General features: G+C 42.7%; 2 protein-coding genes and 1 non-coding gene across 3 annotated transcripts; 2 read left to right on the top strand and 1 right to left on the bottom strand.

Annotated features, from left to right (window-relative positions):
* Nucleotides 1-34,579: 34,579 nt before the first annotated feature.
* LOC104882440 (putative disease resistance RPP13-like protein 1) lies at nt 34,580-35,485 on the top strand. The gene has a single exon (XM_010665653.1). The coding sequence runs from the start codon at nt 34,580-34,582 to the stop codon at nt 35,483-35,485; it is 906 nt and encodes a 301-aa protein (XP_010663955.1).
* Nucleotides 35,486-39,534: 4,049 nt separating this feature from the next.
* Nucleotides 39,535-39,608, bottom strand: TRNAE-CUC (transfer RNA glutamic acid (anticodon CUC)). The gene has a single exon. It is a non-coding gene; the product is annotated as a tRNA-Glu (tRNA).
* Nucleotides 39,609-48,884: 9,276 nt separating this feature from the next.
* Nucleotides 48,885-49,689, top strand: LOC104882439 (uncharacterized). The gene is made up of 2 exons (XM_010665652.1): nt 48,885-49,236; nt 49,604-49,689. Exons 1-2 carry the CDS (start codon nt 48,885-48,887, stop codon nt 49,687-49,689), a joined length of 438 nt encoding a protein of 145 aa, XP_010663954.1.
* The last annotated feature ends 22,400 nt before the right edge of the window (nt 49,690-72,089 follow it).

The following is a 72,089-nucleotide window of genomic DNA, read 5'->3' as shown; positions in this document are numbered from 1 at the left end:
AAATAATAAAATGGAGATTTTTAGTTGTGTGGGGTCCATTTAAGGTGGATGAAGTGCCCTAAATGTAAATCCCGAGGTCGAGGAGGCGAAACATCAAAGTGGTAGTGGGTGAATTTGAAATTAGGGTAATTTCAAAATGGATTTCAAATTCATAAGTTGGATTTCAAATTCACAAGTTGAATTTCGAAACAATCCTTCAACTTTGCACAATTGTCTTCAAGTGGTCATAACTTCTTCATTTTAACTCCGATTTACACATCATTTAAAGTGTTAGACTCCTAACTTCCTGAGTTTTGAAACAACATATAGTATGTCTATAATGGACTCCTAAAAGTGCTCCAACTTTGTCCTCAAAATCAAAGTATATGTTGCCACTAGATTTTGAGTTCTAAATTTCTATGTAGTTAAATCTTGGTTCATGTCTCATTTTCCATGTTTTATTGCCTTCTTTCTTACTCCATAATGATCATTTCTTATCTTCCAAACTCATGATATCCTCGTCTTGCCTTTCCTCATGGTCCATGATTCTTGACTCGCTTGTTTCTTCATTTAACCATTTCTTGATATTTCAAAATGTAAAGTAATTCAACTTGCGTCATTTTCTTTCCTTGAACCTAAGATAAATCTCCAAAATACAAGTTAAACTCATGGCTAGGGCCTTAGCATCAATTTAGGTTCAGTTGGGTGATTTGAGTGTCCTTTGGTGCACAAATTATATTAAATATGTGTCATTAGAGCATATATTTTGGCTCCAATCATTAGCTAAACTGAACAAAGAAGAAGAAGAGAAGATGTTGCAGATGAATATAATGAGAGAGTAAGTGACAGTGCATTTGGTAAATGTAAATGAAGGATGGATAGGTGGTGATGTAAGGAATATTGAAGAGTAGGACATGTGGTATTATGCTAATAATTTGCCTTATCGTTAGTTATATCTATCATTCACCTCTTTAATATTTTTATTATTATTTATTGTTGTCCCATCATATGATAAGAAATGAATGATAATTTGGTAAATATTTGAAAAACAAGGATAAAAATCAATCATAACAAAAATGTTTCCCAACTTTTATTACATAGTATATATAAAGGAGAACGAGATAGAGAGGAATCCATGTAAAGTCACATGGTGGAGACCGGAGGAAGTCTTCTTGAAATAATAAGCTACAAAGTGATAACATTATTTCTATTAAATTTAATTTAGGTGTGATCCAAAATGAACAAGCTAGTGACCCATGTCTTTATTGTGGGCATGTTCCAATTTATATGATATGTTATTAATAGCAATGGTCCATTACTGTTGAATAATCCATTGTTCATAATTTTTTATTAACAATGGAAGAAAATTATTGTTAGACTTTTAACGGTACATCTTTTGCCAACTATCATATATTTGATATACCTATTGCTAAAAACATATTCAGAAATGATATATTATTTGGAAAAAATCAAATTTCTTACTGTCATTTGTTAGGCCTACTTTCAGTCATGATTGTAGGGACCCCTCCCCCTGATGACATGTGGCGCGCCTCACTGTTCGGAGCAACTCCATCCAGACTCCCCAAAGATGGACATGTGGCGCGCTCCCCTATCCGGACTCCCTCAGGGAGAAGCACGCGGCACTCGCGAACATCATATCCGGACAATAGCATATCCTATCCGGATATGTTGTCCGGATCGTTGACTAAAGTAAGCAAGTCTTACTACGTCATTCCGACAACCTGCCACAGCCCACGTTTCGCCACCTGCAGGGCGAAAGGACAGGAATGATGGCAAGTCACCTCCCACGATCTCTGACAGCCGCATCGCCTCCCACGATCTCTGACAGCCGCCCGTAGGGTGATGATGGCCCTGCCACCACCTAGAGGCATCATGACGAGCCAAAAAGTCTCCCTACCATTAAAGAGGGAGGCAAAGCTCCTGACACTATATATAAGTACATTCACACAAGGAGAAAGGTACTTGCTATACCTAGTAAAAGGCCAACTGCTTAATCTCTCTAACCATGGCTGACAAAACCATCGGAGGGTGTGTCCGGACACCCTGTCCGGACACCTTTTGCAGGGACGACTGAACCAGAACTCTATCTTGGTTGAAAGCGTGCATCCATTTGGCAGCTACGTGGATCATCGGGACATAAGGCCTCAACATTGGCGCCGTTTGTGGGAACTCGCTGATTCAGTCGTCGGCAAAGATGTCCACACCTTCCAGAAGCCACTCGTTTGGTAGGGGAGAGGAAGATAATTCTGAATGGCGCCGAGCCATCGAAAGAAGACAGTTGGCAAGCGAGCGACAACTGCAAGCTCTCTTCCAGGAGACAGTAAGATTAAGAGAAGAAAATGCTATGTTGCACATACAGGCTTCATTGACGGGGCCTCCACGTCATTAGCATTCAAGAGGCCAGGTAGCAAACTCAAGGCCTGACCTAGAGTCAATATACCCTGGGGCAGCAGGAGCAATCCCTGAAACATGCAACGTTAGGCCACATGAGCCACACACGCCCATGCATCGAGCTCCCCATGAGGAAAGCTCAGACTCTACTCATCTTTCAGTAAAAAGACAACGCGACAAAAAACCTCAGTTGTCTGACTCAATGCGCATGAGACTAGGCCCACAAGAGCTTGGGAGGCCAAGGCCGCCAGTAGCCACAACCTGGGGAGCGCACCTTGACCCTATGGTCACCCCTATGGTGCAGAATGTTCAATCGCACCTGGCGGTATGAAAAGTTAGGAGAAACCTCCCAAACGAGCCACCCATTGGCTCTATCAGCAAAAGGCTGGACGACATGCTCTCCACGCCTTTCTGCTCTCATATTATTCATTACGAGCCCCCAAGGGGATTCCTCGTGCCTAAATTCTCCACGTACGATGGGTCCAACGACCCCTTCGATCATATCATGCATTATAGACAACTCATGACTCTCGATATAGGAAATGACGCGTTACTGTGCAAAGTATTCCCCGCCAGCCTACAAGGGCAGGCCCTCTCATGGTTTCGCCGCCTACCTCCCAATTCTGTGGATAATTTCAGGGACCTGTCAAAAGCCTTCGTGGGACAATACTTATGCTCCGCTCGGCATAAGCAGAACATCAGCACTCTGCAAAACATAAAAATGCAGGATAACGAGTCCTTAAGGGAGTTCGTGAAGCGGTTTGGTCAGGCCGTACTACAGGTAGAGGCATACAACATGGACGTTGTCCTGCAGATCTTCAAGCAAAGCATCTATCCAGGCACCCCATTTTTCGAATCACTCGCTAAAAAGCCTCTTACAACGATGGACGACTTGTTCCGGAGTGCGAGCAAATACTCGATGCTCAAAGATGACGTGCGAGCAGCCACCCAGCAAATCTTGGTTGCCGGACAGGCATCTAGAAGTGGTGCGGAAAGAAGTGCCAAACTTCCGGACCGGTCAAGGCCGTTCGATCGAAGGCAGGAAGGGTCAAGTCACCCAGAAATGCCGTCCCTCACACCCCTTTCCATATCCTATGAGAAGCTTCTCTCTATGATCCAAGACATGTTCGACTTTAGGTGGCCTAGACCCCTCGGAACGGACCCATCCAAAAAGGATCATAGTAAAAAAAGTGCCTACCATAAGGAGCATGGTCACACAACGGAGGCGTGCAAGTGCCTTCGTTATTTGGTCGAAAGGCTCATAAAGGCGGGACATTTAAAGCAATACCTCCACTCAGATGCCAAAGGTAGAGATGCTTCCCAAAATCACAACTCTGGAACCCCTAGGGCTCCAACCGTCCCCAAAGCCATTATAAACTATATTAACGGAGGCCTATTCGACGAGGAGTATGACTCCAAACGAAAGAGACAAAGGTTGTTGCGGGTAGCATCGGTGTGTGAGCATGTCAACTCCATCCTGCCTGGGATAGCTGGGGGAGGGGGGACCTTGCCCCATAGATGAAATAATCATTTTTCCACCAGTAGACCCCACACGGATATTGTAGCCACACCGCGACGCCCTCATCCTGTCCCTAGAGATAAGAGACTTCGACGTGAGACGCATCCTAGTTGACCCGGGCAGCTTGGCCGATCTTGTACAAGCATCGGTCATTAGCCACATGGGACGCAATCTCGCAGGCCTCGAAAACCCTGGGCGAATCTTGTCCGGATTCAACGGGGCATCAACTACTTCTTTGGGAGATATTGTACTGCCAATCCAAGCTGGCCCAGTCACTCTCAACATACAATTTTCAGTGGTACAAGGTTTATCACCCTTCGATGTCATCTTGGGGCGCACATGGCTACACTACATGAAAGCCATCCCCTCTACGTATCATCAAATGGTAAGCTTCCTTACCAAAGATGGGCAAATCGACCTATACGGCAGCCAGTTAGCCGCTCGCCAATGCTACCAGATAGCACGAGAGGTAGGAACTAGTCAGGAGGATAAACCCCTCCTTGAGTCCACCCACGCGCTGGACCAATAGCAATTACTGAGTCCGACGGACAAAGATCCCTTGACAGCGGATCCCCTGCGGACAATCCAAATTTCGGAGGAAGATACTCACCTTACATATATCAGTTCCCTCTTGACACTTGAAGAGACCCGGAACATCCAAGATGCCCTCCGACAAAGCCATGACGTTTTCGCATGGGCGCATTCTGATATGAAGGGAATTCACCCCTCCATCATCTCTCATAAGCTTAACGTCTTGCCAACAGCAAGGCTCGTCCGGCAGAGGATTAGACGTTTTTACTCGGACAGGCAAAAGATCATTCGGGATGAGATTGACAAGTTGCTGGAAGACGGATTCATCAGAGAAGTGGAGTACCCGGACTGGTTGGCAAATGTAGTGGTGGTACCCAAAAAGGAAGGCAAATGGCGGGTGTGCGTCGATTACACCAACCTCAATAATGCATGCCCAAAAGACAGTTTCCCTTTGCCACGGATAGATCAAATTGTGGATTCCACTGCTGGGCAAGGGATGCTCTCCTTTTTGGATGCCTTCTTCGGATACCACCAAATCCCCATGTCCCCGACTGACGAAGAAAAAACAGCCTTCATAACGCCACACGGTCTTTATTGTTACAAAGTCATGCTATTCGGACTCAAAAATGCTGGCGCCACTTATCAGAGACTGATGACGAAGATCTTCAAACCTCTGGTCGGCCGCATAGTAGAGGTATATATTGACGATATCGTGGTTAAAAGCAAAACCCGAGAGGAACATGTCCTCCACTTGCAAAAAGTCTTCCACCTCTTAAGGAAGTATGACATGAAGTTGAATCCTTCTAAATGCGCCTTTGGCGTAAGTGCTGGCAAATTCCTGGTATTTATGGTCAGCCAAAGGAGGATAGAGGTTAGCCCGGATCAAGTAAAGGCAGTCATGGAAACACCACCCCCCAAGAGCAAAAATGAATTACAGCGCCTCACAGGTAAGCTCGTCGCGCTGGGACGCTTTATAGCCCGCTTCACGGATCAACTACGACCCTTCTTCTTGGCAATATGAAAAGCTGGAGCGAGAGGATGGACAGACAGCTGTCAGAGCACTTTTGAAAAAAATTAAACATTGCCTCATGCAACCGCTCATCCTGAGCAGCCCCCTCCCTGAAGAAAAATTATATATGTATCTAGCTGTATCGGAGTGGGCAATTAGCGTTGTTCTATTCTGTTGCCCCTCGTCCAAGGAGCAGAAACCTATTTACTACGTCAGCAGAGCATTGGCGGACGTAGAAACTAGGTATTCAAAGATGGAGCTAACGGCCTTGGCTCTTCGAAGTGCCGCCCAGAAGCTCCGCCCTTACTTCCAAGCCCACTCGGTGGTCGTGCTAACTGACCGACCTTTTCGCAACATCCTGCACAAACCGGACTTAACCGGAAGAATGCTTCAATGGGCCATAGAGTTGAGCGAATATGGAATCGAGTTCCAACCCAGGTTCTCCATGAAAGGCCAAGTGATGGTTGACTTCGTGTTAGAATACTCCCGAAGGCCTATCCAGCGCAAGGAACCAAGCGAAAAAGAGTGGTGGACTTTGTGGGTTGATGGAGCCTCCCAGTCATCAGGATCCAGAGTAGGGCTCCTGCTGCAATCCTCAACAGGAGAACATCTGGAGCAAGCCATCCGACTAGGGTTCCCCACCTCTAACAATGAAGCGGAGTATTAGGCCATCCTATCCGGATTGGACCTCGCCCTGGCTCTATCCGTCTCCAGGCTCCGAGTCTATAGTGATTCCCAACTTGTGGTAAGGCACGTCCAGAAGGAATACGAAGCTAAGGATGCACGCATGACACGTTATCTGACTAAAGTGAGGGACACCTTGCAACAGTTCACCGAATGGATTATCGAAAAAATTAAACGAACTGAAAATGGACGTGCTGACGCCCTGGCGGGCATAGCTACCTCCCTCCCCATCAAAGAAGCCATATTATTGCCTATACATGTGCAAACCAACCCTTCCGTCGCGGAAACCTCCACTTGCAATACCATTGAGGCAAGCCAAGCAGATGGCCAAGAGTGGATGGAAGACATTATAAAGTACCTCCGGACAGGCACTCTGCCCGAAGAGCCCAAGCAGGCACACAAGATCTGGGCGCAAGCTGCCCGTTTCACCCTGATCGGGGAGCACTTGTACAAACGGTCCTTTACAGGTCCCTATCTCAGATGCCTAAGCCACTCAGAGGATTGCACGAGGGGGTATGTGGAAACCATTTTGGAGGACGATCTCTGGCGCACAGGGCCCATTCGCAAGGATATTATTGGCCCATGATGAAAAAGGATGCGATAGCCTATGTCAAAAAATGTGACAAGTGTCAAAGGCATGCTCCCATACCACATGTGCCGTCGGAGACATTGAAACCAATTTCAGGCCCCTGGCCCTTCGGGCAGTGGGGCATGGACATAGTAGGACCCTACTAACCGCAGCCGCCCAGAAGAAATTCTTGCTCGTCGCCACGGATTACTTCAGCAAATGGGTGGAAGCTGAAGCATACGCTAGCATCAATGACAAAGATGTCACCAAGTTCATATGGAAGAACATCATCTACCGCTTTGGAATTCCCAAAACCATTATAGCCGACAACGGTCCATAGTTTGATAGCATCGCTTTTCGGAATTTTTGTTCAGAACTAAACATCCGGAATTCATACTCCACGCCGCGTTATCCTCAAAGCAATGGGCAAGTAGAGGCCACAAATAAGACCCTAATAACTGCCCTAAAAAAGCGGCTCGAGCAAGCCAAAGGAAAGTGGGTGGAGTTACCCGGCGTCCTGTGGGCTTATCAAACCACACCCAGACGTCCGACAGGAGACACTCCCTTTGCCCTCACATACGGTATGGACGCAGTCATTCCTACTGAAATAGGGCTACCTACTATCCGGACCGAGGCAGAAGGCAGGATGATGCAAATACGGAGTTAGGAAGAAACTTGGACTGGGCAGACGAAGTAAGAGAGACCACATCCATCCGGATGACAGACTATCAACAAAGGGCAACCGCTCACTACAATCGCAAGGCAAGGCCCAGGAGCTTCAAAAATGGAACGCTGGTTCTTAGAAAGGTTTTCGAAAACACTGCTGAGACAGGAGCAGGAAATTTTCAAGCCAATTGGGAAGGCCCCTATATAGTGTCCAAGACAAGTGAAAGTGGAGCCTATCATCTACAAAAGCTAGACGGAACCCCATTGCTCCGACCATGGAATGTATCCAATCTAAAGCAATATTACCAATGAAAGAAAGATACAAGTACAATGTGAATGAGTATGTTTTATTAATACTTGTGAAATTGTATTAAAAAAGGTTCTCCGGACTACTAATATAGGGAGAAGTAGCAGTAAAAATTACAAAAAGAAAAGCTCTCATTGGGAAGGCTTGCGGCGCAGCTTTTCCTCCTCACCCGGGGGAATCGAAGGGACGTCCCGTTTGATACCTTGCTTCTTCATGCAGCAACGGTAGCCGAAGAAGTACATCTCGTCTACCTGCTTATGGTAATCCACCTCGAGTTTCTCCATTTGCTCGGCAAACTCAGCCTCCAACTCTTCTTTTTGCGCTGATAAACCCAACTGCAAGTCCTCTCTCTGTTTTTTCTCAATGGACACCTCTATCCGAATTTGTCTCACTTCCCCCTTCAGCTGGGCCGTCTCGTCCTCCGCCTCATGTAGGCGGGCTCTACAGCTTCCTCCCGACTCTTTGCCTCTGCTAGTTCTATCCGGAGAGCCTCGTTGTCATACTAGGACCTCTTCAAGGCTTCAGCACTCTCTTCAAAGGCTCTCCGGGCAACAGATAAACTGGCTTCGACCTACTCCAATCTCGAGCGCAATTCCTCTTCACCGCTCTTGCTATGGGAGACGAAGGCCCTCATGCGATCGGAAATCCGCAACAGGTCTGAAAAAAGATCGTGTTGTTGAACCATGCCATGAATACCGCTCACCAACTGCAGAAGAACCCACAACAGTAAGTTCAATTATCAGTCATGTGAAAAACACACCAGTATGGCAAGAAAAATCAAGAGGAGTAAGCTATACCATTTCCGTCGCCTCAAACATTTTCGCTGAAGGCAGAACATCATCTGAGTCGGGTGGAATCCATTTCAACATCTCTTCCAACTCCGCAAAGCTGAAAGAGCTAGCGGAGGTGCAAGCCGCATCATCAACGAGACTCCCCCCTGATGAGGCGTTATGGGGGGACTCCTCCCCTGGATTCGGGCCCCCATCATTCATGGCCGACTGGATCTCTTCAGACGAACCCTTATCCGGGACCAGCACCGGATCGATTGGGTTATCTTCTGCCATCTCCGTCTCACCCCCCTTCGGATGATTCTCCTAGGAGGATGAACAGTTGACTTCGATGGTTTCCAGAAGATGATCTTGAAGCCGCCCGCTGATGCCAGACTTTAAATCATGGGCCGGACGAGACCTCCTCTTAGCTGGCCCCTTCACTGGTACAAAAGCAAGGGAGCTTGACTCATAAGGGGGCAAACCCTGCTTTTCAGCCCCCGTTTTTTCCCTTGGAGGCGCCATAGGGGGCAACGTTTCAGCACAAGAGGCCCCGGCTACATCCGCGTCCGGAGGAGAAGAGCCGGGCTGACACACTGAGGTTGCTTCCTCAGCTAGAAGAGCCATCCGTACAGCTGCTGGTATTGATGGCCCCGATCCGTTTAGACCCGCGAGACATCCGGAGCCGCTTGAAACAGAAGACAAGCCGGAGGGAGTTGGAGATCGTATTATTATTCCCTTTATGGGAGCTGGAGATATTATTTCTATTCCCTTGGTGGGAACTGGAGATTTTATTACTACCCCCTTTGTGGGAGTTGGAGGTTTTATTGTTTTTCCCTTTGAGGAAACCTTCTTCTTCTTTCCCATTGGGGCGCCGGTAGGAGGAGAGGGTGCGGAGCGTTTATCACCAGGGGCTTTCCGCAAAGTCCTCTCTTGCCTTCTTTCCTCCTGTTCGTTGAGGAGTGCTTTGCATGCTCGGGTGTCTGCCTTTCGCACCGCCGTGTAGAATGAGAGATCTTTGATAACGAAATGCTCCCCGACCACCACATTTTTGGGCAGCCGCCTCGGGATTATGTTGAGTATGTATGGCTGGGGCTCTTGGATAACCAAGCGGAGATTCTGCTTGGAGAGAAGCGTTTCACAGCTCCTCTCGCCCGTAGCAATCTCAAATAGCCTGTTCAATCGGTCGAACGAAGTTTTTTCCACAAACTCTACCAACTTTCCCCTTCTATCCTTGCCTGCACCCAAGAGAACAAAGCATGTCAGCCACCTAATAATGCTGACCTAACTCGCAACCACGGGAGGATAGGGAGCAACTTATTCATACCTGGGGCCTTCAATGACTGATTGGGAGCAAATTGCCTGTCCGGATGCACCGTCAAACCCGCCCATACGCCCTTGACCAGCACGTGCCCTCTGGCAGCCTCCTTGGTCGAGTCAGGAAGGCTGGTCACCAACTGAAGGGATGGAAGGCAGGCGACAAAGCTGAAGATATCATTCTTCCTCTTCTTAATGGAGTAGATAAAAAGAACCTCCAGTAGTGAAAGGCCTAGGTTGAACAGCATGCTCAGAATGCTGTACCCCATCAGCACCCGGACCATGTTGGGATGGATGTAAGCCGGGGGGATCCGAGTGACGTGGAGAAATTCTTTAAACAACGATGGGAGGGGGAACCGGAGCCCAGCATTGAATTGCTCCTTAGTAAAGTAGATAGCGTTGTCCGCAGATTTCTCTGTTGACATGGCCTCTCCATCCACAAGGTGAACAGACAAGCCATTCGGGATGCAGAAGCGTTCGCAGAACTCCCTTACGTTCAGCTTGTCCACAGATTTTTCCGCATGGACCTTTCCGGACACATCTTTGCCGCTCTGCCCGGCCGCACTAGACGAAGCAGCATCCTTGTTCGTAGACATTTTTGAGAGCGGGGTTGAAACGGAACCTGCATGGAAGAATGTCAACAGTAAAAAACAAAGACCTGGCCCCACAACCTTAACGGAAAAAACGCCCAGAAAACCTAAACATCACCAGCATCCCTATCCCAACTATTGGCTTTACCACAAAGAAGAATCGGTAGCCCACAAAAGGCGCAGGGGGGCAATAAAAACCCTAACTCACCCAAAACACGATCAAAACCCCCCGAAAAAGCCCTAGAAACCAATACCGACTCCGAGTCGCAAGTAGCTTACCCAACAAGCCAGAAATAACCACAAAGCAAACACAATGAGGAGAAGGCGGGAATAGAGAACGTACCGAGCGAAAAATGGGAAAATGGAGATGAAGTCCGCAATGCAGTCACCGTCACGGCACGGGTATTATTAGCAGAAAAACCCTAGAACCTTACTCGCAGACGAAGATACGCAGAAGGCCGAAGAGAAAGCACTACCGGCAGAAAATGCAGAAGAAAAAATGCAAAAGTGAAGGACTTGGTCTGCTATTTAAAACGAGAGACAGCCCCTCGGTATTCTAACCGCTCAGTCGCGCCATTATTGAAAAGACACGCTGCCTGGGAAAACCCAGAGACGACGGCTCATCATAAATGCTCTTGTTTCTCTTCGCCTCCGCACACCACGTGGCTCAATGAGCTCAAAAATTAACCTCAATTTCAAAAATAATCATTTTTAACCCGCCCATTCTACCTGGGAAAAATCGGCAAGTTAAAAAGGGGGCATTGTAGGGACCCCTCCCCCTGATGACACGTGGTGTGCCTCGCTGTCTGGAGCAACTCCATTCGGACTTCCTAAAGATGGACACGTGGCGCGCTCTCCTATCTGGACTCCCTCAAGAAGAAGCATGTGGCACTCGCGAACATCATATCCGGACGATAGCATATCCTACCCGGATATGTTGTCTAGATCGTTGACTAAAGTAAGCAAGTCTTACTACGTCATTCCGACAGCCTACCATAGCCCACGTTCCGCCACCTGCAGGGCAAAAGGACAGGAATGATGGCAAGTCACCTCCCACGATCTCTGACAGCCGCGTCGCCTCCCACGATCTCTGACAGCCGTGTCGCCTTCCACGATCTCTGACAGCCGCCCATAGGGTGATGATGGCCCTGCCACCACCTAGAGGCATCATGACGAGCCAAAAAGTCTCCCTACCATTAAAGAGGGAGGCAAAGCTCCTGACACTATATATAAGTATCTTCACACAAGGAGGAAGGTAAGCTTGCTATACCTAGTAAAAGGCCAACTGCTTAATCTCTCTAACCATGGCTAACAAAACCATCAGAGGGTGTGTCCGGACACCCTGTCCGAACACCTTTTGCAGGGATGACTGAACCAGAACTCTATCTTGGTTGAAAGCATGCGTCCATTTGGCAGCTACGTGGATCATCGGGACGCAAGGCCTCAACAATGATGGTGAAGCTATAGTTTTGCGCTTTGTTTGGGGTTCTACCCTCTTCTATGCCAAATAAATACATAAATAAATAATTTGACTTATGTTTCTAACCTAGATTACTTGTGTATGCGAATAGTTAGGTGCTTTGAAGGTTACATGTGAAAACCACTTGCCACTTGGCTAGGTGTTTGATGTTTCCCACCTAACCATTGGGGGGATTTTTTTAACTTCTATAGCAACTTAAAAAAAAAAATCTTAAAAAATTGTAGTTGTAAATATATTGAAAAATTTATAGCACTTTATGTCTTTTCAAAATACACTTTTTATAATTTCATATCAATGATATATATTATAAAAAAGTGAATTTAAACTAAAATGTCTATTAAAAAGATACTTTCCATAATTCTAAAAAATTGAATTTATATTAAAAAGTCTCTTCAAAAAAATATTTTTTCACAATTTTTTTTTATCAATCAAACACATTACAAAATTGAATTTTTATTAAAAGTATCTCTTAAAGAAATACCTTCCAAAATTCTACAAAATTGAATTTATATTAAAGGCATCTTTGAAAGATACCTTCCACAATTTTTATATCTATCACACAATAAAAAAAAATGAATATATACTAAAGGTGTCTCTTGAATCTACGACACTTTTGTAAAAAAAAAAACCCTGACCATTTATACATTCATCTTGAAAACTAATCAATAAGGTCATTTTTGTTCCTTAATCCCTTCACCCTTAGGTTTTCTTTTATGCATATTATTGATGAAATGAAATAGATAGCTTATTTTATAGGATGAAGAGAGGATTAGTTTCCTCATAAAAATAGAAGTGCGCTTTACATCAAAGTATTTTTAATTTAGAAAACTAACTTCTCAAAAATTGATTAATAGGATTTTTAGCTTTATTATTTATTTAACCATAATATTTAATTTAATATTTAAATAAATATTACATAATAATAAACACATGGACCACATAAAATTCATATGTATATATATATATATATATATATATATATATATATATATATATATATAAAACTAGTTTTTTGAAGAAAAAAAAAAAGTACCTTTAAATTAGTGATATTGGTGTATAAAAGAAAATTAAATTATTGATTAAAAGAATCTGTGCATTAACAAATGACTTTGAAATTAAATAATATTAATATGGATCATTTTAATATTTGCCGGGTAAATTTATTATATTTAATATATTTAATATATTATCCATATAGTCCGAATTTACTTAAAGCTACGCATTTTTTTAATTATATTTTTATTTTTTAAAAATCTTTTAATATAATAATTTTTAGAAATGCGTATAATTTTGTTTACCATTTTATATTTTGCTTCAAAAGAAAAAAAAAAGAATGGCTTGTTAAAAAGATTATTAATAAAATAACATAAGCATGAATGAAAAAAAAAAGGGGGAGGGAAAAAGAGAGGCAAAAGGATAATTAGATCGGGTAGAATTGAGAAAGATGCTACATGCATTTTAATGTCAATATCATACATAATTATACGTAGGAGTTTGGCTTAAAAATTAATATAATTGTTTGATGTTGTTTTTGAGAAGTAATTTTTAAAAGGAGAGTTATGAATTTAATAATGTTTAAAAACAGTATTAACAATGATTAATTTTAAATTATTATTATTTATTTTTAACAAAATAAATTAATTATATTTTTATAAGATGTTAATATCTATTTTTTTATAATATTTATTAAAAATATAATTTATGATTTTATTATAATATTACTATTTATATTTTGTTAAAAACTATTTATTTTTTAATTCTTTTATAATTATAAAATTTATTTTTATCTTTATTAATACTTGAAATTAAATTCATTTTATATTATATAAATTCAAATTATAATTTTTTAATAAAATCAAAATAAAAAATTATTTTCAAAATCAATTTATTAAAAAAAAAAGTTTTTGATTTTTTAATTTTTAAAAATAACTTTGCACCTTCCATTTTTGTATCACTTTTAAGTTATGTATACATGGGAAAGGAGGAGAAAAGGAATGGGATAATCATTCCTGGTTCCTATTCCCACTCACATAACATGGCCTTTTAAGTTGCTGAAGCTTTCACGAGACACTAACAGCTTTTCTGTTTCGCTTATGCATGCCTTCCGCCTTCCATCCCTCCCCCTCTCTCTCTCTCTGTATCTCTTCCATCTCCTGAAATCAAGAATGGAAGCTGTCGAGGGTGTTGCTCTTTATTCTTCCTCTGGGGTGTTGTTTGGCATGTGGACCTCCTCTGATGTGGACAAGTTAGCACGCCAACATCATTTCCAAACTGAGTTTGAGAAACTGAGGAAGTTGCAAGTGCGCATTGTTGGAGTGCTGAATGACGCCGAAAAGAATCAGGTGTCAAAACCGTCAGTCAAAACCTGGCTAGATAACAAGAATAAAGAGATTGGCTTCAAATTGGATACTTTTCTCATTAACAGAATGTAGTATATATATACACATGTTTGATCTAATCTTCTCCTAAATTATAGCTACAGAATCAGAAATATAAGGCTAATTATGCTCCTATACAATCAGCTAATTATGTCAAGATAATCATACAATAACTAACATATAATTTCTGTTGGTACCCCGTGTCTTTGATGATCCACGTAGGTGCCCGATGGGTGGATGCGTGATTTCAACTCATAAAGGTTCTTGATTCAGTCGTTGTACCTACAAAAGACGTCCGGACAGGGTGTCCGGACGCACCCTCTGATGGTTTTGTTAGCCATAGTTAGAGAGGGAGATATAGATCAGTTGGCCTTTTACTAGGTATCGGTCATTACCTTCCTCTTCGTGTGAAGGTATATATATAGTGCCAGGGACACTGTTCCTCTCATTAATGGTGAGGAGATATTTTATGTTGTTATGATGACATGAGGTGGCAGCATGGTTATCGCCACCCTACGGGCGGCTGTCAGAAACCATGGTAGGTGATGCTGCTGTCAAAGATCGTGGGAAGTGATCACGTCGAATGGCCATGGGAAGTGACTTGTTGTCACCTCAACCCGTCCTTTCACTCTGCAGGTGATGGGACGTGGGCCATGGCTGGTTGTCGTGATAGCGTGTAAGACTTGCTATACTTTAGTCAACGATCCGGACAATCTTATCCGGATAGCCCGTGTTGGTTATCCGGATGTATTGTGGAGCGGATGCATTTATGGAATCCGTCCGGATGCCTGTGCTTTGTAAACGTCGTTTGATCTTCCTTGACGCAGTCCGGATAAGAGAAGCTGAAACGCCGCTTGTACTTTCTTGAGGCAGTCCGGATAGGAGAAGCGCATCATGCGTATCCTAAGGGGAATCCGGATGATGCTGGTCCGGATGATAACACGTGCCACGTGTCACTGTGAGCTGCGTGCCACGTGTTTCCCAGAGGGAGGGGTCCCTACATTGCCCCCCTTTTTAACTTGCCTATTTTGCCCAAAAAATGGGCGGGTTAAAAAATAACTGGCCTTTTTGAAAACTGAAGAGGTCACTTCGTCTGAGTGGGCCACGTGGCGAGTGGGGGTGCGGAAGCCAAAAAGGGCCTTTATGACGAGCCGCCGACCCTGTGTATCCCCAGGCAATATGTCGTTTCAATGATGGCTTTTGTTTGGACGTTTGGCTTTCCGAGGGTCTGTCCCCCTATAAACAGCGCACTGTACCTTCTTTTTGCATTTTTTTCTACTGCATTCTCCTGAGAGGCTTTCTTCTTCTTGCTTTTGTTGCGTCCTTTGCTTTTTCTGAGTAAAGAAACTCGAAAACACTTTTGTACCGGTGATTTTGTGTCGCGACACTCGTTTGCTGCTGGCGTTCTTGTATCGAAACAGCGATCTTTTTTCTTCAGAGCTTCATTTGGTACGTGTACTTTTGCTATTGCTGTTCCTTTTGTTGGGTTTTGTTGGTTCTTTGGTTTTGGTTTCTGATTTGTTTGGGTTAGGGTTTGTGTATTTTCTGGGTTGCTTGTGTTTTACCCATTGCGCTTCTTGTGTGTAGGTTTGGGTTTGTGTTTGTGGTAAGAAATGGCTGAAAAAAAGACTGTTTCATCTTCCCGGGCTAGCGAAGTTCGTGGAAAGGCGATAGATAAGCTGGATGCGAAGGAATTCCGGGAACGGTTCTGTATCCCGAACAACGTGGCTATCGAACTGCTGAATGGGAGGGTGCTTGTGCCTTCTGAGAAAGCAGAAGAAAAAACCATCATCTTCTCGAAGGAACAATTCAACGCGGGGCTCCGGTTCCCTCTGCCGGCGTTGTTCAAGGAGTTCCTCCATTTCACCCAGATTCCACCCGTCTTCATTCATCCCAACATCGTCCGGGTGCTGATGGGATGCAGCATCATAAACATGCTGTACAACCTCGACCTCACGCTGTTGGAGGTGTTTTTTGTGTATTCTTTGAAGAAGGTAAAAAATGACATCTTCAGCATGTCCGCACACCTGCCCTCCCTCCAACTGGTGACGGAACTGCCAGATTCGACAAAGGGAGGGGCGACGGGACACGTGGTGGTCCGGGGTGCATGGGCGGGGCTTTTGGAGCATCCGGCGAGGCCTTTCTCTCCAAACTACTCCTTGGTGGTTCCGGGTAGGTTTGCTTTGTGACTATTGTCCGGCTTTTACTTTGTTGATTTTTTGTTGACTCTTCCGGATGGTATTCTCATCTTTTGTTGCTGTTAATGTAGATCCGAAATTGAGGGGCCACCTTGTGGACTGGGTGGAAAAGGCGTCTTTTGACCGTCTCAGCAAGCTTTTTGAGATAGACGCCAAGGAGAGGCGGTGTAAGACGCTGCTAACTGCGCGGAACCTAACGGCGGTCGTCCGGGAGCCCCAAGAGTACGTCACCAATATTCTCCCCAGGAAGATGCCAAAGGAGGTAGTGCCTGGGGAGCATTATATTGTGAAGGACCTCCCGATTTACGAGGCGTCAAAAGAGGCTGATGCTAAAAAACGCCGACTTCTCCTGGAGGATCGGGAGAAGAAGAAGAACGAAGGGACCCTTCGGAAGGCTCCCGGACAGAAACGTGACGCAGATTCTCCTCCAAAGAAAACTCCAGCGAAAAGGAGGAAGCTGGTGAAGAAGCATGGGAAGGATGTGAAGGAGCCCACTCCTCCCAGGGAATTTGCTCCTCCACCCATTATTCACGAGGCGGAGGTAATGATAGAGGAGCCAGTGAACCCTGCCCCTCATTCCATCTCCAGCGGATCCGGACACCTTGCGGGGCTGAACCACTCAAGCACCTCCTTGGCAGCGGTTGCGCATCTAGCGAATTTGGCTGAGGAAGCTGCGTCTGTTAACCATCCGGATTCCCATAATCCGGATGTCAATGCAGTCGAAGCCACCTGCGCGGCCCCGATGGAGGAAGCAGGGGCAGAAAGCCAGAGTCAGCCCTCTGACGATCCGGACCGCCTGGCTCTTGTTCTGGTGAAGGGGCCACCTTCAAAGAGGCCTCGCTCGGTGCGCAATCTGAGGTCCGGACTCGATGGGCGGCTTCAAGAGCGGCAGCAAGAGATTGAAGTTAGTTGCTTATCTGCCCACGACGCTCGTCCGGAGGGTGGCGAAGTGGAGATGGTAACTGAGACTCCAGCCGTCCCGTTGGTGGTTCCGGCTGAGGTTGCGCCCGTGGAGGTCCATCCGGCCGTAAATGTTGAAGCCCCTTATCCGGAACGAAAGTCACCTTCTGCTGCTTCATCCGGGGGGGAAGCTGTTAATGACGCATCTTGCTCCTCCGCTTGCTCTTTTAGCTACGCGGAGTTGGAAGATAAGCTGAAACAAATTCCACCCGGCTCGCCTGACATTATGCCCTCAGCCAAAATGTTCGAGATGGTGGAAACGGTAAACTTATGCTTTTTGACTCTTTTGCCATTTTGATGTGTTGTTGTGGTATGATTTATAACTTTTCATTGCTTATTTTCGTGTCAGCTGGTGAGTGGTCTCCGCGGCATGGCACAACAACACGACCTCTTTGCTGACCTGCTGCGGACCACTTATTATATGAAGATCTTCGCCTCTAAGCATAAAGAAAGTGAAAACCAGCTGCACCTGCAACTGGAAGAGGCTAAAGCTAGTTTGTCCACCATTCGAAAGGAAAATGAAGCCCTCCGGGTGGATTTGGCTGAGGCAAAGGGCCGGGAGGAATCAACGGCCGACCGCCTGCATGAGGCAGCAGATGAGTTGGCCCAGCTGAGGGGGGAGGTGAGGCAACTCCGGACAGAAGTTTCTATCGAAAAGAAACAAAGGGAAGATTTGCAGCTGCGCTTGGTTGCACAAAAAGAGGAGCTCGAACGGGAGTTTGCTGCAGAGAGGGAGGAACTTGAAGGAGAATATCAAAAACAAGTAGATGATACGTTCATTTTTGGGTATCGATGCTGCATGAAAAAGAACGGTATCAAGCGGGATGTGCCTTCAATTCCTCCGGGTGAAGAAAAGAAACTTCATGACAAGCCTGCTCCCTGATAGCTTCTCTTTTTGCAATTTCTTCTGTAATCTTCCTTTTGTATTTTTGTGGTCCGGAGACCTCCTTGTACATACTTTTAGCTATATCAATAAAAATACTTCTTTTCTCATTTGAACTTGTCTTTGCTTTTTTATTGATAATACTGCTTTAAATTAGACACATTCCATGGTCTAAGTAATGGAGTTCCGTCTAGCTTTTGTAAATGATAGGCTCCATTGTTACTTGCCTTAGACACTATATAAGGTCCTTCCCAGTTGGCTTGGAATTTCCCTGCACCCACTTCGGTAGTATTTTCAAAAACTTTTCTAAGGACTAGCGTACCATTTTTGAAGGCTCTTGGCCTCACTTTGCGATTGTAGTGTGCTGATGCCCTTTGTTGATAATCTGCCATCCGGATGGCCGCACTTTCCCTCACTTCATCCGTCCAATCCAAATTTCTTCCTAATTCCATGTTTGCATCACTTTGCTTTGCTGCGTCAGTCCGGATAGTAGGGAGACCTATTTCGGTAGGAATGATTGCATCCATTCCATATGCGAGAGCGAAGGGAGTATTTCCTGTTGGCCGTCCGGGTGTAGTTCGGTAGGCCCATAGGGCGCCGGGCAGCTCCTCGACCCATTTTCCTTTGGCTTGCTCAAGCCTTTTCTTTAAGGCAGTGATTAGGGTCTTGTTTGTGGCTTCTGCTTGCCCATTGCTTTGAAGATATCGTGGTGTGGAGTATGAGTTCCGGATGTTTAGCTCCGAACAAAAATTCCTGAATGCAATGCTATCAAATTGTGGACCATTGTCGGCTATGATGGTTTGGGGAATTCCAAAACGGCAGATAATATTTTTCCATACGAACTTGGTGACATCCTTGTCTTTGATGCTAGCATATGCTTCAGCTTCCACCCACTTACTGAAATAATCTGTAGCAACAAGCAAAAATTTCTTTTGGGCAGGCGCAGCTGGGAGAGGTCCCACTATGTCCATGCCCCATTGTGCGAAGGGCCATGGTCCTGAGATTGATTTTAACGTTGTTGATGGCATATGTGTAGTGGGAGCATACCTTTGACATTTATCACATTTTTTGACATATGCTGCCGCATCTTTCTTCATTGTTGGCCAATAGTATCCTTGCGAATGAGCCCTATGTGCCAGAGATCGTCCTCCCGAATGATTTCCGCATATTCCCTCATGTAACTCAGCCAACACATATTGGGCCTCTGAGTGTCCTAGGCACCGAAGGTATGGTCCTGTGAAGGATCGTTTGTACAAGTGCCCCCCAATTAAGGTAAAACGGGCAGCTTGCACCCGGACTTTGTGTGCCTGTTTGAAATCTCCGGGTAGAGTTCCTGCCCGGATATATTCTGTGATGTCATACATCCATTCTCGGCCGTCCGCTTGGGGTTCCTTAATGGTATTGCAGGTTGAGATTTCTGGGATAGAGGGATTGGGTTGCACATGTATGGGCAATAGAATGGCTTCTTTGATAGGGAGGGAGGCAGCTATGCCGGCCATGGCGTCAGCGCGCCTATTGTCAGTTCGCTTAATTTTTTCGATTGCCCATTCGGTGAATTGCTGCAAGGTGTCTCTTACTTTAGCTAAGTATCGCGCCATGCGTGCGTCTTTAGCCTCATATTCCTCCTGGACATGCTTTACCACGAGTTGTGAGTCACTATAGATCCGGAGTTTGGAGACGGATAAAGCAAGGGCAAGGTCCAATCCGGACAGGATAGCCTCATATTCTACTTCATTGTTAGAGGCAGAGAATCCCAGCCGGATGGCTTGCTCCAAATGTTCCCCAGTTGGGGACTGTAGTAAGAGCCCAACTCCAGAGCCTGATGAGCGTGAGGCTCCGTCAACTCGCAGAGTCCACCATTCTTTTTTACTTGATTCGTCATGCTGGCTGGGCCTTCTGGAATATTCTAGCACGAAGTCAGCCATTACTTGGCCTTTCATGGCCAATCTGGGTTGGAATTCGATTCCAAATTCGCTTAGTTCAATGGCCCATTGCAGCATTCTCCCGGTTAAATCTGGCTTGTGCAGAATGTTGCGAAGGGGTTGATCGGTTAACACGATCACGGGGTGGGCTTGAAAATAGGGCTGGAGCTTTTGGGCAGCGCTGCGAAGGGCTAAGGCTGTTAGCTCCATTTTTGAATATTTGGTTTCTACGTCTGCCAATGCCCTGCTGACATAGTAGATAGGTTTCTGCTCCTTGGGTGAGGGGCAGCGGAATAGAACGGCGCTGATTGCCCATTCTGATACCGCCAGATACATGTATAATTTCTCCTTTGGGATGGGGCTACTCAAGATGGGTGGTTGCATGAGACAATGCTTAATTCTTTCCAAAGCGTTTTGGCAACTGTCCGTCCATCCGTGCGCTCCAGCTTTTCGTATTGCCAAGAAGAAGGGTCGCAACTCATCAGTGAAGCGGGCTATGAATCGTCCTAACGCAACGAGCTTGCCTGTGAGGCGTTGTAACTCTTTCTTGTTCCTAGGAGGAGGTGTTTCCATGACTGCCTTGACTTGATCCGGGCTGACTTCTATGCCCCTTTGACTGACCATAAACCCTAGAAATTTGCCGACACTTACGCCAAAGGCGCATTTAGAAGGATTTAGCTTCATGCCATACTTTCGTAAGAGGTGAAAAACTTCTTGCAAATGAAGGATATGTTGCTCTCGAGTTTTGCTTTTAACCACGATATCGTCAATATATACCTTTACCGAGTGGCCTATCAGAGGTTTGAAGATTTTAGTCATCAATCGTTGGTAAGTGGCGCCAGCATTTTTGAGTCCGAATGGCATGACTTTATAGCAATAGAGGCCGTGTGGCGTTATGAATGCTGTTTTTTCTTCATCATCCGGGGACATGGGGATTTGATGATATCCGGAGAAGGCATCCAAGAAAGAGAGCATCCCTTGCCCGGAAGTGGAGTCCACAATCTGATCTATTCGTGGCAAGGGAAAACTGTCTTTTGGACAGGCATTGTTGAGGTTGGTGTAATCTATACAAACTCACCATTTTCCTTCTTTTTTTGGCACCACTACTACGTTTGCCAACCAATCTGGATAAGAAACTTCTTTGATGAATCCGGCTTCGAGCAATTTGTCAATCTCATTCCGGATGACTCTTTGTCTCTCCGGGTGAAAGCGCCTAATTCTCTGTCGGACGGGTTTGGCAGTTGAAAAGACGTTAAGCCTATGAGATGCAATGGAGGGATGAATTCCCTTCATGTCAGAATGTGCCCATGCGAAGATGTCATGGTTCTGTCTGAGAATACTTTGCATGCCCTGAGTTTCTTCTTGTGTCATGAGGGAACTGACGTTCGTGAGGTGAGTGATTTCCTCCGAAATTTGGATTGTTTGTAAGGGATCTGCCGCCGGGGGATCTTTGTCTGCCGGACCCAATAATTGCTATTGGTCATGTGCAATGCTGGGTTCAGGGGGAGATGCATCCTCCTGGTTGGCCCTTGCCTCTCGTGCTATTTGATAGCATTGGCGAGTGGCTAATTGGCTGCCATATAGGTCGATTTGGCCATCGTTGGTGAGAAAACTCACCATTTGATGATATGTAGAGGGGATAGCTTTCATGTAGTGGAGCCATGTACGCCCCAAAATGACATTGAAGGGTGATAACTCCTGTACTACCGAAAACTGTACGTTGAGAGTGACTGGGCCAGCTTGGACCGGCAGTATGATATCTCCTAAGGATGTGGTTGATGATCCGTTGAATCCGGATAAGATTCGTCCGGGGTTTTCAAGGCCCGCGAGACTATGTCCCATGCGGCCAACGACTGATGCCTGCACCAGGTCGGCCAAGTAATGGCTGACTTCGTGCTAGAATATTCCAGAAGGCCCAGCCAGCATGACGAATCAAGTAAAAAAGAATGGTGGACTCTACGAGTTGACGGAGCCTCACGCTCATCAGGCTCTGGAGTTGGGCTCTTACTACAGTCCCCAACTGGGGAACATTTGGAGCAAGCCATCCGGCTGGGATTCTCTGCCTCTAACAATGAAGTAGAATATGAGGCTATCCTGTCCGGATTGGACCTCGCCCTTGCTTTATCCGTCTCCAAACTCCGGATCTATAGTGACTCACAACTCGTGGTAAAGCATGTCCAGGAGGAATATGAGGCTAAAGACGCACGCATGGCGCGATACTTAGCTAAAGTAAGAGACACCTTGCAGCAATTCACCGAATGGGCAATCGAAAAAATTAAGCGAACTGACAATAGGCGCGCTGACGCCATGGCCGGCATAGCTGCCTCCCTCCCTATCAAAGAAGCCATTCTATTGCCCATACATGTGCAACCCAATCCCTCTATCCCAGAAATCTCAACCTGCAATACCATTAAGGAACCCCAAGCGGACGGCCGAGAATGGATGTATGACATCACAGAATATATCCGGGCAGGAACTCTACCCGGAGATTTCAAACAGGCACACAAAGTCCGGGTGCAAGCTGCCCGTTTTACCTTAATTGGGGGGCACTTGTACAAACGATCCTTCACAGGACCATACCTTCGGTGCCTAGGACACTCAGAGGCCCAATATGTGTTGGCTGAGTTACATGAGGGAATATGCGGAAATCATTCGGGAGGACGATCTCTGGCACATAGGGCTCATTCGCAAGGATACTATTGGCCAACAATGAAGAAAGATGCGGCAGCATATGTCAAAAAATGTGATAAATGTCAAAGGTATGCTCCCACTACACATATGCCATCAACAACGTTAAAATCAATCTCAGGACCATGGCCCTTCGCACAATGGGGCATGGACATAGTGGGACCTCTCCCAGCTGCGCCTGCCCAAAAGAAATTTTTGCTTGTTGCTACAGATTATTTCAGTAAGTGGGTGGAAGCTGAAGCATATGCTAGCATCAAAGACAAGGATGTCACCAAGTTCGTATGGAAAAATATTATCTGCCGTTTTGGAATTCCCCAAACCATCATAGCCGACAATGGTCCACAATTTGATAGCATTGCATTCAGGAATTTTTGTTCGGAGCTAAACATCCGGAACTCATACTCCACACCACGATATCTTCAAAGCAATGGGCAAGCAGAAGCCACAAACAAGACCCTAATCACTGCCTTAAAGAAAAGGCTTGAGCAAGCCAAAGGAAAATGGGTCGAGGAGCTGCCCGGCGCCCTATGGGCCTACCGAACTACACCCGGACGGCCAACAGGAAATACTCCCTTCGCTCTCGCATATGGAATGGATGCAATCATTCCTACCGAAATAGGTCTCCCTACTATCCGGACTGACGCAGCAAAGCAAAGTGATGCAAACATGGAATTAGGAAGAAATTTGGATTGGACGGATGAAGTGAGGGAAAGTGCGGCCATCCGGATGGCAGATTATCAACAAAGGGCATCAGCACACTACAATCGCAAAGTGAGGCCAAGAGCCTTCAAAAATGGTACGCTAGTCCTTAGAAAAGTTTTTGAAAATACTACCGAAGTGGGTGCAGGGAAATTCCAAGCCAACTGGGAAGGACCTTATATAGTGTCTAAGGCAAGTAACAATGGAGCCTATCATTTACAAAAGCTAGACGGAACTCCATTACTTAGACCATGGAATGTGTCTAATTTAAAGCAGTATTATCAATAAAAAAGCAAAGACAAGTTCAAATGAGAAAAGAAGTATTTTTATTGATATAGCTAAAAGTATGTACAAGGAGGTCTCCGGACCACAAAAATACAAAAGGAAGATTACAGAAGAAATTGCAAAAAGAGAAGCTATCAGGGAGCAGGCTTGTCATGAAGTTTCTTTTCTTCACCCGGAGGAATTGAAGGCACATCCCGCTTGATACCGTTCTTTTTCATGCAGCATCGATACCCAAAAATGAACGTATCATCTACTTGTTTTTGATATTCTCCTTCAAGTTCCTCCCTCTCTGCAGCAAACTCCCGTTCGAGCTCCTCTTTTTGTGCAACCAAGCGCAGCTGCAAATCTTCTCTTTGTTTCTTTTCGATAGAAACTTCTGTCCGGAGTTGCCTCACCTCCCCCCTCAGCTGGGCCAACTCATCTGCTGCCTCATGCAGGCGGTCGGCCGTTGATTCCTCCCGGCCCTTTGCCTCAGCCAAATCCACCCGGAGGACTTCATTTTCCTTTCGAATGGTGGACAAACTAGCTTTAGCCTCTTCCAGTTGCAGGTGCAGCTGGTTTTCACTTTCTTTATGCTTAGAGGCGAAGATCTTCATATAATAAGTGGTCCGCAGCAGGTCAGCAAAGAGGTCGTGTTGTTGTGCCATGCCGCGGAGACCACTCACCAGCTGACACGAAAATAAGCAATGAAAAGTTATAAATCATACCACAACAACACATCAAAATGGCAAAAGAGTCAAAAAGCATAAGTTTACCGTTTCCACCATCTCGAACATTTTGGCTGAGGGCATAATGTCAGGCGAGCCGGGTGGAATTTGTTTCAGCTTATCTTCCAACTCCGCGTAGCTAAAAGAGCAAGCGGAGGAGCAAGATGCGTCATTAACAGCTTCCCCCCCGGATGAAGCAGCAGAAGGTGACTTTCGTTCCGGATAAGGGGCTTCAACATTTACGGCCGGATGGACCTCCACGGGCGCAACCTCAGCCGGAACCACCAACGGGACGGCTGGAGTCTCAGTTACCATCTCCACTTCGCCACCCTCCGGACGAGCGTCGTGGGCAGATAAGCAACTAACTTCAATCTCTTGCTGCCGCTCTTGAAGCCGCCCATCGAGTCCGGACCTCAGATTGCGCACCGAGCGAGGCCTCTTTGAAGGTGGCCCCTTCACCAGAACAAGAGCCAGGCGGTCCGGATCGTCAGAGGGCTGACTCTGGCTTTCTGCCCCTGCTTCCTCCATCGGGGCCGCGCAGGTGGCTTCGACTGCATTGACATCCGGATTATGGGAATCCGGATGGTTAACAGACGCAGCTTCCTCAGCCAAATTCGCTAGATGCGCAACCGCTGCCAAGGAGGTGCTTGAGTGGTTCAGCCCCGCAAGGTGTCCGGATCCGCTGGAGATGGAATGAGGGGCAGGGTTCACTGGCTCCTCTATCATTACCTCCGCCTCGTGAATAATGGGTGGAGGAGCAAATTCCCTGGGAGGAGTGGGCTCCTTCACATCCTTCCCATGCTTCTTCACCAGCTTCCTCCTTTTCGCTGGAGTTTTCTTTGGAGGAGAATCTGCGTCACGTTTCTGTCCGGGAGCCTTCCGAAGGGTCCCTTCGTTCTTCTTCTTCTCCCGATCCTCCAGGAGAAGTCGGCGTTTTTTAGCATCAGCCTCTTTTGACGCCTCGTAAATCGGGAGGTCCTTCACAATATAATGCTCCCCAGGCACTACCTCCTTTGGCATCTTCCTGGGGAGAATATTGGTGACGTACTCTTGGGGCTCCCGGACGACCGCCGTTAGGTTCCGCGCAGTTAGCAGCGTCTTACACCGCCTCTCCTTGGCGTCTATCTCAAAAAGCTTGCTGAGACGGTCAAAAGACGCCTTTTCCACCCAGTCCACAAGGTGGCCCCTCAATTTCGGATCTACATTAACAGCAACAAAAGATGAGAATACCATCCGGAAGAGTCAACAAAAAATCAACAAAGTAAAAGCCGGACAATAGTCACAAAGCAAACCTACCCGGAACCACCAAGGAGTAGTTTGGAGAGAAAGGCCTCGCCGGATGCTCCAAAAGCCCCGCCCATGCACCCCGGACCACCACGTGTCCCGTCGCCCCTCCCTTTGTCGAATCTGGCAGTTCCGTCACCAGTTGGAGGGAGGGCAGGTGTGCGGACATGCTGAAGATGTCATTTTTTACCTTCTTCAAAGAATACACAAAAAACACCTCCAACAGCGTGAGGTCGAGGTTGTACAGCATGTTTATGATGCTGCATCCCATCAGCACCCGGACGATGTTGGGATGAATGAAGACGGGTGGAATCTGGGTGAAATGGAGGAACTCCTTGAACAACGCCGGCAGAGGGAACCGGAGCCCCGCGTTGAATTGTTCCTTCGAGAAGATGATGGTTTTTTCTTCTGCTTTCTCAGAAGGCACAAGCACCCTCCCATTCAGCAGTTCGATAGCCACGTTGTTCGGGATACAGAACCGTTCCCGGAATTCCTTCGCATCCAGCTTATCTATCGCCTTTCCACGAACTTCGCTAGCCCGGGAAGATGAAACAGTCTTTTTTTCAGCCATTTCTTACCACAAACACAAACCCAAACCTACACACAAGAAGCGCAATGGGTAAAACACAAGCAACCCAGAAAATACATAAACCCTAACCCAAACAAATCAGAAACCAAAACCAAAGAACCAACAAAACCCAACAAAAGGAACAGCAATAGCAAAAGTACACGTACCAAATGAAGCTCTGAAGAAAAAAGATCGCTGTTTCGATACAAGAACGCCAGCAGCAAACGAGTGTCGCGACACAAAATCACCGGTACAAAAGTGTTTTCGAGTTTCTTTACTCAGAAAAAGCAAAGGACGCAACAAAAGCAAGAAGAAGAAAGGCTCTCAGGAGAATGCAGTAGAAAAAAATGCAAAAAGAAGGTACAGTGCTCTGTTTATAGGGGGACAGACCCTCGGAAAGCCAAACGTCCAAACAAAAGCCATCATTGAAACGACATATTGCCTGGGGATACACAGGGTCGGCGGCTCGTCATAAAGGCCCTTTTTGGCTTCCGCACCCCCACTCGCCACGTGGCCCACTCAGACGAAGTGACCTCTTCAGTTTTCAAAAAGGCCAGTTATTTTTTAACCCGCCCATTTTTTGGGCAAAATAGGCAAGTTAAAAAGGGGGGCAATGTAGGGACCCCTCCCTCTGGGAAACACGTGGCACGCAGCTCACAGTGACACGTGGCACGTGTTATCATCCGGACCAGCATCATCCGGATTCCCCTTAGGATACGCATGATGCGCTTCTCCTATCCGGACTGCCTCAAGAAAGTACAAGCGGCGTTTCAGCTTCTCTTATCCGGACCGCGTCAAGGAAGATCAAACGACGTTTACAAAGCACAGGCATCCGGACGGATTCCATAAATGCATCCGCTCCACAATACATCCGGATAGCCCGTGCATAAATGCATCCGCTCCACAATACATCCGGATAACCAACACGGGCTATCCGGATAAGATTGTCCGGATCGTTGACTAAAGTATAGCAAGTCTTACACGCTATCACAACAACCAGCCATGGCCCACGTCCCATCACCTGCAGAGTGAAAGGACGGGTTGAGGTGACAACAAGTCACTTCCCATGGCCATTCGACATGATCACTTCCCACGATCTTTGACAGCAGCATCACCTACCATGGTTTCTGACAGCCGCCCGTAGGGTGGCGATAACCATGCTGCCACCTCATGTCATCATAACAACATAAAATATCTCCTCACCATTAATGAGAGGAACAGTGTCCCTGGCACTATATATATACCTTCACACGAAGAGGAAGGTAATGACCGATACCTAGTAAAAGGCCAACTGATCTATATCTCCCTCTCTAACTATGGCTAACAAAACCATCAGAGGGTGCGTCCGGACACCCTGTCCAGACGTCTTTTGCAGGTACAACGACTGAATCAAGAACCTTTATGAGTTGAAATCACGCGTCCACCCATCGGGCACCTACGTGGATCATCAAAGACGCGGGGTACCAACACCAAGTGCCTTTGTAAAAATGTCCGCCAACTGCATCTTTGTAGAAACATAACACGGACGAATTACCCTAGCTTGAAGTTTTTCTCGAACTATATGACAATCAATCTCAATGTGTTTAGTACGTTCATGAAAAAGTGGGTTAGCCGCAATATATAAAGCTGCTTGATTATCACAAAACAATGGTGCTGGTTTGTCCAATTCAACCTTCAAATCTTTAAGTATGTACCTCAACCAAGTCAATTCCAGGCAAGTATTCGCCATTGCTCTGTACTCTGCTTCTACTGACGAACGTGAAACATTCGTTTGTTTTTTTTATTTCCAAGAGATGAGTGATGATCCGAGGAAAACACAATAACCAGAAACGAAACGTCTTGACATACGACATCCTCCCCAATCTGAATCGCAAAATGCCCTGAGTGTTAAATTATTTTCAGATGGAAGAAAAAGACCTTGACCTGGTGATCCTTTAATATATCGGAGGACCCGTAATGCTGCTTCCCAGTGCGGCTTCCGAGGTGTGTTCATGAATTGACTTAGTGTACGTACTGAATACACTATGTCAGGCCTGGTTACAGTCAAGTATATTAATCTGCCAACCAGTCTCCGATACCTACTTGGATCATGAAGTAACTCGCCATCTTCATCAGTCAATTTCAAGTTTTGCTCCATCGGAAATTTTTCGGGCTTCACTCTTGTCAATCCTGTGTCTTGCAAAATATCTAATGCATATTTTCTTTGAGACATAAAGATTCCCTTTTTAGAGCGAGAGAATTCTATACCCAAAAAATATTTCAATTCACCGAGGTCTTTAATAAAAAAACGCTTGAGCAGATGAGTCTTGAGCATCTTGATTTCATGCAAATCATTACCAGTCAACAGGATATCATCAACATAAATGAGAATAGCAATGAACTTGTTACCTTGGGATTTAGTAAAAAGTGAATAATCTGCTTTGGACTGTATGTAACCCGCAGACTTAACAGTAGCTATAAAAGTTGAGAACCAATTGCGTGATGCCTGTTTCAAACCGTAAATAGATTTGCGAAGCCGACATACCAAATTCTCCCCCTGTCGGCGAAGACCAGGAGGTGGAGTCATATAAACCTCTTCTTGTAAATTGCCATGAAGGAATGCGTTGTGCACATCAAGCTGATGGATGTACCAATTTCTGGAAGCTGCGACAGTCAGCAAACAGCGAAGAGTGGTGAGTTTGGTAGTTGGAGAAAAGGTTTCCTGATAGTCGATACCGGCGACCTGTGTGTAGCCCTTGGCAACCAAACGGGCTTTATAGCGTTCAATGGTTCCATCAGAATGGTATTTGATCTTGTACACCCAGCGGCAGCCAATGGGTTTGTATCCCGGAGGAAGAGGGACCATCTCCCAAGTGTTGTTTCGTTCTAGAGCCTGAAGTTCGGTGGACATGGCTTGGCGCCAACGTGGATCACAGTCAGCTTGTTCAAAGGATGAAGGTTCGGTTTGGGCTGTCAAAAGAGCTAAAAAGGCACGGTGATGGGGTGAAAAACGAAAAAAAGAAAGGTGAGAAGAGAGGGGATACCTTGTACCTTAACGAGAACTTGATTGCGTGGAAGAATGATTAAGCTGGGTAGACATGGCATAGTCGTGGTGCCAGGCAGGAGGCTGAATATGACGAGTGGAACGTCGAAGAGGGGGTTCATGGGTGGGGGAAGGGTCTGAAGTGTTGGAGGGTACTGAGGGCATGGAAGGGGGGGAAGAAAGCGAAGAAGGAGATGGAGAAGAAGGTAAGGGTGACGCAACTGATTCTGGGGATAAAGGTTAGGGAACATTAGTATTAGAGGAAGGTGGAGATGATACAAGATTGTGATGCGACAAGGGAGGAGTGGAACTTGGAGAAAAACGTGGAAGAGATATCGGCTGAGGTGTGGAATCGAAAGAAATGGGAAGCGGTAAAGGAAGAGAAGGTGAATGTTGTTGAGATTGAGAAGAACTAGAATGGAAAGGAAAAATATTTTCCCGAAAGAATACATCTCGGCTGACTGATATTTTTTGTGTTTGCAAATCGAGTACTTTATAGCCTTTTTTTTCATGTGGATACCCCAAAAAAACACAAATAGATGCCCGAGGGTCAAATTTATGTTTGGGGTGAACATTGGTTACATAGCATTCACAACCAAAAACTCGCAAATGTGTGAGTGAAGGAGGCCGATTATATAAGACCTCGAATGGTGATTTGTTTGAGAGCAATGGAGTCGGAATGCGGTTTATCAGATAAACGGCTGTTAAGACACATTCCCCCCAAAACTCAAGTGGGACATTTGATTGAAACATGAGAGAACGGGCAACATTTAAAATGTGTCGATGTTTGCGTTCTACAACTCCGTTTTGTTGCGGAGTGTAAATGCAAGAGGTTTGAAGTTCGATTCCTTTATTTTGAAGAAAGATGCGAAGAGGAATAAATTTTGTGCCATTATCCATTCTTACCGTTTGAACATCTGTGTGGAATTGAGTTTTGACGAATTGCACAAAATTAGTTAACAAAGATTGTGTTTCTGACTTATGATGCATAAGGAAAATCCATGTGCAACGAGAAAAATCGTCAATAATTGTAAGGAAATAACGTGAACCAGTATGTGCAGGAATTTTGTGAGGACCCCAGACATCACAATGTAAAAGAGAAAAAGGAAATTTTGTAGTTATTGAACTTTTGGGAAAGGGCAAGCGTGTCTGCTTAGCCTGTGGGCAAATTGGACAATGATTTCCTAATTCTTTATGAATATCTGGAAGCAAATGTGATAATAATTTAAAACGAGAAAAAGAGGGATGACCCAGGCGTAAATGCCATAAGTCAGACGGTTGAGAAACATGAAAGACAACCGATTTATTTGTTGCTGGATGCATGTAGTATAGACCACCACGCTGTTTACCCGAGCCAATCATCTTCCCCGAAACCAAGTCCTGCAAAATATAATAGTCAAGAAAGAATATGATGCAACAATTCTGATCTTTTGCGAGTTTGCTAGCCGAAATTAAATTCAAGTTAAAGGATGGGACACATAAAACATCTTTAAGGGTCAATTGGGAATCAAAAATAACGGTGCCAGTGTGTGTTATTGGTGATGCTGCACCATTTGGTAAATTAACAGTTGTGACATTAGAAGGTTTGAGATCAGTGAAAAGAGACATGTGAGAAACGATGTGATCCGTGGCACCTGTATCCAAAATCCAAGAACTTGTACTACTAGAATTAACAGACACAAGAGTTGATGGAATCAAACCTGCAGCATTTGCATATGCGTCAATATTATCGGAATTACTGTGATTTAATGCACGAATTGCTTGAGCCAACTGTTGTATTTGTTTTGTAGTGAACCCCTGGACTGTACTAGAAGAAGTCGAATCAGACATTTCCTGGGATTCTGTCGCGTTTGCTGAGGGCTGATTCCCACGACCAAAAGGACGTTGTCCTCGGAATTGTCCCCTTTTGTTATTGCTCCCATTTTTCAGTCGGCATCTATCCTCTGTGTGACCTCTTTTATCACAGAACTTACAGTGAAATTTAAGAGTCCGACATTCATCTATGGTATGTCCGGATCTGTTACAATGGTCACACATTTTCTGTCTTGGATTACCTCCTTTTCTCGGGACTGCGGCAGCTATTGAGAAATTCTCGGTTGGCTCAGAAGAAACTTGTCGTTGCATCTCTTCCTGGACAATTAAAGAGTATGCTTGACGGACATTGGGCAATGGCGACATCATCAAAATATTGGATCTCACTGCCTTATATGACTCATTCAAACCCATTAGAAATTGCATAAGACGGTCTTCCTCCCTTTGCTCGAGATGTGCTTGCCGTTGGTTGCAGGTCAGCGGGGAACTGTATGTCTCAAGCTCGTCCCATAAGGCTTTGATTTTTGTAAAATATGCAGCTACTGTCATCGTTCCTTGCGACATGGTAGTGATTGATTTCTGTATTTGAAAAACCGTTGGAGCATTCTTTTGAGAAAACTGGTCGCGTAAATCAACCCACACTTCGCGTGCTGTTTTAGCATGGATAATTCCTTCAGCAATGTCCGATTCAACAGCATGAGTTAGCTAAGAAAGTATCATGTTGTTGCATTGATTCCACTGTTCAAACATAAAGGGTTCATCTTCCTGCGATGGTTCTTCAACTGTCCCGTCGACGAAGCCGATCTTCTTCTTGGCAGTAAGGGCATGAATAACTGCTTTGCTCCATGATTGATAGTTGACCCCATTTAATTTGATGGGCACCAAAACATGGCCTGGTTGATCTGAATGATGAATATAGAGGGGATGTGAAGGATCGATGGTCTTGTTTTCTGATCCAGAAGCCTTCTGACTACCAGCCATGGTGGTTTGTTGTTCTTGCTCTGATACCATAACAAGAATAAAGAGATTGGCTTCAAATTGGATACTTTTCTCATTAACAGAATGTAGTATATATATACACATGTTTGATCTAATCTTCTCCTAAATTATAGCTACAGAATCATAAATATAAGGCTAATTATGCTCCTATACAATCAGCTAATTATGTCAAGATAATCATACAATAACTAACATATAATTTCCTTAATACTAGATGAGGCTAACCACTTGATGTATGTTTGTGGACAACACATGGGACAATTTTCAAGCTTTGACACTCACGAAGGGGGGATCGCAATCCACCACAAGTAATGTACGCAGCCTTATCCCTACTTTTGGTACTAGTTTTGTGGGTACTGCTTTGTTTAGGCTAAGGTTAAGGAAAATCATCACCCGGCCGGTTGAAAGATATTTCAGCTCAAATAGATGTACTTGGATTGGAAAAGGGTGCAGAAGGAAAAGTTTCTGCTTTGAAAGGATCATCCGTCACTCCATCTACACCTTTGGTAGATGCAACCATAGTTTGTGGCAGGAATGAGGATAGAGAAAATATTGTTGAATTGCTTCTTAGTAACCAAGAGAGTGAAAGCAAAGTCGATGTGATTTCGATAGTCGGTATGGCTGGGATTGGGAAGACCACACTTGCTCAATTGGTATACAATGATATGAGAGTGAAAAGAGCATTTTGACCTAAAGGGATGGGTCTGTGTTTCTGATGACTTTGATGTGGCCAGGATAACAAAGGCCATTCTTTGCTCAGTCACTTCGACTAACGATGATTTACCAGACTTGGAACAAGTTCAAGTTAAATTGCGTGATGCAGTAGCTAGAAAAATGTTTTTGCTAGTTTTGGACGATGTGTGGCATCAGGATCCCTGGAAATGGGTCTTACAATCTCCTTTCGCAGCAGGAGCAAAAGGAATTAAAATCATTGTAACAACACACACTCAGAATGTTGCAAAGATGATGGGAAGTGTTTACCTGCACCAAGCAGTTTTGTTTGAAGAGTATTGCTGGTTACTCTTTGCTGAACATGCATTTAAAAATCAAAGTATGAATGAACATCCAAATTTGGAAGTTGCCAAGAATATGTCTAGGCGGCCCTTGGCTACAAATGCGCTTGGTCTACTTCTACAGTCTGAACCATCCGATCAATGGAAAACTGTATTGAATAGCGAAATGTGGACTACAGCAGATGAATACATTCTTCCACATTTAAGGTTAACTTACTCTTATCTTCCTTTCCAATTGAAGAGATGTTTTGCTTACTGTGCTATATTCCTAAGAGATTGTGAATTTGAGGTAAATGAGTTGGTCCTCTTATGGATGGCTGAAGGTTTAATTCAGCAACCAGCAGAAAATCCGGAAATGGAAGACTTCGGTGCTGAATATTTTCGTGAGTTGCTCAAAAGGTCCTTTTTCCAACAATCCATCAACGTGTCAAAATTTGTGATGCATGGCCTTATTTGTGATTTAGCTCGAGCCTTTGTTGGGACATACGTACTACGTCTTGGAGGATGAGAGGGATTACAACGAAGTCATCTCTGAAAGAACTTATCAGTTTTCATTCACTTGTTGGGTTGTAGAAGTGTTAAAAAAGTTTGAAACCTTCAAAGAAGTAAATTAATTACGAACCTTCTTAGCAATATTACCAACTACTGCACCAGAAGATAATGAAGCAGTTTGCAACTCAACTACTAGGGTCCTTGACGAATTGTTGGCAAAATTCAAATGCTTAAGGATTCTCTCTATCAGGGGTTATCAGTTAAGTGAGCTACCACATTCAATTGGTACTTCCATGTATCTGCGGTATCTTAATTTGTCCCTGACTGCAATCAAAGGGTTACCTGATTCAGTGGGTACTCTTTTTCATTTACAACTATTACATGGCTGCAAGAGTCTTACTGAGTTACCTCAGAGTATTGGGAAACTTAACTAATCTACGACATCTTGATATCAGAGGCACAGATCAATTATAGGAAATGCCTCCACAAATAGGCAACTTAAAAGCTTTGCGAACTTTATCGAAGTTTATTGTGAGCAAAGGCAGCGGTTCAAGCTTATATAGAAAATGAGGTAGAAAACCAAATCTCATTCTTTTTATAACTTATACTTTGTAAGGATGATAATGCCCATCATGTCTTACTATTAATTATATATTGATTATGCTATTAATTATGTTTGTTGTACTGTTAAGATAAATTGGAATATTAAGGATAACTGCGCTGAGGAATTTGTCGAAACTTCAAGGGAAGCTTTCCATTTCAGGGTTGCACAATGCGGGGCATATTTGGTCTTCATGTGATGCCATTCTGAGGGACACGGAGGGACTTCAAGAGTTAATGATGGAGTGGGCGAGTGATTTCAGTGATTCAAGAAATGAAAGGGATGAAGTGCATGTCCTAGACTTACTAGAACCTCACACGAATTTGAAAAAGCTCATGGTCTCATTTTATGGTGGATCAAAATTCCCAAGTTGGATAGGAAGTTCTTCATTCTCAAACAGGGTGGATCTTAATATAAGAAATTGCAAAAACTGCACAACGTTAGCATCTCTTGGGCAATTATCATCACTTAGGAACTTGTGCATCACAGGAATGGATGGTTTGAAGAGGGTTGGTGCTGAATTTTATGGGGAGGTTTCTCCTTCTGTAAAGCCCTTTTCATCCTTGGAGACTCTAATATTTGAGGATATGCCAGAATGGAAAAACTGGTCATTTCCTTATATGGTTGAGGAAGTTGGGGCATTTCCTTGGCTTCGTCAGCTTAGGACAAGGAACTGCCCAAAATTGATCAAGTTACCTTGTCATCCACCTTCCCTTGAAAAGCTTGATGTATGTGAATGTGCAGAGTTGGCAATTCCACTTCGAAGACTTGCATCTGTTTACAAATTAAGTTTAACAGGATGTTGCAGGGCTCACTTGTCTACACGAGATGGGGCTGATCTCAGCTCCCTCATCAACATATTCAACATTCAGGAAATTCCAAGTTGCCGAGAGGAATTTAAGCAGTTCTTGGAGACCCTCCAACATTTGGAGACATATGACTGTGCTTGCATGGAGAAGTTGGCAGATGAATTGCAGAGACTCATATCTCTCACAGATATGAGAATTGAGCAGTGCCCAAAACTTGTGTCACTTCCAGGGATTTTTCCACCGGAATACAAAGACTTTATCAACTGTTGTGCGAGTTTGAAGTGGCTACCTGATGGAATATTGACATATGGGAATAGCAGCAGCTCGTCTCCTTGAATACTTGGAGATACGGAACTGTCCATCGTTCGTCTGCTTCCCCACAGGAATTTGGAAAATGTGTGAATTTGGAGTTCCAATCTCATCTCATGCAGAGCCTCTCATCCGTTCAAAGTTTATGTATACGGAGGTGTCCAGGTCTGAAGTCCTTTCAGGAGGGCGATTTGAGTCCCAGCTTCACATCACTTCAGATTGAAGATTGCCGAATCTCAAGTCACCCCAATCTGATTGGAGCCTCCACAGACTCACCTCTCTTACGGGACTCAGAATTGGTGGCCTATTTCCGGATGTGGTCTCATTCTCAGTCAAACAGGGCTTCCCACTTCTTCCTACAACTCTCACACATCTTTCCAAAGACAGAATCCAGAATCTGAAATCCCTTGTCTCCCTTGGTCTTCAGAACCTCACCTCTCTTAAAGAGCTAAGATTCACAGAGTGCCTTAAGCTCCACTCATTTCTACCAAGTGAAGGGCTTCTTCCCTCTACAATTTCAATGCTTTTCATCAGGAACTGTCCACTTCTAAGCCGACAATACTCAAAGAGTGGAGAAGACCGGCATGATATTGCCCGCATCCCCTGCATTCGAATGTATAATTAACTGTTCAGAAAATACGAGCACATTTATGCTCTTCCTTCATTTTTTGTAGTCAGGTTTGCTTCCCATTCACCAGACACATCCTAATTTGATCAGCCTTATAACAGTTTTTCTTTCATACGATAACATAAACTTTTTTCTCAACATGCAGGAGAGAAAAAAGCACTTGAAGTGAAAAATTCCCTCAGCAACGGGTTCAGCGTACTGTCTTTGTGACATGTTCTTACCCTGAAGAAGATGCTTCTCGCGGGCCTTTCCCATATGTTCAATTGCATGCCAGGTAAGGTTTTGAAAACTTAGGATATTTATGCATTCAGAGAAGCAAATTGGTGAACTCTTAGAAAAAACTTGGCATCAATTCTTTGGTAAAACTCAAATAGCTTTCATTATTCTGAGTTGGTGTGTTCTTTTCTTGACTGACATTATATAGGTCTTTTTGCAGCATCATGGCCCATAACTTCATATTTATATAGTTCAGTCTCTGGCTTATGAACTCTTGTGAAGCCCCAGGCATTCAGCTTTGTCCTTGTGAAGCATCTGAGGTATTTAAACTTTCTAGGACATTTATCATCTTTAATCACATGTCATTGAAAAGCCTTAAATATATTATATGATAACTGCAAAGGTCAATTAATAATAAGGTTATCTGGTTTGGTTTCAGTTTGATTTTAGAAGAGTTCAGCAAAATCTCAGGAGCATTTGCTTAGTTTAGTTCCAGAGGGATTTGAAGAAGATGATTACAGTATCTGTTGTGAATGGTGTCATGCTTCTGGAAATTCAGCGGTGTCCTTTTCAAATTAAAGGCTCCTAAAGGTGAAAGGAGAAGGTTAGCCTAAGATTGCCCACATCACCTGTATTCAGATGTATGACTGACTTTATTAAATAAACGAGAACGAGAACACTCTTCCCTTAGTGTTTATAATCAGGTATGCCAATTCACAACATGTGGTCCCATTTTCACCAGTCTCATATCATTTCTCTTTCATATAACAAGAGAAATTTCTCCTCCACATGTAGGAAGATAAGATAGAAGCACATGAAATGACAAATTCTCTAGCATGAGTGCTGCCAACTCATATGGTGGCATATTCCTATCCTACAGAAAGTTTTTTGTTTTAGGAATTCTTCTTGAGCCCATTTCCAGATAAATTCCATGGATTTAAGGTAACTTTTTTATTTTCTTTTCTTTTTTTGGCAAAGTTAGGAGATTTATGTGTTGGGAGATGCATAATAGATTAAATTGCCATTTTGCAGACCATGGGCCTCTATTATTACATAAATTTAGATGGGGGCTTCATTAAGGAAGGTGCATTGCCTTTCTTATCCTTGAAATCAGTGTAGAGATCCATTGTTCATGTAAACTGGAGCCATTGGGTACCAGTGATAGTCAGTTTTATGCTTTTGAGGTCAATTAGTGATGATGTTATTTATTATGGTTTCAGTTTCACCATAAGATGAATTTTGCAAATGTCGTTGAAGGATTTACTTGTTGTAGCTACAAAAGTTTGAGGATGATGATTGTGGCATTCCGAGTGTGGTGAGCGACCAAATGGAATATGGGATTCTTATCCATGGGGATAAGGGTACGTTATTTTGCAAAGAAGTGCTGTTTACAACAACCCTTTCCAATCTACAAATTGAGAACTTTAATGCCTTCAACAATGGTGCTTGAAGGAGAGAGACTGCGATTATGAATTCATCCTTGAACAAAGTTCAGAACAAATATTGTTTTTCCTACAGAGAATAATTATGGAGATCATCCAATTCCTCTTGAGATTCAATCAGGTCCCACAATATTCACAACACACCTCTTATTCTTATATTCTCAATAGAGATGCAACTTCATGTCCCAACTTCCTTGCCTGAATCTTTAATTGGTTAGATTGCTTACTAATTTACAAAACTTCTCCTCTAACACTTTCTTTTGTTGGTTCTTAGACCAGCTTGACATTTCATGAAGTTTCTTTTCTTTACAGATGAATGTTGGAAATATGATAGGGTGACGAAGGTCAAGATGATATAATAACTATGGACTCACACACGCACATATTAACCATAGTTTATGATTAAGTTATCTGTACATGTTTCAATTAATATACATTGAGTATGGGCCATGTTATGTGTAGAGCCCAATGCCACATGTGTCTTAGATGATGGGCTTAAGACACGTGAGGCCCAACATTCCAAAGGGTATGGTCCCTAAGGTATAGAGGAAATTCATATATATGGAGTTCAACAGGTTTGGTGTTGATTCGATATAATTTTGAAAAGACATAATGCTCGCTCTCCTACCTCCCATCACCAAAGAGAATAAGAAAAGTGGTTTCCCCTCTATCACCTTAGAAGATCCATACTTCTTCATCACCCATAATGGACTCGAGTTTGTTTGCATCCTGTATGTTCGCATTTTGTAAAATGTCAGGCACAATTTCTTTATATGATTTAACATAAGATTCCTATGTAGAATTTGGATTCATAATGTTTTTTAACAATTGGTATCAGAGTTACATGTTAAATCATTAAGAAATTGCCATTTTTTTAATTAAAAATAAAAAATCCAATGCAATATGCCCTATGCTCCCTCAATTTTCAGGCACTCAAGTGATCGCCATGCTCTTAATTTCCTTCACCAAAACCTTCAGTCGGCCTTTTTTCCATCCCTCTGAACACCATACGTTCCAGAAAATGAGCCATGTCATTGATTGTGTCGTTCTCGAAGCGACTACCAAGTCAATCCAGACACCAACAGCCGCGGCACAACCTAGAAGGCGTGATTTTATGGCGATATAGAGGCCATTAGGGAGGGTGGTGATTCGGGTTTCGGGAGAGCAGAGAATGGTGCTGTGGTCAGCAAGGATAAAGACGAGCCTCAGTGTGGAAATGGCTTCAGTTTTCGTCAATTGGATTTAGCCGACAACGTCGTCAGCTCATGGCATTTCCTACAACGCCGACAGCCCATGGCCACCGCTGCGATGCCAGTGAGGCTGCTTCCCCGCGACGCCGCGTGGAGAAGCGCTGTTCTGGCGTCGGTTTGGCGATCGGAAAAGGGTTGTGACATTGTTTAGTGTCGCTACCGGCATCGTTTAGCGATGAGAGATAGCTATTTTGGGGCATCGTTGCAGGCGTCATTTGGCGTCGTTGCAGACATCATTTGGTGTCCTTTGGCCTCCCGGCGCAGGTGAATAAGTGGTTGTGGGATCATGGAATGCAAGGCCATGAATGAATGCGTGGCCCAATAGCAATCAAGGCCTAAGACTTGATGGGCCATTCATTTCGCATGAATAAATAATCCATTCCATTTGACATATCAATTTATTGGATATAGAAGAAAATTTTAATGGAATACTTGGGACCCAGTTAATACAATATTTGAGGCGGCTTGTGAAGGGTCGGTCAAAGGAGCCAATCCTATTCAATTTTCACAAATTATGTCGGCATGAATAATAATAATAATAAATCACTGTGGGGCTCGAAACCCACGACCACAAGGTTGAGAGCCTTGCGCTCTACCAACTAAGCTACGGGACCCTTATGATGGTTTATGATTCTGTACCATAAAAGATTATTTCTTGCTACATTTGTGTTTAACATTTCAAAATAAATAAGTTATGTATATTTGTTGTCAAAGTAACTTATATTACGTAATTTTATTTATTTCGACGTAAACATGTTATTATTGTGTAAAATAATCGGCCCAAAGGAAGATTATTTTAATATAATAATAAATAAAGTAGTCATAAATATGTGACATATAAAGTTTACCTTGCATGTTGTATGTCAATCCAAAGACAGACATATTGCTTCGGTTTTATTGTCAATATTTATGGATTAATTTTGTAAAAGAATACCAATTACAAGTTGATATTTTTGTCCAAAGACTAAATATTAATGTTTGTGCTAGGTATCTTGTAATAGGCCCATATGCATATATATATATATATATATATATGTTAAATTTTTATTTATTCATATATGTATGATATTTTTTGTAACTGATTGTGAGCTTTAATGTTATGGATTCAACATCTTCTATATCTGCTAATGTTAATAACATTCCTATCTTAATAGCACAAACTTCAAGAAATGGAAGGAGCACGTTATAATTGTGCTTGGGTGCATGGTTTTGGACTATGCATTAAGAGAGGATCGTCTTGCATACCTTACTAGTGCCAGCACTGCGGAGCAAAGGGCTGCTATGGAAAAATGGAAGCGATCCAATCGCATGAGTCTAATGATAATGAAACACTCAATTCCATAAGCCATGAGGGGTGTAATACCTGAGGAGACTCGAGCCAAGACATTCTTGGACCTAATAGCAAACCGATTTGCTGCAAACGAAAAGGTTGAGACAATCACTATTCTTAGTAAGCTTGTCTCCATGTGGTACAAAGGGAAAGAGAATATAAGGGAGTACATAATGGAAATGTCCAATCTTGTGACTAGACTCAAGGCATTAAAGTTAGAGTTATCAAAAGACATACTCATGCACTTGGTCTTGATCTCTCTACCTACACAATTTAGTCCATTCAAGATCAGTTACAACACACAAAATGAAAAATGGACTCTGAATGAGCTTATTGCTTAGTGTGTACAAGAGGAGGAGAGATTGAAACAAAAAAGATAGAAAGTGCTCACTTGGCTTCCACATCTCAGGGATTTGGTACCAGCAAGAAAAGAAAGAGGGATAATAAAGGAAAACAAACTACATTTTATGGGACATCTAAGCAAAAGGTGTAGAAGAAACAAGATAAGGAGATCACTTGTTTCTTTTGCAATGAGGTTAGTCATATGAAGAAGACATGTACCAAATATGCCACTTGGCGTGAAAAAGAAAGGTACACTTCTCAACTTTGTTTGTTCAAAAATTAATTTAGCTATTGTGTCTATTGACACTTGCTGGTAGATACAGGTGCAACTACTCACATAAGTATCACGATGCAGGGTTGCCTAAGGAGTCGAATGCCAACTGATGATGAAAGATACATCTATGTGGGAAATGGCAATAAGGTTGCAGTGAAGGCTATTAGTCTTTTTAGATTACAGTTAGATTCTGGTTGTACTTTGGATTTAAAATAGACTTTTGTGGTACCATCATTTACACAAAATTTAATTTATGTTATTGTTTGGAAAAATGTGGATATTATTGTTCATTTAAAAATGGAATGGCTAGTCTTTATCTAAATTCAAGTGTTATTGGTACCAGTAGTCTAACAGATAAGTTATACAAATTGAACATAAAGGCCTCTAATAGTAATGAAACCTTGCATTCAAGTAATTATGGCATTAAGTGAAAGTTAACAAATGAGAATTCATCAATGTTATGGCACACGCGTTTAGGTCATATTTTAAATCAACGTATTCAAAGGCTTTTGTCAGAAGGAATTCTTGATCCACTTGATTTGTCAGAATTTCAAGTCTGTATTGAGTGTATTAAGGGTAAACAAACAAATCCGAGGAAAAGGATGCCAATAGGTGTGGTGAAGTCTTGGAATTGATACAGACGGACATTTGTGGTCCATTTCCTACCCCTTCTTGCATTGGACAACAATATTTTATTACTTTTGTTAGGAATATTAGGCTAATCCAACCTATGGAAATCACCCTAGAGAGGGGGGGGGGGGGGGGGGGGAATAGGGTGATGGTCTCTTTTTGCAAATTTAAACTATGTGAATGTAAGAAACAATTATATGCAAGTATATAATAAGCAATATAAAGACAATTGCATATAAATTAAAGAGTAGGGAAGAGAGAATGCAAACACAAGAGTTTATAGTGGTTCGGCGCAACCCGGCCTACATCCACTCTCCTCTAGCTTCAATCCCGAGCTTGAGATTCCAATAATTCAAGGCTTCCAAACCAAGCCTTCAAGCAATACAATTGGATTATGGTTCCAATTCACCCTCATGGGCTTTTGGCTCTAAGCACCCTTTACACTTCTCAAGAGATACCACACTCTTGAGAAACTTCTTCTCAAAGGTTTACAAATAAATGATCTCACAAAAATCCTAGCATAAGAACTTTAAGCTCAAATGATACAAGAAAACTAGGATTGAAAGGTGCACTAAGGATATGCAAGTTTTAGAACAATGGTGCACTAAAAAACACTCTCCCAAGGCTCAAATATAATCAAGAAAGGTTTAGGAAGGTTAAGCACATGAAACAATGAAGATTAGAGCCTTTTTATAGAAGAGAAAAATCAAACTAGCCATTTGGGGTTCGACCAGTCGAACTAGGGGTCGATCGGTTGACTAGCCGTTAGCATTTAATGCTTGGCAGGTGACCGTTGGGCCTCAACTGGACCTCAACCGGACCTCAACCGTTCTGGAAGAAAGAGAAAGTTTTTTGCACCCTCAACCGATTGAGCTGGGGGTCTACCCGGGCCTTGACCGGTTGAGCTGGGGGGTCAACTCGGACCTCGACCAGTTGAGTTGGGGGTCAACTCGGACCTCGACGGGCTATATCGATGCACGGGAGAATTCTGGAGGAGAGCGACACTTTGATGTCGATTGGAGTCCGATCATTGAAGACCTGTATAGCCCCAAGCTAGGTTTCATGGATAGTTGTGCGACAAGTGTGTTTCCTCTTCTGCTTTAGATTCTTAGGTTTTTCGGATGCGCCCACACCATTCACTATGCACTTTAGTTGACCATTGAGCGTTGAGAGTTTGACAGGTTTCACCATAGGAAACCCCCTGGGATGTCGAGGTAGTGCATGTGTGGAAGTGATGACCACCTTGCATGGAAGCACCCCGTCTCTTTTTGAGGCGTGCAGATGGTTGCGTACCGCCGGAGGGTACGATCACTTCTGCTAGGGATCTTTTAAAGTCCACCCATATCCATTTAGAGCCACCTTCACCTTGTAGGTTGAGCCGTAGATCCTCCGATTAAGACTCCCTCCCTACACGTGGGTGCATCTGTGGGCCTTCAGAGTCGGTTCAGTAGTAACGGGTTTGGTTACCTTCGCAGTAGTCTCTTATATATCTGCTCAGGATTGGATATCAGTTTGCTTGCTTCCAGGCTACCTTTTGACACATTTGATAGACATTCTTTGTGAAGTTTCCTTTACCCCGCACCTTATCTAGTATTTCCACTATTGTAGGAGTACCGATACGTTCAGTTTGGGTTCGACTTCTTGGATTAGAGTTGGGGGTAGATTGATCAGGGTATCGGATCAGTTAGACCAGAGATCAGATCAGAGGGATATGGATTCATAGATAGTTACCGTCGATCAGTTCGCTGAGGCCATGGCTTCGATTCAGGAGGCTATAGCTAGCCTTGGCCGGAGGATAGATGGGCAGCAGGCCCAGCAGGTCCCGCCCCTGGTTGGTGCCTAGTATGACCCTACAGTGCCACCACCTCCTCCACCCAGTCAGTCAGCGCCACAGGCCATGCCGTTCACTTTGCATAGTCAGACCGGGGTTGCCCCGCCTCCCAGCACCGTGCCCACCCCGACCTCAGAGGACCCACATGCTCACATGGATAGACTTGAGCAGGGTTTGAGACAGTTAAGGGCTTCAGACAGAGCCACTACTTGGGAGGGTTTTGATGGAGTGTCGGTAGCTAGCTTGCCGGCTAAGTTCAGGATGCCTGACATTGAGAGGTATACTGGCATTGGTTGTCCACGTCTCCATCTCCGATGTTACAACACCATGATGAGGGCTCATGGACTGGACGAGCCTCAGATGATTACTCTTTTCCCACTATCTTTGAGTGGGGCGGCCCAGCGTTGGTTTGCATCTTTGAAGGCCTCGAGGCGCCGCACATGGGACGACTTGGCCCAGGAGTTCCTACGACAGTTTTCGTTTATAACACTGTCGTAGACGTATCGAGGAGAGAGCTAGAGGCTCTTAGGCAGAGATCGGACGAGTCAGTTTCTTCGTTCATTTCCCGCTGGCGCGGGAAGATAGCTGAGATTATCGATAGACCATCAGAGAGGGACCAGATTCAGATGGTTTTGAGGAGCCTGCAGCCGCGGATCGCCAGACATGTGGTAGGGGCCCCGTTCACAGATTTTAGGTCTCTGGTTATGGCTCTGTACGATGTCGAGGACGGCATCTCGAGAGGATTATGGACAGATTCTTCCCCTAGTGATATTAGGGAGAAGAAGCCCTTCGTAGGATCGAGGCCAGCAGATGTGAGCGTTATCGGTTCTTCCAGTCAGAGGCCTCTCAGGCGCCATCAGTCGATTCCCCAGTTTCCCGAGCCTCATTCGTCCTATGCATCTCATCAGTACAGGCCACGGGCACCTCGACCAGCTTATGATCAGACATATACTCCGCAGACTTTGGCTTTGCCTTATTATGCCTCCCAGGGCATTGAGAGACCCTCGGTTTCCTACACGGCTACAGGACAGCCATGCTATGCTGCTCAGTTCACTGCGAGACCCGTAGCGCCTTATCCCCGACCCAGAGCTCAGCAGACTTTTGCTCCCTTTGCTTTGAGGGTGCAGAGGCAGTTCTCATAGATAGGCATGCCATTGAGCCAAGCTCTTCGGAAGCTTACAAAGACTGGGTTATTGACTACTCTCACCTCTCGGCCACCGCCTCAGCCGATTCCACCTCAGTTCAGGATGGATCTACACTGTGCATACCATCAGGGGCCTGGACACTAGACCGATCGATGCACTGCTTTGAGGCATGCCATTCAGGATTTGATCGACCAGGGTTTGGTACACTTGGGTCAGTCGAGTGTGACTACGAACCCGTTACCTGCTCACACCACACATGCAGTCCCTCCACCAGCCGATGACATTCATTTCTTAGAGTTTGATGTGATCGATGACCACATCCACATGCTGAGTGGTGATGATTCAGACCCAGAGCCCATCATGCCAGATGTGATTTATGAGACGAGTGGGGTGACTTTGGGTCCTCGGATGCCTGCTCCATTCCGATTAGTTCCCGAGGCGGCGTCCGTGCAAGCTGCCACCGTTGAGCCATTGATTTTGCCGCATTACAGTGTCCAGACGCCTTTCATCTTGATCCCGCATGTTGAGGGGGTTCAGGCTCCATATGTTGATGATTCTCAGACTATGGACATTCAGTATGTTCTCCGAGGAGGTAGAGTGATGAGACAACCACCTCCAGCTGCTGCCGCTAGACCCTTAGGGGGTACGTCCTCCCAGAAGGAGGTCAGAGCAGAGGATGACGAGATTTTGAGGCAGTTGTAGAGCACTCAGGCTCGTATTTCTATCTGGAGCCTATTAGCGTCCTCCAGTACTCATCGGGATGCACTGACTCGAGCTCTGAGCCAGATCAGAGTTGATACCACGACCACTCCTGAGGGACTCATTCATATGATGACGGCTGGCAGAGCCACTTGTATCGTCTTTTCCGATGACGACTTACCACCAGAGGGTTCTGGCCACACGCATCCTCTCTATATATCTGTTGGCTGTTCAGGTCGCCGAGTTCCATCTGTCCTTCTGGACAATGGCTCGGCCCTGAACGTATGTCCTCTGGCCACCGCCATCGCTCTTGGGTATGCACCATCCAATTTCGGTCCATCCACTCAGACCGTTCGAGCTTATGACAGCACCCGTAAAGAGGTCATGGGTACACTGGAGATTGAGCTCCTGATAGGTACGACCACATTTATCACTATCTTTCAGGTTTTGAGGATTCCTACATCCTTTAACCTGCTTTTGGGCCGACCGTGGATTCACCGAGCTGGAGCCATTCCTTCTTCACTTCATCAGAAAGTGAAGTTCATCCATGAGGGCCAAGTAGTCATCGTACAGTCGGCAGGGGACATGTTCATTTCCGCTGAGCCCGTGCTCTAGATCAGCCACAGTGACGATGATTTACTGTTGACCGGGTTCACTTTTGACGAGGTACAGACTCTTGAGCTGAGGGACTTTTGCCGGGACTTCGTCGCTATGTCCTTTGACCAGCATGGGAGCACAGTGGTGCTTGACATCATGAGAGGCATGTCCTATCTACCTGGCATGGGGTTGGGCCGACGTCAGCATGGACCGAGCGAGTTCATCACCATTCCTGATCATGACGTACCATTTGGGCTTGGGTTCATCCCCACTGAGGCTGATTATAGATATATGGCACGATTGCGTAGGGAGAGGGTGAGGGCTCGACTGACTCATACGCCGTTTTATTATCCTGTTCGCCCATACACCAGGAGTCTGGCAGATTACTTTGTGAGGGCATCGGAGCCGCATGCATCATCCGATAGGATCATCAGAGGACTTAGCACCACCCAGGAGGCCGAGCTTCAGCACCTTGTCCAGCAGTTGCGATTGAGAGACGGAGCCCCTGGCCCTTCGACTTTTGCGTTGATCGCTCCTTCCTCTCCAGATCGCACTAGCCTTATGACGCTTTGCTTCCCGGTCGAGACCGATGAGCATGGGACCTTTGTTGAGGTCGGGGACATAGTGGACGGAGCCGCCCCACACGACGTGTACATCGACGAGATGCTCGCCCTGAGCCTGAGCCAGATTGAGGAGACTATTCAGCCTGGGCTTGCTTCATCATTTGATCTCTTCGGGGTATTCGTCATCGAGCTTGCCAAGAAGAGCCTGACTGCCCCTGCTCTAGAGTCTGCTGAGGACCTTATAGCTTTTGATGATTTGATGGATAGCCATGTTGGCATTGTTGAGGGAGCGTCCGACTTTGTGGACCCACCTCTTTCCTTTGACATTCTGTCGGGGTTCGTCTCCCGTTCTGACGTTGTTTTCGATGATTCATCTATGGATTTGAGCATGTTTGAGTATTTGCCTGCATCTCGTGATATTGCTTTACTTGTACCATCTTCACCCACATCATAGATATTTGACATAGACGATGATATTGCGCAGCATGATTCAGATGATGACTCATCTCCCGATTCCGATTCAGACCCCGTCGATCAGAGAGTTTCACCTACTGTAGGGGACACCGAGATTGTTGACTTTGGCACAGCAGATCAGCCTAGGGAGTTGAGGATCGGATCGGATTTGTCTACATATGAGAGAGATAGCCTCATCCAGCTGCTCAGATCCTACTTGGATGTTTTCGCATGGTCCTATGAGGACATGCCAGACCTTGATCCATCTATCGTCCAGCATCGTTTGCCACTTCTGCCCCATGCCAGACCAGTTAAGCAGAAGTTGAGACGATTGCACCCTCGTTGGAGCTTGCAGGTGAAAGAGGAGATCCAGAAGCAGCTCAGTGTAGGATTCTTATCAATGGTCGAGTACCCGGAGTGGCTGGCCAATGTCGTCCCTGTTCCCAAGAAGGACGGCAAGGTGAGAGTCTGTGTTGATTTCCGAGATCTCAACAAGGCCAGTCCTAAGGATGATTTTCCTCTTCCACACATTGACATGCTAGTTGATAGTACGATAGGTCATCCGATGTTGTCCTTTATGGACGGATTTTTCGGGTACAGTCAGATCTTGATGGCTCCAGAGGACATGGAGAAGACGTCCTTCATTACCGAGTGGGGTACTTATTGCTATAGAGTCATGCCATTCGGATTGAAGAACGCAGGAGCCACATATCAGAGAGCGGCGACCACACTCTTCCATGACATGCTGCATCGGGATGTCGGGGTTTATGTAGACGACATGATAGTGAAATCCCGAGATAGATCAGATCACCTGGCAGCTCTTGAGAGGTTCTTTGAGAGGATCAGACAATTCAGATTGAGACTAAATCCCAAGAAGTGCACTTTCGGAGTGACTTCTGGGAAACTCTTGGGATACATGGTCAGTGAGCGAGGCATAGAGGTAGATCCGGACAAGATTAGAGCCATTCTTGACATGCCTGGGCCGAGGACAGAGAGAGAGGTCAGAGGCTTCCTGGGTAGACTTCAGTACATCAGTAGATTCATAGCCAGATTGACAAACATCTGCGAGCCCATATTTCGACTCTTGAGGAAGAGTCAACCTACTGTTTGGGATGACCAGTGCCAGCGTGCCTTCGAGAGGATCAGAGAGTACTTGTTGTCACCTCCTGTTTTGGCGCCTCCTACACCAGGCCGTTCTTTACTCTTATACTTGTCCGTATCAGACGTGGCCTTGGGTTGCATGTTAGCTCAGCTCGATGATTCGGGCAAGGATCGAGCCATTTACTATTTGAGTAAGAGGATGTTAGACTACGAGACGAGGTATGTCATGATTGAGCGTTATTGTTTGGCATTGGTTTGGGCCACTCGCTGATTGAGACATTACATGACCGAGTATTCCGTGCACTTGATATCCCGTCTAGATCCTTTGAGATATTTGTTTGATAGGCCCGCCCTAGTCGGTCGCCTCATGAGATGGTTGGTACTTCTGACTGAGTTTGACATCCATTATGTCACTCAAAAGTCCATCAGAGGGAGCATTGTAGCAGACCACCTAGCCTCATTACCAGTTTCTGATGCCAGAGCTATTGACGATGATTTTCCAGACGAGAATGTCGCTGCTGTGACTAGTCTGTCGGGGTGGCGCATGTACTTTGATGGTGCAGCCAACCATTCTGGATATGGGATAGGCGTCTTGTTGATATCCCCTCATGGTGATCAGATTCCCAGATCAGTTCATTTGGCATTCTCGGATCGACATCCTGCCACGAACAACATTGTTGAGTATGAGGCTTGTATCTTGGGATTAGAGACGGCCCTTGAACTCGGGATTAGACAGATGGAGGCGTTTGGTGACTCCAATTTGGTATTGAGACAGATTCAGGGCGAGTGGAAGACTAGAGATGTGAAGCTTAAGCCTTATCATGCATATTTGGAGCTACTGGTTGGGAGATTTGATGATTTGAGATATACCCATCTGCCTAGAGCGCAGAACCAGTTTGCTGATGCTTTAGCTACTCTAGCTTCCATGATCGATATTCCCGTTGATGCCACTGTTCAACCTCTGTTGATCGAGTCGAGATCTGCTCCTGCTTATTGTTGCCTGATCGATGATGTAGAGCCAGATGATGGTTTGCCATGGTATCACGACATATATCACTTTTTGAGACTCGGCGTATATCCTGAGGCCACCACGACCAAGGATAAGAGAGCATTGAGACAGTTGGCCACTCGATTCATGATTTGCGGCAAGACACTGTACAGGCAATCACCTGACGGGATGCTATTATTGTGTTTGGACCGCGCCTCTGCCGATCGAGTGATGAGAGAGGTTCATGCTGGAGTCTGCAGACCACATATGGGAGGACATATGTTGGCTCGTAAGACCATGAGGACAGGATACTTCTGGTTGACCATGGAAACAGATTGCTGCCAGTTTGTTCAGAGGTGTCCCGAGTGTCAGATACACGGAGATCTTATTCACGTGCCACCCTCCGAGCTGCACGCACTGACTTCACCATGGCCATTTTCCGTATGGGGTATTGATATCATTGGGAAGATTTCACCAAAATCTTCCAGTGGTCATGAGTTCATCCTGGTCGCCATCGATTACTTCACCAAGTGGGTGGAGGCCGCTTCGTATGCGAGATTGACATCGTCTGGAGTTGCTAGTTTCATCAGATCACACATTATTTGTCGCTACGGAGTCCCTCATGAGCTGATTTCAGATAGAGGGGTACATTTCAGGGCAGAGGTTGACACCTTGGTACAGCGATATAGCATCCGACATCATAGGTCGTCTGCGTACAGGCCGCAGACGAACGGGGCAGTAGAAGCTGCGAATAAGAATATCAAGAGGATATTACGGAGGATGGTCGAGACTTCTCGGGATTGGTCAGAGAAGCTCCCATTTGCATTGTGGGCTTATCGGACCTCTTTTCGCACCTCTACAGGCGCCACACCTTACTCATTGGTATATGGCATGGAGGCGGTGCTACCCATTGAGATTGAGATGGGTTCGTTGAGGGTAGCACTAGAGCAGTAGATTCCCGAGACAGATTGGGCTCGGGCTCGATTTGATCAGCTCAATCTCCTAGATGAGAGGAGATTGAGAGCAGTAGACCATGTTCGTGCATATCAGAGGAAGATGGCCCGTGCTTTCAAAAAGCGGATCAGACCCAAACCATTACGGATAGGTGACTTGGTTCTGAAAGTCATCAGGGGATTGATCAGGGATCCTAGAGGGAAGTTCAGACCCAACTGGAGCGGACCTTATTTCATCAGGGAGTTGACCCTAGAGGGCGCTGCATGGTTGATGGATCTGGATGGAAACCGATTCTCAGAGCCAACCAACGTGGATCAGCTAAAGAGGTACTATGTTTGAGACCATGGTCGCAGGATGGGTGGCCTTCATTTCGGTTAGCTCATATCTTATTACCTTTATTGACATCATAGTCCGTTGCTAGCCCATTGAGCCTCACATGCGCATTATAGCCTTTCTTTCTTATCGCCTTGCTCACATTTTCACACTGGGATAGGGGCCCCTTTAATGTATGCATGCATTGCTTGGTAGTTTCATGAGCTTTGGACCTAGAGGCATGTTTTTCTCATTATCTTTTCCTATCACTGCACCTCTGCATTTTCATCTCATCTTATTGGTTATGTTATTCATCTCTTCTTTCTTATCCTATCTACTATTTGTTTGTTTCATATTTCTCTTCACCCTAGGTGGTGAGCCTCCTCAGTTCATCACATGGAGGATAGTCACATCATTTCCACCATCTATCTCACGGACATTGGTTTAGAGATCCTTAATTTGAGAAGGTCATCTTGTCAAAGAGAGTTTGTTGGTTACCTTAGCACTTGGGGGTGTGTCCATTTGTTATTGATATCATCTTTGGGGTTCATTTGCTCACGTTCAGGGTACACGTATTTGTATATATGTAAAAAAAAAAAGAAAAAAAAAGAAAAAGAAAAAGAAAATTATTATTATTATTATTATTATTAGCACATGTGTGTATGTGCATAGTGTTCTCGATCATTGGGTATGTATATTGATGTCTGGGGGTCATTTTTATCGAGTATGTTCGTTATCGGGAGTTTGTATGCGAGCTCTCTGAGATCCCATGTTATTTGTATTGCTTCGTCATATATATTTGTGAGAGAGATGAGTGACCTTCTCCTAAGGACTCCGAGTCATTGTCCTTCCCATCATTACATTCATTATTGATGTGACTCCACTTCATGTTTGATCTGAGTCGATCACTACTTTTTCTTCACATATCCATTGTTTCGCTGTCGTTTATCGTTGCTTGTGATTCATCTCATTCCCTTCACATCTTATTCTCCCCTTACAGCGACCCATCTCGGGTTCGATACTTCGCATCATCATTACACATATCACTACCAGTTCATTTTGCTTCATTTGTCTCCTTATCGATATCATATTCACGTTAGGCATTCTCAGGTCCATGGCTCATGGGGTTCACTATACATGTTGCATTTCATATATGAGGGCATGAGTTTTGATCATTGGGTATTTGAGCCTAGTTTCCTTTCATTTCTATCACCCTATCACCTTGGCCTACGTTACGTCCCGTGTCTTAAGACCACCCTGAGGCCATGGGATCAGATGTCGTTTTCGGCAGCCTCTACTTAGACAGGTGATTGAGATCTGGTTGATGTTTAGATATCGCCATGCTTCTTCTTCTGGGAGTCGCCTCTTTGACGTGTAGGTCTGATTCAGTTATGTTCGGATTACCAGGATCGTGAGTTTGATGATGATTGATTTGGTGTCACCTGTTTTTTTTTACCTATCATACCTCTGGTGCCACACTGGGGCATATCCCATTTCATTTGGAGGTTCATGAATCCTCACGGACTTGCGCGATCATCACCTACTGGATGCTCATCGAGACGTGGACATGATCGTTACCTTACGGAGCCTCTGAGATCCACCCAGCCAGGTCCGCACTTCTCGACACTTGGATGCCATCATGCCTCTCCATTTGGGAGGTACATTTTGGATATGTGTGCATGATTCAGTTATGGATTCGGACGACCATTGTTACATGTTCGATGACAGATGATTTCTTGTCGCTTGATTTCTGACCTGTCGTGCATCCGATGCCCATACTAGGGCATATTTTCCGTTTCGGATGAGATTTACGGACTTTCATAGAGGTCACATGTGCGATGATGGATGTTTTCATGACATTTGTTCTTCAGACCTGTCGCACACCTGATGCCATACTGGGGCATACCCTCTCTCTTTGGGTTTACTGTGTCTCATGTTGATTTCATGGTTGTCGGACCCATTTGTCGATCTTTATGAGTTATCACATAGGGCATCCCCCTATTGCCACTGTCTTTTTGTTTGGGGCACCCCCCCATTGTCTTTTCTTTTGGGGCATCGTTTGGGGCATCCCCCCACTGTCATTTACGTTTGGGGCATCCCCCCACTGTCATTTCGTTTGGGGCATCCCCCCACTGTCATTTACGTTTGGGGCATCCCCCCACTGTCATTTACGTTTGGGGCATCCCCCCACTGTCATTTACGTTTGGGGCATCTCCCCACTGTCATTTCGTTTGGGGCATCCCCCCACTGTCATTTACGTTTGGGGCATCCCCCCACTGTCATTTACGTTTGGGGCCTCCCACTGTCATTTATGTTTGGGGCATCTCCCCACTGTTATTTACATTTGGGGCATTCCTCTACTATCATTTCGTTTAGGGCATCCCCCTACCGTCATCTTGTTTAGGGCATCCTTCTATTTTCAGTTTGTTTAGGGCATTCCCCTACCGTCAGTTCGCCTAGGGCATCTTCCTTTGTTTCAGATTTATCACCACCGTAGGTCTTCACCTATGGGCCTTATCGTTTAGTGTTTAGAGTTAGCTTTTTTGGTTTGGCTTCCAGAGCTGTTATTTTCTGGTTTAGCTTTTAGAGTTAGTTTTTGGTTGGCTTCCAGAGCCATCACTGTCATCTCGTTTAGGCTTCTAGAGCCATCACTGCCATCTCGTTTAGGCTTCCAGAGCCATCACTGTCATCTTGTTTAGGCTTCCAGAGCCATTCCTATCATCTCGTTTTGTCTTCTAGAGCCATCACTGTCATCTCGTTTAGGCTTCCAAAGCCATCACTGTCATCTCGTTTAGGCTTCCAGAGTCATTTCTATCATCTCGTTTAGGCTTCCAGAGCCATCACTATCATCTCATTTAGGCTTCCAGAGCCATCACTATCGTCTTGTTTTAGCTTCCAGAGCCATCACTGTCATCTCGTTTAGGCTTCTAGAGCCATCACTATCATCTTGGTTGGCTTACAGAGCCATTATTGTCATCTTGTTTAGGCTTCCAGAGCCATTACTGTCGTCTTGCTTAGGCTTCTAGAGCCATTACTATCATCTTGTTTAGCCTTTCAGAGCCATTACTGTCATCTTGTTTAGGCTTCCAGAGCCATTATCATCATCTTGCTTAGGCTTCCAGAGCCATTACCGTCATCTTGCTTAGGCTTCCAGAGCCACTACTGTCATCTTGTTTAGGCTTCCAGAGCCATTACCGTCATCTTGCTTAGGCTTCCAGAGCCATTACTGTTATCTTGCTTAAGCTTCCAGTGCCATTACCGTCATCTTGTTTAGGCTTCCAGAGCCATTACCGTCATCTTGTTTAGGCTTCCAGAGCCATTAGCGTCATATTGTTTAGGCTTCCAGAGCCATTACTGTCATCTTGCTTAGGCTTCTAGAGCCATTACCGTCATCTTGCTTAGGCTTCTAGAGCCATTACCGTCATCTTGTTTAGGCTTCCAGAGCCATTAGCGTCATATTGCTTAGGCTTCCAGAGCCATTACTGTCATCTTACTTAGGCTTCCAGAGCCATTACCGTCATCTTACTTAGGCTTCCAGAGCCATTTCCGTCATCTTGTTTAGGCTTTCAGAGCCGTTACCGTCGTCTTATTTAGGCTTCCAAAGCCATCACTATCATCTCGTTTAGGTTTCCAGAGCCATCACTGTCGTCTTTTTTAGGCTTCCAGAGCCATCATTGTCGTCTTGTTTAGGCTTCCAAAGCTGTTATTTTCTAGTTTAACTTTTAGAGTTAGTTTTTGGTTTGGCTTCCAGAGCTGTTATGTCCTAGTTTAGCTTTTAGGGTTAGTCTTTTGGTTTGGCTTCCAGAGCTTTTATTTTCTTGGTTTAGTGTTTAGAGTTAGCTTTTTTGGTTTGGCTTCCAGAGCTTTTATTTTCTCAATTTAGTGCTTAGAGTCGGTCTTGTCATCCAGAGTCACAACTCCTGGCGTTCATGTCCACTGGCATTGCGCATCTTACCTTCAGGGTTTTGCATTCGTCCTCGGCTTTCCTCACTTCGTTACCCGGTGCTTATCGCATATTCATCTCGTACTCCAGGGTGGTTCGACCGTTACTCATCTTTGACATTGATCTCTTGAGTCACCTGTAGAGACGTCTTAGAGGGAGTTTGGGTCCTCGATGCAGCTTTAGAGGCGCCTTGACCCTCTTAGAATTTTAGAGCCTCGAGTGAGTTTGTGTTCTACTTGTACTTTTCGGGTTCGTGGGTCTTTCTTTGTTCTTCGATAGAGTTCACTTCATTCCACTCACTTTTCACACTTCTTTTTCACTCTAGTGTTCACGTTCCTTACACTCGTGAACTCTATAAAAAAGGGGCATATTTGTAGACCCCCCGGAGGCAGGAGTTTTTTTTTATTTATTACTATTATTATTTTTTTTTTCCTACCCTTTTTTTCCCGAGCCGCTCGACATGATGGGAGAGCTGGTTTTTGGGGCAGAAGAAGGGACTAAAGTGGGCGGCTCTCGGGGGGCAGATGGGACAGGTTTGCAAGCAAGATGGCTTGCTGAGAAAGACAAGAACAGGGGAGCTAGAAAAAGGAGATGAGATATCTGTAGAGGGGGGCCTTTTTCCAGAGAAGCACGAGAGCAGAAAGCAAGTGGAAGGATCTTCGCTTAGAGACTCAGGTGTGGCCATTATGAGTACTCTTCACTCTGTATTTTTTCGACTCTTTCCTCGCTTGGCATTGCCGACCTTAAGCATGGTTTGATGGGTATTGTTAATATTTTTGCTTTGCTTTGTATTTTCTCTATTTTCTCTGGTATTCTCTCTCAAATGATTGAGACATGGTTTGCTTCCTTTGAGTCTGATGTTTGATCAAATACCTAAAAGCTTGCTGCTCGTTCCACCAACTGACATTTCGTTCATCACTCATAAAGAAAAATAGTGCTTGACAGTTTCTTGAGTCTCTCATCTTTACTCTACTCTGTTTTAGCTTTTTCATCCCCTTATACTTTTATGTTCGCATGTGCTTAACTGTGATAATGCCCTGGACTGTGCATCACCCTTTGAGAAAACCTTGGCTGCTCCCAATCTGGAAGATGATGGTCATTCAAATTTATTTGGGTTGAAAATAAGGTTTTGGTTGGCATGGTTATTGGTTTTCATATGAGCCCGTGTCTAGGAATGTGAGAGCTTTGGGCAACTAGGTGGATTCATAACAGAATAAAAGTGATCATAACTTTCCACCCTCAACCCCATCACCATGCTCGTCCATCACAGATGTCCCCCATCTATCATATCCATCACTTTCAACTTCATCCCATTATCTCCATGCACGTATCCATGTTGATACCCATTTTTCCATTACCACCACATGTCAACATCTCCATCTCACATACCTATCATCTTGAATCCTTTCAACCGGTCCACCTCTTTCCGCATCCTGTTATTGGCGCACCTCGTTAGTCACCTCTTACTCCACCCCACCCATCATTCATCTATCCAACTCATCTCTCCCTCTCCGCGATCGGTGACTTCGACTCCGTCTCCATTTTCGGTGCTCTGCCGCCTCCCAACTCCGACGTCGGCAACAGTTGCAGCAGCGGCGGCTCCTCAAGTTCCCATGCCACGGGTTACTCCACTCGGAGACCGAGTTTTGTCCAGAGCAAGGATTGAAATATCGGTTTTTACGGATATATCGGTACTTCGATTTTACGGATATATCGGAAATATCGGAGAAATATCGGTAGATATTTTTTCACAAAGATCGATAGAGTCAAAATTATTTAAAATTAATAGAAATACTTAAAAAAAACTTTAAAAAATGATAAAATAAGTAAAAATACACATTTTAAAGTTTTAAAAATATATTCATTTTAAATATTTATTTTTAAAAACTTTTATTAAAATATATTTTATTACATTTTAAATGAAAAATTAAATTAATTTATATAAAATATTTTATTTAAGATTTAATTTTTAAAATTTTATTAAAAATATGTAGTAACAATTTTTTTTATTAGTATTAATTTATTTAAATAATTAAAATTATTAATAATTTATCTTATTACATTAATTTTAATTCATAAAATATTGTGGATAAAAATCTAAATTTCAATATATGGTAGTGATTTAATTAAAATAAATATGGATAGTTAATAGTTATTTATATATAGATAGAAAATTGTTCTCATGATTTGTTTTTTTATTTTTATTTTTATTTTTACCAAATCTAAAAATTCAAAAGGGGCACCGTCTTCTCTCACTCGGGCCATGGGCACGAAGAAGCCCTTTTCTGAAGTTGCCCTCCAGACGAGAGAATCCCTAAAAAGGCCTATTTTCCTCTGCCATTCTCAATCCTCGCAGGTTGCCAGGTACTAATCTAATCATGTTTTTTTTTCAAACCCCGTTTGATTCCCAAGAAAATCCATCCCTCATTCGATTTTCGGGAAAATTCATCCTCGTTTGATTTCTGAGAAAATCCATGCAAAACCCCCAAGGAAAACCAAAAAAATTGCTTTTTTTTTGCTCCTTATGCTTTCTGGATCTGTTCTAGGGTCTCTTTGCTTTTGTGGCATTGGATTTAAATTTCACGAACCCTAAATCCACGATTTTTGAGCCATGCTGAAAAACACAACCTTTGCCTGCAAATCATGATCAGATTACCAAATAGCAATGTTTTAAAAAAAATTGGACAGATTTTGTATCCTGTGCGGGGACTGGACTGGTAGGAAATATCGGGAAATTTCCCGAAAAATCGGTAAGAATACCGATAAATACCGAAATATCGGAGATATTTTTGAAAAATTATCGAAATATCCGTCGACCGATAATCGGTGACAAATATCGTGTCGGAGCCGACCGATAAGCGATATTTCTCCGAAATATCGCCGAAATTTTTCGACATTTCAATCCTTGGTCCAAAGAAGTGTGAGCAGTCACCAGCTTCAGCACAACCGCCGCCACGGCTTTCCTCTCTCCATCTGACGCCGGAGGGAGCAGCGTGACACGACAGCGTGGCGCGGAAAGTCGACAGCTTGGGCCGACTTCGAGGACCTCCGGCGATCTCTATCTCACCTCCCTTTTTTCTCCATCACTGTCACCGGAGATGAGGAAGAAGGGCACGTGATGAAGGGCTTGGGCTTGCTCATTGATATCTTTGGGCTTGAGCTTTGTTGATGGGCTTTGGAGGCTTAGGCTTAGGCTTGTGGGCTTAGGCTTATGGACTGGGCTTGTTGAAGATGGGGCTTGTTAGTGGATCCAGGCTTATGGGCTTTGGGCTTGATGGATGCATGTTATCATTTATTATTATTATTATTAATTATTGTTATCATTGTTATTATTATTATTATTATTATGGTTATTATTATTGTTATTATTATTATTATTAATTGTTATTATCATTGTTATTACTATTATTATTATTATTGTCATTATTATTATTATTATTATTATTATTATTAACCATTATTATCATTGTCATTATCATTATTATTAATTGTTATCATCATTGTTATTATTATTATTGTTATTATTGTTATTATCATTATTCTTGTCATCATTATTATTATTATCACTATGATTATTATTAATTCAACTCTCAAAATCTTATTATTGTTATTATTACTTCCACTCTCAAAATCTATTTATTATTATTTTTATCATCATTAACCCAAACTTCCAAAAATCTCATTATTGTTATTATTATTAACTCAACTTTCAAAATCTATTTATTATTTTTATCATCATTAACCCAAACTTCCAAAAATCTCATTATTGTTATTATTATTAACTCAACTTTCAAAATCTATTTATTATTATTATTATCATTAATCCAAACTTTTAAAAATCTCATTATTATTATTATTATAAACTCAACTTTCAAAGTCTATTTGTTATTATTATTATCATCATCAACCCAAACTTCCAAAAATCTCATTATTATTATTATTATTAACTCAACTTTCAAAATCTATTTATTATTATTATTATTATCATTAATCCGAACTTTCAAAAATCTCATTATATTCATTATTATTAATTCATATCTTCAACATCTATTTATTATTATTTATTATTATCACTAATCCAAACCTCCAAAATCTCATCATTATCATTATTATTAATTCACATTTTCAACATCCATTTATTATTATTTATTATTATCATTAATCCCAACTTTTAAAATCTCATCATTATCATTATCATTAATTCGCACTTTCAACATCTATTTATTATTATTATTATCATCATTAATCCAAACTCTCAAAACCTTATTATCATTATTGTTAACTCAACTTTCAAAATCTATTTATCATTATTATTATTATCATTAATCCAAATTCTCAAAATCTTATTATTATTATTATTATTAATTCACACTTTCAAAATCTTATTATTGTTATTATTATCATTAATTCAGACTTTCGAAATCTTATAATTATTATTATTATTAATTCAACCTCTCAAGACCTCATTACTATCATTATTATAAATTCAACTTTCAAAAGTCTATGGTCTCGCAGTTCAATTTCTTAAAGTCCGTTTCTCATTTTCTTTAACAAATTTCGATTCAATCACCGGAGCTCTAATCTTCAAAATTTAATTCCAAATACTCCAATTTTCAAATAAGCTCCAATAATTCAATTTTCACTCGAATAGTTTTTAATCACATTTTAGTTCCTAAATAATCTTCTGATCTTCTTAATTTTACATAAGCCATAATAATTCCTTCATAATTCTAAAAACACGGGATTTGTGAGATTAGTTCGTGAACAATAAATTGGGCTTTGTTGGGGGCCCTATGTTGGATCCCTTTTTGACTGTCAATTGTCGTGCTTAATGTATTTCGCTTGAGCTTCGTTTCGCACTCCGATATGCATGGGCTATATTTTGTATTCATTAATTGTGCACTAATCCCGTTTCTTGATAGTGCGTTGCTGTTTGCCGCCCAGGTATGCATTCACTCATTCTGATCATTCACTATACATATTCTGATTCTCATATATGCATGATTGATATGAGTATCCATTGAATTTCTTATTCGATTGCCACGTCAGTTTCACTTTATTAGTAGAGACCCAACTTTAGGGACTTAGAGGGGTGCTACGGTCTCTATCGTACCTTCCCGATAAGTAACCTGACCCCCGAACCCGATCCAGTTTCACAGACCACCTTTTCCAAAATAAGGAGGCACACTTAGGGTTTTTCTTTCTTATTTTGTTTACCCTTTAAAAATAAAACAAAAACAAGTGGCGACTCCGAGTCATTTTCAAATAATCAATAAATCAATTTTCAAATAAAAATCGAGCTCACCATCGAGTGGAAAACGCATGAGTCGAAATGCGGGGTCCACAAGTATTTATTTATTTATTTATTTATTTTAATATATCCTCCACATTATTCAAACTACTAGATTGTCTCCTCTCTCAACCACCAAATACACTGAATTATGATAAGCTAAAAATGATTAAAGGAACATTTCAAGTGTTCTTTTCCCCAGTGATTTGGCTACTAAGGAATGGATTGAATGTAAGCTTTCTAGATGTTATAATTTATAGCACCCAAACATCGGAATCTAACGTGATGTTTATTTTTTTGGTTAAATAAAAAAAGTTCAAATATTTTACTTTTTTTTATTCGATTAAAAATATATTATTGATATCAATCAATATAATTAAGTTAAATTTATTATTAACAAGTTTATTTTAATTATATTGATTAATGACAACAAGTTATTTTCAACCTAATTTAAAAACCAAATATATTAAAAAAAAAAAAACAAACAAACAAACAAACAAACATCACCTTATTTTTTGTTTTTTTTTTGTACACCACACACACACGCGTGTGTGTGTATATATATACTCAGAATCACACACAAGTACATATAGGAAGACATTTAATCTCTATCAAGATAGATTTGATATTATGTTAAATCTTAATTAATCTAAACTTAACTTAGATCTATAAGAAATATGTTTGTAATATTTGTTTTCATGTGTAATGATTACAATTTTTCTTAATTTGTAAAAAATTAATTTCACCTATCCTTTATCAACAACCAGATCAAATTACTTCATCATATGATTTGCCTTTAAAACTTTTATTGATTATAGCATAAATTATAAAGCTCCCTCTACATTTTCATTGATGAATCAATTTTGTTCATAAACTTTTTGAAACAATATTAACTGTAATTACATCTAAATGTCAATTAACCCTTATTGTTTGCTTAAAAATAGAATAAATAAATAAATAAACTCATCTAATTTAGACACAAACATTATGATATCATATCTACATCATGTATGGCGTCCACATGTAATCACATGATTTTTATTTTTATTTTTAACAAAAATCTATTTTTAATGAAAAATCCTTGTACAAAGGGTTATTTGATTTGAGCATGATTTTTCTAAAATTGCTATAAAAAAAAAAGATTATCAACTAAATTAAGAAAAAAAAAAGGTTTATGAATTAAATTAAGAAACAATATATACATTATTTTTGTAATATATTTACATTATAATCTTAATCTCTAAATCCAACAAGTCAAACAACATGTAGGATGTTTTTTCAATAATGGAGGAAATGGGGTAGATATATATAGCCCCTGATCATCCACAAACAATGACTCTACATAACAAGACAATCCCCATAATAAGGGAATAATAGAAGCATTAGAATATATATACAAACAAGGATGGGGCCATGGGTGTGATGATAAGAAGAGGGGAGTCCACAATGTAAGCTTAGAGGGAAATAGCTTGGAGTGGCATCAAAAGCAATGAGTTTGTAGCCTATAGCCTTGTGAAATTTCCATTAATTTGATAAACAAAGACATGGAAAATTATTGAAAAAGAGAAGGCAAAGGGCGCCATTGAGTGGAGCCACCACCACCATCACCACCACTTTGGAGAGTAAATTGTAAAGGTGACGTCCTCATAAACCCTTAAAATGGTGAAGTTGTGGCCCCTTGTCTCCATCCAACACTAGTAAATTGCCAAGAATTTTGGAGTTTAGCTGACCCCACGACACCCTCCATAAGGCACCCATAGTTTTGATTTAGATAGTCCTTCTCAGTTCTTTCTGCTTCACTGGAATATTGTATATTCGGGTAAATTATTAAAAACATATTGTGATTTCATTTGTCTTTCAATTTAATCTATGCACTTCTTTTTGAAGAAAAAGTTCTTCTTATGATTTCACCTGTGTTTGAATTTAGCTCTCATGCATTTCATTTTTAAGGTAATACGAATCATAGATTGTACCTAATGCTTAATAAATTCTTGCATGTATACAAACATATCTTAAAAATTTTATGTCAATATTTTCATATTTGTGGTATAAGACGTTAGGATAAACCTTTAAAAATATGATATGATATAATAAACTTTTAGATTTTATTATTTATTAATGAAATTCCAGTTCATTTTTATCTAACTTATTTTCATGCATTATACTTTGAGAGCATTTTTGTTTGCATATCTTGCATTATACTTGACTTGAGTGTATTAGAAGTTGTACAAAAGATCCAAGTTACCAGCTTCTTGCAAGTGGATTATGTGTTCACAACCAATACATGGGCATAGGTAACCTATTAAAAGTTATAGTACACTACCTCCTAATTAGAGGGATGATTGGTATTGACCATCAAAATGGGTTTCTTATGGTGAGTACACTGGTGTGTATGATTATATATTAAACATGACCTATGATGAGTCATGAAATAAGATTATCAAGTAGTCATGACTTTATCAAATTGCTTCATTGTACCGTCTCTTAACCTTGAGAGAATACTATATTTATGCCCAAGTTAGCACTAACTTTGACCTATGGGTGATATCCTAAAGTGATGATTATATATTCCCTATGCATTAGATCATTGTTGATGTAAGTTAGTGACAACATGTATTCTTAATAGAGATCTTATGAAATCTCATGAGATTGAGATTGAGTATCATCTTGAGTGATCATGAGAAAGTGTGTTCTTATAAATTATGATTAAAGTAATTCTTTAAGTGGAACTTGACATAAGCTCTTTATAAGTTAAAATATGTCAGTTGATCACACAATAGAAAGATCTATAACTCAAAAACACTAGAGGTAGTGTTGAAAGGCTGATAGTTTTTTCTTTATTAGACTACAAAAATCAATTGTTGCATATGAATTACTCGATCCTCAAGTATATCTAGTTTTGGAAGTAAATATTATGCATATATAATTGTAGATAATCTTTTTAAATATACTTGAGTTCTCTTTTTAATTCATAAAAATGAAACTTTTTTGTCCTTTTTTTCATTTTAAGTTTTATAAAAAGATTTAAAATGAAAAATGTTCCATAACATCTTATATTAGAAGTGATCATAGGGAATAATTTGAAAATTATGGTTTTTAATTATTTTATAATAAATCTAGTATTAAGCATAAATTTTCAAGTCTTAGAGCACCTCAAATAAATAGGGTTGTTGGGGGGGAATTCGTAATTATTAGAAATGACTCAAAACCATCTAAATGAAAATAATTTACTGAAGTACTTTTGGGTCAAAGTGGTTAATAGCACATGTTATGTTTTAAACCATCTTTTATTGAGACCAATCTATAAGTACTTTTAATGTTAAAAAACCTAACATTAATTATTTTAATTATTTTAATATAAATGTTTTATTTTAAACCCAAAAGATAACTTGAGAAAATTTGATTCTAAATCAAATGTAGGAAATTTCCTAAAATATTCAACAAAGAAAACTTTTAGAGTACTTAATAAAAGTTCCCTTGTAATAGAAGAATTAATCTATGTTATTTTTATTTTTTTTATGAAACTAAGAATGTGTTTCAAGAAAGAGCAAAGGTTAGTAAGAATATAGAATTTGAGGAGAGCATGAATAAAGTAAAGATTGTAGAAGCTCGACAAAAAGAGGTGAGGGGATTGAACCTAAATAAGAAAGATTTCCATTCGCACTAAATTGGTATTTAGGAATAAAATGGATAAAAATAGTATAATTATCACAAATTATTTCCCATTATTCTGATTTATCGCTTGATAAACCGTTTGACTAGCTATTGAAATTAAATACAAGTTGTAGATGATCATTGCAGGCCAATCCTACTCCTTAGTCAACTGAGTGTGAAGACATTAGGGTTATTGCAAATGGTGCAATTGGTTGATTTTTCATCCAAATGTTGAGGTCTTAGGGTATTGGGTTCCCAAGCTTTATGTGTTTAAATCCTCAATGAATATGGACTTTTAGAACATTTGTAAGTTGGAAAATATTTCACGAAGGTCCCAATTTTCAAAGAATTTGAGATAGACATGAAATTACACCTAGGCATAACCTACAAAATCTACAAGTAACTTTAAGCTCGTGTTTTTTGTGGGAAGCTTCCCTCCACATGTCCTTCATAGGTTCAAGACCTTTTGACCGTCCAAGGTAAGCAGATAATTCGTTTGGGAGCAATCCGTCTGGACCAAGACAAGCTCTGTCTAGTGCAAAAGGAAAGACAAATTTCCTTTTTCCCTAATGTTAGATGAAATGGATAAACCAAGCTGACTAGGGATTTCCAGACAGACAAACTAAGCCAGTCGAAAATTCCAAGCATTGGATGGATGATTAATCACCACCAATGCTTGAGCGACAATCAAGATGGCTTTTACACCCAAAAGTCAATGTCACCCAATCGTTACACACAATTGGCAACATTGACAAACATAAATGCACAGTCAACAACATGGTTCAGAATTCTTGCACAACAGACAACAAATGACACCAATCAATTGCTTTTATTTGGTATGATTGTCTAATTCGCGCTAAGAAAATGACATTGATTATCTTATTAAGGCATAGTATCCGCCACGATGGCATTCATTAACGTAGGAAAGACATGAATGCACAATCAACATTGTGACGATGGTGCCATAAGTTCTATAAAAAAACCCAACCAGAGGCATGAAAAAGGTATATGCGCACATAGTCATTCAAAAAGTTGGATTCACCCTTACTAGATTCTAACTTAAGCTTCAGAGGGGCATGCTCGGACCACTTGTTCAGACATCCTTTTGTACAAGGAAAAAGTCCTTTTGACTCTAGTGAAGCAAGGCGGACCAACATCCAGTTGTCACAACACCAACATTAGTGTCGTCTATGGGGACCGACTAAGAATGTCGACACCCTCTAAAAACCAATCATCGGTTATGGGTGACGAAGACTATTTTGTCTGGCACAAAATGATGGAGAGACGCCAACGAGAAAATAAGCGATGGATGTAGACTCTATTCCACCAAATAGAACGATTAAGAGAAGAGAACAAAGAGTTTCGAGCTCAAATGTCAATAGTGGGCCCCTCTCAAAGTTGGCAAACAGCCTCATGACGAACTGTTGAGACATCTTTCCTCGGGGGCACAAAGTTCTCCTTTAATAGCTACTCGAGACAATTTGAGGAGGAGCCTTCGCTAGCTCATCAAACGTAATCAGACGAAGGCACCAACTCCACCCAAGCATCAAGGAAAAGGAGGTCCTGTAGAGGATCGCATTTATTTGACGTGATGTAAGCCCGATTGGGACCCCAAGCACCAAGCGTAGAAGGACAATAGTGCATATCAGAGACCCTGAGAGCACGTCTAGGTCAATCAACTGTAGTAGCGACATTTGGATGGCCTTCTTAACCAATAAAGCAGTAGCATGCGAAAGTACCAGTGACATTATCTATGCCTGACTCTATCAATTAACAGTTGGATGATATGCTTTCCACGTCGTTCGACCCCCATATCATTAGCTATGAGTTGCTCAGAGGGTTCATAGTGCCCAAGCTCACAATGTATGACAAAACGAGAAACCCATTTGATCACATCATGATTACTACTCAAAAAGTGCTATTTGATAGCTTGTAATTAACTCTTATAAACACTTTTGAGTAGTAGTTATCACCTTTTAACCCAATTAACATATTAAGGACCCTTGCAATCAATTCTAATCGAATTGTGTTAAGTTTTGGTGTTTTGATAGCTTTTTGATCACCAAAGCAATCCAAGATTGAGGAGAGTTCTTTGGAATCCATGGAAAAGCAATGGAAAGCTCAGAAACATGAAGAAGCGAAGCTTTGAAGTCCTTTTCCATAAGCAAATTCGGAATGCAAGGAGCAAAAGATGTCTGGACAAGGTGTTCGGACACACCATCGGATGGCGGTGGAAGTCAATGATCCGGACAACACATCCGGATAGGATATGCTACCGTCCGAGTGTGATGTTCACTCATTTTCTCAGTACCATGTGCTTCTCCCTGAGGGAGTCCGGATAGGGGAGCGCGCCACATGTCCTCTTAGGGGAATCCGGATGGAGTTGATCCAGATAGCCTGGCGGCGCCGACATTTCACATCCGGAATTCTGTTCGCCGACATTTTCACATCCGGAATTCCGTCCGCCGACATTTCACATCCGGATGGGAGAGGAGGACGTTTCAACTTCTCCGGTCAGACTTATCCGGATCCTCTGATAGCGCTTACCAGGAGAGTTTTTCTCTCAGTATACAGTGCCACAATGTTCTCCTGAAGCTTCCTGATATTTTCGACCGACATCCTGAGATATTTTGCTTTAGATATTTGTTGTCTAAATCCTCAAAGTCTCCTTGTAACCCACCTATCATAGGATTCCTTAGTCTTTAAGTAAGTACAAAGGGTGAATAACCTCATATATATAGTTTGTAATTTTCTTTACAAAGATATCTAGTATGTAATCGGTAGAAAAAAAGAAATGTATTTTACAGAGCACTTGCTCTGTTTTTCCTTGATATGTTTGTTTTCTCGTTAGTTTTCTTTCTAGCCAAACAAGCTCTGAGGAAGTTTCCTCAGAGAATGAGTGGCTAGACTTTTAGTTCCTTGGAGTTAAGGTTGACGGGAAAGGTTCCAAGTGCAAGAATTAGTAGCTTTGTGGTTTCAGCCATTAATGAAGAGAAAGTGTGATCCTTTAATGATTTCTATGTTTTTAGTTAACTTAAAACACCTTCAATTCACTTGAGCCAACACTTGGTAAAGCAAGTGATCTTTGTCCATGGAGATGCACTAGTTTTCCTCTTGCGAGCTTTTGGGAAATGACTTGAAGGTAGGATTTTCTAGAATTGCCACATCATACACTTCAGGAAGCTCATGACCCTTGACATAGGGAATGATGCATTGATGTGCAAGGTCTTTTCGGCCAGCCTACATGGCCAAGCTCTTTCTTGGTTCCATTACTTCTTGCATAATTCCGTAAACACTTTTTGGGATGTATCAGAAGCTTTTATAGGCCACTACCTATGTTCTACTAACCAAAAGCAGAACATAAGGACCTTGTAGAACATCAAGTTACGAGAAAATGAAACGTTAAAGGACTTCATGAAGCAATTCCGGCAAGCTGTGCTTGAAATTGAATCATGTAGTATGGACGTCATCCTATAGATCTTCAAGCAAAGCATCAGCTTGCGCATACCATTTTTCAATCCCTCATGAAGAAGTCACCCACAATGATGGATGACTTATTCAGGCGAGTGGACAAGTATTCTATGCTCAAAGATAATGTCTTAGAAGCCTCTCAACAGATCTTGGTCACTAATCATCCAACCAAGAATGATAAGGCGGAGAATTCTAAGCCCTCAAACCAATAAAGGGAAGGTAATAGGAGAAAAGACAGTTGGTAGCAACATCAAGTGAGACTCACTCCTCTGAGTGTCTTCTATGAGAGACTTCTCCTATAGATCTACAACCTGTCTAACTTTAGATGGTCGGAGCCAATCAAGACAGATCCAGCTAGACGAGACTAGAATAGAAGGTGCTCCTACCATAAGGATCATAACCACACCACTAAACAATGTAAGAGTCTGCATTACTTGGTGGAGAAACTCATCAAGGTCGGGCACCTAAGCAATATGTTTGCACAACCAGTAGGCAAAGAAAAGTGACACCAGAGGCAGTCGTCCAAGCCCCTGCATTTCTGGCAGCTAGCAGCTCCCAGATTTGTCATTAACTATATACACAAAGGCTGAATAAATGAAAAGTATAGCTCAGGCGATAAAGGCGAAGATTGCCTCACATTGTTACTATAAGAGAACGAATTAGCTTCATCCAACACACCTTTGTAGAAAGAAGTGTGTGTCTAGTTTACAACACAATCACATTTCCTTTTATAAGTGTCAATCAGGTGTTGCAACTGCATGAAGATGTCTTGATCCTAACGCTAGGAGTGGGCGGATTCGATGTGCGGAGAATCCTAGTTGATCTAGGCAGTTAAATTGATATCTTGTAAAGTCAGCCTATAGGCAAATGGGCTACTCACCATTTGCCTTAGAGAATCTAGGATATTTGCTATTCGGATTCAATGGAGCTACAACAACCTTTTTAGGTGATGTTGTGTTGCTCGTCTAAGCTAGCTCGATCACATTGAGCGTGAGGTTCTCTATGGTTGACGATTTATCTCCATACAATGTCATTATGGGACATGCAAGCTTCACAAATTGAAAGTCATTCCTTCTACGTACCATCAAATGGTGAGCTACCTCATAGAAGCGGGATGATTACTACTCAAAAAGTGTTATTTGATAGCTTGTAATTAACTCTTTTAAACACTTTTGAGTAGTAGTTATCACCTTTTAACCCAATTAACATATTAAGGACCCTTGCAATCAATTCTAATCAAATTGTGTTAAGTTTTGGTGTTTTGATAGCTTTTTGATCACCAAAGCAATCCGAGATTGAGGAGAGTTCTTTGGAATCCATGGCAAAGATGTTCGGACAGGGCGTTCGGACACACCATCGGAGGGCGGCGGAACATGGTTTGTGGCAGGCTGTTGGAATGACATAGCAAGGCTTGCTCACTTTAGTCAATGATCCGGACAACATATCCAAATAAGATATGCTATCGTCCGGGGTGTGATATTCACGAGTGTCGTGTACTTCTCCTTGAGGGAATCCGGATAGGGGAGCGCGCCACGTGTCCTCTTGGGGAATCCGGATGGAGTTGCTCCAGATAGCGACGCGCGACATAGCTCATTCCACCAGGGGAGGAATTCTATCCAGCCGACTTTCCACTTTCTCCAGATATCTCACATCCGGATGGGAGAGGAGGACGTTTCAACTTCCCCGGTCAGACATGTTCGGATCCTCTGATCGGATATTTCACATCCGGATATCTCAAAGCCGGATGGGAGAGGAGGACGTTTCAACTTCCTCGGTCAGACATGTCTGGATCCTCTGATAGCGCTTACCCAGAGAGTTTTTCTCTCAGTATACAGTGTCACGGTGTTCTCCTGAAGCTTCCTGATATTTATGACCGATAGTTTGAGATATTTTACTTTAGATATTTGATGTCTAAATCCCCAAACTCTCCTTGTAACCCACCTATCATAGGATTCCTTAGTCTTTAAGCAAGAACAAAGGGTGAATAACCTCTTATATATAGTTTGTAATTTTCTTTAGAAATGATATATCAATATCTCGGGAGCTTGTTCTTGGAGACAACCTTTTGTATAAGTAAGAAATATATCTACAGAGCACTTGCTCTGCTTTTCATATATATTTTTGTTTTCTCGTTCTTTTTCTTTCTAGCCAAACAAACTCTAAGGATTTTTCCTCAAATGATGAGAGGCTAGGCTCTTCGTCTCTTGGAGTGAAGAAAGCCGGGTAAGTTTCCTCATGCATAAATTGGAAGTTTTGTTGTTTTAGTTTAATGAAGAGATAGTGTAACCCGTTAATGGTTTTGATCTTTTTAGTTAACTTAAAACGCTTTCAATTCACCTAGGCCAACACTTGATAAGGCAAGTGGTCTCCTTCCATTGAGATGCACTAGTTTATCTCTTGCAAGCCTTTAGGAGGTGGTTTGAAGGTAGGATTTTCTAGAATAGCCAACACTTGGTAAGCTTTTGGACTCTAAGGAGGCATCCATTAGTTTTCTCTTACGAGCTTGAGAAGGGAAGTCCAAAGTTAAAGATCACCTTGAATGGTAAATGCTAGGTGAGAGGCATGAGCCATTGCAAGATGCATCAGTGAGAGGGATTTAGTGTTTGAACCCATTAAGGGGAAGCATCTGTACCACACCGATTAGAGAATTAACTATATGTTAATTCTCTAATGCGAGGAAAAGAAACAAGTGACCGGAACTCCCTTTTTGTATGAGGAATCTGAGCCTAGTGATCTAAACTCCAAGAAACACTTTTCTTTGTAAGTAAAATCAGTTACTATTTTTGGTTAGTTTAAAACCAAACCTTTTTCCACCAAAAATTATGTTTTCTTTTAAAGCTAACCTTGAAATGAAAAGGCACCAATTCAGCTCTTGAATTAATATCAATTGTGAAGTGAAAACCCATCCCAATAAACGACCCTAGAGCCACTATGCTATGCTAGCTAAGGCTATCCTAGTACATGGTGTAATAGGTTATAAATTTTGTTGATTACTCCCTTTTGAGGACCACAATCAAGGGACACCAGCTGGACGTGAATCAAATGGCACCATTATCAGGGACCATTGAGAGGACATGAATCAGCTGAGACACCAATTGGGAACGAATCATGGGACAAGTCGATCTCTTTGGCAACCAACTAGTCATGGGACAATGCTGTTAGGCGACATTAGAGTCCAGACATCCAGTTGGTCAGGATGCACATCCGAAGCCATAAAAAATAAGGGAACAATAATAGTTACTAAGTTCGACGGAGAAAGATCTACCTGTTGTTGATTCGCTCCAATCGCAACTCCTTTCACATGACACAAATCAAATCACCTACTCCAATTCTTTACTTGCACAAGATGAACAGGAACTACTAAGGAATATGCTTCAACACAATAAGGACATATTTGCTTAGACTCACTTGGACATGTTGGGAATCCATTCGACTAGCCTCCCAAAAGTTCAACGTCTCACCCACCTCATGGCTTGTCCGTTAGAAGATCCGATGCTTTCATTCAGACAGAAAAAAAATCATCCAGATGAAAATTGATAAACTATTAACGGTTCGATTCATCAGAGAAGTAAAATATCTGTATTGATTGGCAAACGTGGTAATATTCCCAAAGAAATATGGAAGGTGGTGAGTCTATGTTGATTACACCAATTTGAATGACATCTGCCTAAATGATAGCTTTCTCTTACCCCAAATAGATCAAATAGTAAACACCACCGTCGGGCATGGGATGCTTTCCTTTCTAGACGTCTTTTTTGGATACCACCAAATCCTTATATTCTAGCAAGATGAGGCAAAAACAGTCTTTGTCACCTCACAAGGGTTTTACTATTATAGAGTCATGTCGTTTGGACTCAAGAATGTTGGCGCTACCTACTAGAGACTAATGACAAAAATCTTCAAGCCATTGATCGGTCGAACTGTGGAAGTCTACATTAACAACATTGTTCTAAAAAGAGAAACCTAAGCTAAGCACGTCCAGCACCTGGAAGAAGAATTTCATCTGATGTGGGCATACAACATGAAGCTCAATCCAATTGAGTGTGTCTTCGGTGTCAGTGTAGGAAAGTTTCTAGGGTTTATGGTAACCCAAAGAGGAATTGAAGTTAATCCGGTTCAAGTGAAATCCGTCCTCAAAACACTCGCTCCAAACAATAAAAAGGAAGTGCTCATAGGCTGTCTTGTAGCTTTGGGTCATTTCATAGCATATTTCACAGATAAGTTGTGACCTTTCTTTCTCACACTTAAGGGGGCAAGCATGTTTGGCCGAACAGATGAGTGTAAGCAGGCATTTGAGGCAATCAAGCGCTACCTCATTCAACCACCCATTCTAAGCAACCCTAAGTCCGATGAAGAACTTTACATGTAGTTGGCCATATCGGACTACTTTGTTAGCATCGTCCTATTTCAGCATATACGAGACAAGGAGTGGAGACCCATCTATTATGTGAGCAAAACAACAATGGATGCTAAGACACGGTATTCCCAAGTAGAGTAGACTGCTCTAGCACTAAAGAGTGTCACTTGAAAGCTTTACCTATACTTCTAGGCTCATCAAGTGACCATACTTACAAACCAGCCATTTCGAGTCAACTAAAAGAGCTAAACAAGTGGATCATCAAACGGGTGCCACAAGAGGAGAACGGAAAGACCAACACACTAGCCGAGATAACTGCTAGTCTTCCTATAAATGGGACAATAATGTTGCCCATTTACCTTAAAGTCGCGCCTTCAATCACTCTTGGGCCAATATGCAATATTGATCAAACAGACTCAGGATGAATACTTGACATCATAAAATACCTCCAGATAGGGGATGTACCAAAAAATAGGAAACAAGCACACAAACTCCACATACAACCATCACGCTTCACTTTAATTAATGATCAACTTTATAAACGATCATTCAGAGGCTCATACCTAAAGTGTTTGAGCAAGCCAAATGTCAAATATATCCTAGTCGAACTCCATGAGGGTGTATGAGTCAATCACCCAGGCGGACGAACTTTGGCATATCGTGCCTACATGGAAGGATACTAATGGCCCACTATGAAGCGAGACGCTAAAAGTTATGTCAAAAAATGTGATCAATGTCAATGACACGCTCCCATTCCTTGTGTACATTCGAAAGCCCTCAACCCGGTCACAAGTCCTTGGCCATTTGCATAATGGGTGATGGACATAGTTGGCTTCTTGCTCACTAGAGCAATAAAAAAGAAGTTTTTACTCATTGCAATCGACTACTTCAACAAGTGGGTGGAAACAAAAGCCTATGCTAGTATCAAAGACAAAAATGTCTCCAAGTTCATTTGGATTTAGGATTCCACGAGCAATCGTCACAGATAATAGGCCCTAGTTTGATAGTGTCATCTTTCGAACATTTTGCTTAGAGCTAAACATCAAGAATTTGTACTTAAAACTTTGTTATCCACAAAATAATAGATAAGTAGAGGCGACAAACAAAACCCTATTGAATGCATTGAAGAAAATGTTGGACAGACCAAAAGAAATATGGGTA

Source organism: Vitis vinifera, chromosome 17 (genome assembly GCF_030704535.1).
Source record: "Vitis vinifera cultivar Pinot Noir 40024 chromosome 17, ASM3070453v1".
NCBI lineage: Eukaryota > Viridiplantae > Streptophyta > Magnoliopsida > Vitales > Vitaceae > Vitis > Vitis vinifera.
This window is presented reverse-complemented; position numbering and strand designations above follow the sequence as displayed.

Coding starts and splice junctions, on each gene's coding strand:
- LOC104882440 (XM_010665653.1), top strand. CDS start 34,580: ATGGAGTGGGCGAGTGATTTCAGTGATTCAAGAAATGAAAGGGATGAA.
- LOC104882439 (XM_010665652.1), top strand. CDS start 48,885: ATGATCGATATTCCCGTTGATGCCACTGTTCAACCTCTGTTGATCGAG. Junction 49,237..49,603: donor GGGAGGACATATGTTGGCTC/GTAAGACCATGA, acceptor GGTACATTTCAG/GGCAGAGGTTGACACCTTGG.